Source organism: Rousettus aegyptiacus, unplaced genomic scaffold (assembly GCF_014176215.1).
Source record: "Rousettus aegyptiacus isolate mRouAeg1 unplaced genomic scaffold, mRouAeg1.p scaffold_m13_p_1, whole genome shotgun sequence".
Lineage (NCBI taxonomy): Eukaryota > Metazoa > Chordata > Mammalia > Chiroptera > Pteropodidae > Rousettus > Rousettus aegyptiacus.
The window spans coordinates 128385800-128457888 of NW_023416284.1; the positions used below are offsets into that span (position 1 = coordinate 128385800).

General features: G+C 37.0%; 2 pseudogenes; one reads left to right on the forward strand and one right to left on the reverse strand.

The window, feature by feature from the left end:
* The first annotated feature begins 42519 nt into the window (after nucleotides 1-42519).
* Nucleotides 42520-45793, forward strand: LOC107517413 (annotated as a pseudogene).
* Nucleotides 45794-47664: 1871 nt separating this feature from the next.
* Nucleotides 47665-47783, reverse strand: LOC118606619 (annotated as a pseudogene).
* Nucleotides 47784-72089: the final 24306 nt, after the last annotated feature.

Genomic DNA, 72089 nt, shown 5'->3' on the forward strand with positions numbered 1-72089 from the left:
TGGTGGGCACTAAATCCAATGACTGGATGGGAGAAAAGAGAGGGCAATTTTATACTCAGTAACACAGGGGAGAAGTCCATGTGAAGACAGAGACAACAATTGGGGTTATACGGCTACAGACCAAGAAGTACCAGTGATTTCTGGCAGCCACCAGAAGTTTGGAGATAAGCATAGAATGGATTCTTCCTCAGCCTTCAGAAGGAGCTTACTCCGTTGATACCTTGATTTCAGACTTCTGGCCTCCAGAACTGTGAGAAAATTTCTTTCATAAGCCACCAGATTTGTAATAGCAGCCCTAGGAAGCTAACAAATACTTCGAATGACTTTGCATACATGAAAAGGGACTCCTCGGATCACGAATGACGGCACTGACCTCACCCTCTGAAATCAGTCATCCCTCGGCTACCCCTTGGGCCAATGGATGCCCATACCAGCTCATTCAACTGTCAGAACAGACCTGGAGAAAGGGACCAAACAGGACTGAAGTGGACTTGAGGCGATTTAGGCAGGGAGTTCTACAAGTATAGTCTAGAAGAATAAAAGTTCTTGTTGGTACTTCCCTTTGGCCCCGAGGAGTTCTTGCATTTATGGGCAGCTGGAGAAGTTAGAGTGGGATGTGCTGAGAGCCCACTTGCCTAGCTCTAAAGGTGGTACTGCTAATGGTCTTTTTCTGCTTAGCTTGTCTAACCTCTTAGCCACTCCCTCCTCCCTGAAATGCTTTCTTTATATGACACTTGTGACCCTTCACTCTTCTGGTGTTACTGACATTTTACTGGCCACTTCTTTTCAGTCTCCTTAGCTGATTCCTCTTAGTTATATGTTGTGGTGCCTGCCCCACTTTTCTTTTTGTGTCTCTACTTTGCCTGCATTATTCTCAACCACTTTAAAGAAAAACATCTAAGTGCTCATGACTCTCAAATTTGTATCTTCAGCTCAGGCCTCTCCCATGAGCTCCTCACTTTTATATCCAATTATCTGTTTTTTATGTCTCAGCTTGGAGCATCTAGTAGGCTTCTAAGAATTCACATGTCCAAAGGAACTCCTTAGTACCCCAACCCTGCTTCCTCCTGCAGGCTTTTCAATCTCTATTAATAGCATTTCCACACAGCTTGTTGATCAGCCTTGGAGATGTCCTTGATTCCCCTCTTTTTCTCACTCTCTAAATACAGTTTATTGGCAAGTTCTGTCAGTTGTGTCTCATCCCCACCGCTCTTTCCCTTGCTCCCTTATAGCCCAACCACACTGACTGTCTTTTGTTTTCTCAAATATCCCAAGCTTAATGCTGCCTCAGAGACTTCACACTCACGATTTTCTCTTCTTGTACCTCAGATCTTTGCAGCTGGGGGCTCTAATATTTCAGGTCTCTGCTTTCCAGTCTCCTATTCAAAATAGACATGTCTTTTCCCAGCCACTCACTATCTAATTACCCTGTTTTAATTTTTTTTCATAGTACTCAGCTCTAGGCTCTATGAGGGAAGGAATCATGTTTTAGTCGTTTTAGTGTTCTCAGCACCAAGAACTGTATCTGGCAGATGGTTGGTAATTGATAAATATTCTCAGAGTGCATATATGAATCAGATAAAATTCCTTCTCTTTGGGGTAGGTTATAGGGATATGTAAATAACTATAATACAAGATAGAATGTAGCAAAATTTCACATGAGAGGTAGACATAAAATATTGTGGGTGTTCAGAGTCAGAGATTAGTAGTAGTTGGTGAGATCAATGACATCTTCAGGGAGGAGGTCAAATCTAAGTTGGATTTATACAGAGGGGGGATGAAAGGAAATGACATTCTAAGTAATGGGGTATTGTAAGCAAAGAGCTAGAGATGGAAAGCTTGGAGTACATGTGGAGAAGAGGGTGGAAATTTAGAAAACATGATTGGGATTTCTATTAAAGCCAGTTTATGAAGTGACTGTACTATAGACTAAAGAACATGGCAATCATCCTTCACGCAATTGGGGAGTCACAGAAATTTTCTGTGCAAAGGAGTGAAATAATTGGAGCAGTGAGGTTGTAGAAAGTTTTTGGGAATTTGTATAAATCCTCCCTGATTGCGGCAGGGAGAAGTCGTAGGTGGTATGTTTGGGGCGTCAGTTTTGGGGCTAGTACCCTTTTCCAGGTTTGAGGCCCTGGACCCTGAGTGAGAGAGGTGGCGGAGGAGATGAAGAGAGAGGCGAGAGTGTGATAGAAGTGCTGAGGGCAGAATCAACGGGACGTGGCAACTACCTGGTCTGACAAAATGATATTCTTTCCAAGTTTTCTCTTTTAGTATCTATTTCACTACTAATTGCTGTTAGGTGTGGTATTAATCTTAGTAAAAGTAGTTATTCGAATGTTTGATAAAAGCTATTATATTACTGTGTACAATTTTGTAATCAAATTTGTCATAACTCTTAAAAGCTAAGTAGCAGATGCCTGCTTTCAGAGGATAATAATGGATCACCGCATGCTGGATACAATTATTAACTTAAAATTGTTCTTATACTGCACATTTATGACGACCATAATCCCTCAGGATGCTATTTAAAATACACTGAGCCAAATTCCATGCCTCGCTGAATGCTTGAGTCTCTTGAACTGTGATGCTTGTCAACTGGTAGAATTTAGATCCCATCAAATACAGCAGAAGCCTTTCCATGCACACTAGATTTCCCCCCCATGAGGTATACATTTATATTATGTTTTATTATGTAAGATCCTAGATCTATATGTGTGCAGGTAGGTATATTTGGATGGATTTATGCACTGGTATGCTTATTGTCAGCAATGGATATATAGGTAATTCTGATAGTAAGTCATCCCTAGGCTTTAAGGGATGTAGTTTAATTTGCAGTGTACTTAACCACATGTTTTAACAAACTATTTTAAAGGAGGTTCTACTCCTTTGAAACTCTTCTTGGCTTCTTTATAGCTAAAAGTCAGATGAGTTGTGAGCATTTTGAAAAAGCATAATGGACTTTGTCACTCGGATATCAGAATTAACAAATTTGTTATTGTATTTAAATTTAAGATTTGTATTTTAGATTTTTGTGGTTGCTAGTGCAGACTCTAGAGCCATACTGCCTGAATCGGTTTCAGACTTCAACATTCTCTCTAGTTGTGTGATTTAGGTTATATACTTGACCTCTCTGTTTTTTAATTTTGTTATCTGTAAAATGGGAATGATAACCATACCTACCTATCAGGATTATTATCAGGAATTAAGTGTATTTGTATAAGACCTAACACATAGTAAACACAATAGATATTAGCTGTTATTGTAGAACTCAAATATATATTATACATTGCTATAAAAGTTAAATTTTATATATATAATTACTAAATAATGATTCAGAAATTCATGTATTTATATAACTACAGTATTAGGTAGAGGTGACAGTTCCTTTTCAAATCCTTCCATGGTAGTTTCTGCCTTGAGGAAACAGAGGACATTATGTCATTATTTGTACTATGTGAGTATCCCAATAATTAGAAATATAAAAATTATGCAGATCCTTAACTACCTCAGAATATCTATTGTAAATGTGGTAGGCAAATAATGTCTAATGCCGAACTGGTAAATAATGACACATATTTAGTTTTTGTTTGAATATTTACTTCGCTGTTAATTACTATAAGCAGTTGCACCAATTGTATTTTAATGATTTGAAAGATTTAATAAAGTAGACTATATTAATGATCATAATTCAGTCATCAGCCCTAAATTGACTAGTATTTGTCTCTAATTCTAAAAATAAAAAATATAATAGAGAGGAAAGAAAACTTTTCCTTTTTCCTTCGATCATATGTTCTCTATATTTAAAAAGCAAAAAAAAAAAAAAAAAAAAAAAAAAACCAACAACAAAAAACCCCAAAACAGAATAAGAAGCTAAAGCAAACATACCACTCAGCCCTGTGAAACTCCTGCTATTTCCAGATGCTTTCAGCACTTTTGTTCTTCGGCGGGGGTGGGGGGTAGGGGGTGGGGGGAAAGGGCAGAGGCAGAGTCTTCAAATCAGTGGTTTGTGTATTGTGAACACACTGAACACATTTGACTCATTTACACCGTGTTTTCATCCCAATTTTGTACTGTGTCATCACTCAACAAAAATTACCATGTCTGTTACTTTCCAAATCTTTGGCCACATCTTCATTCTCTTCCAATTCTTCCTAATAATGGGTATTTCTTATGCTGGCACGTAGGTTTCTCTCTTTTTTACTTTTTTCTTACTAAAATAATTCTTTTGGAGACATTATCTATATTTTGTACTTCAATTAGGTGGTTGCAATTCACATTCTTTTTCATTAGCTCTGACTTTTTTTATTACCTATGAGATATCTCAGGGCCGACATAACAAAATACCACAAATTGAGTGGTTTAAAACAATAGAAGTTTTCTCTCTCATAGTTCTGGAGGCCACAAGTTTAAAATCCAGATGTCAGCAGGGCTTCACTCCTTCCAAAGGCTCCAGAGGAGAATCCCTCCTTGTCTCTTCCAGCTTCTAGTAGTTCTCGGCATTCCTTGGCTCCCTTGGTTTGTGGTCACATCATTCTGGTGGTGCCTCTTCTGGCCCTACCATTGAAGAGGCCACATCATGCCTCTGTCTTCATGTTGCCTTCTTCTCTGTGTAACTAGGTATTAGAGGAGGAGGAGGGCAGTGGAAAACTAGAGCACACATGCCCTGTCTAAAGTGGCCAGCCCCTTCTCAGCTCTACTTATTGACATGGGGACATGCAGACCCACTATTGCCGGTTCCTCTGATATCCCCAGAGAATCTGAAAATCTAGATTTTTTAATGTGCTGGTAACTAATTACAAATTTAAAAATCTGCTTAGTAGATAACACTGTAGGGAAGGCAAACTTTCCGTGGGTCAGACATGGCAAGCTGCCAGCTTGTGACTACTCGCCTGTAGTCTGATGCTCTGAGAGCAGCTCTGACAAGGACAGAAAACTTTCACCTTAGAGCTGAGAGAGGTAGTGACCCTAATGCCCATTGAGATAGGACAAAAGATGCAAATATTACCTTTGCTTTGCCATTTTATTGCTGTTTTAATTCAATGAGAAACACAAATAATTTCTAAACCTGAGGTCAGTTTTTTGTTGATGTCTTTTGGTAAAATGTTTAAGTTGAGAATTGTGCAAAAATGCCTGCTTAATAGAGTCTGTAAACTTTTGGAAGGTAGTCAGAAACCTCTTCTTGATGTGCCATTCAAATTTCATTTTCAGATTTGAATCTTTTTCTTTATGTTTTAACAGAGTAAATATTAACATGTTTTAATGTCTCAGCCATTCTGAAATATATGCAGTGTCCTGAATATTCTGTACTCTTTCATCTTCAACCCTTTTTACCACTGTGCACTCACCCTCAATTCCTCCTGCCTCGGTTAAGATGTAACTTCCTCCGTTAGTCTTTCCTAAGGTTTTAAGGCTATGTTGGATGTCCCTCTTAGTAAACTCTGGAATGGTGGTTCTCAGTGGTGACAGTACCGCCTCCTGGGGAATAGTTTGAAATTAACAGAAACTTTCTTGGTTGTCACAACTAGGTGTTACTGGAATTTTGTGTGAAGGGGACCAGTATCTTGACATCCTATAATTGAAGGGACATTTTCACACAATAAAGAATTGCCCTACATTTGTATGACTTTTGAATGCCCTGCTGGACATTTGCATAGTTAGGGCTGAAACTTTGTGTAACTGGAGAAATAGATTTTATTCTAAATCATCTGTAACATTGATGCCAAACAAGAATGAAAGTTGTGATAACTCTCCTGACATGGCTTTTTCTTCTTTGGCAAAGTTCTTTCTTGAGAATATATATTTTTTCCTTCAAAAAGACTCTACTTTACCAAGTGTCATTGATCCTTTTTAGTGGGTTCAGCTTGTGATTTAACCAACGTGACCTTCTTTTCAGTCTTGCCACTTGGTCTGGAGCCCCTAATATTATGCAAATTGGCTCTAGCTTTAGATAGTTTTTGCCTGAAAATCCAGCATGAGAACTTTTCCTCTATGTTTTCTTTAGACATTCATTCATTCATTTCTTTAGACATTCTTCACAAGCAGTCCAAAACTATACTGTTGATTTTGACTCTTTTTAAATGACATTTTTTTTCAACCCAAAAAGTAGAGCAATAGAATCCTGCTGTATGGCACTGTAATTGACCACTCATGCAGTGAATTCTCCACATGGCTTATAAATTTTTATCTTGCTTTATGGTAGTCACTTTAAGAGTGAAAAGATACTATTAATTTTAGCCAATATCTTCTCTTTCACAGAATTCTTATTTTCTTTTGTGGATAGAACTTTGTTCATTAGTACGGTGAGGGGCCTCGTGAAGGCATAGCACCTGGATGGGGCTGCTCCCTGAGGACAAGGTAATGGGGTTAGGACTAGATTAAACTTAATTTCCCCCAGGGAACGGTCTATGGCAGAAAGATTGAATATGGGGATCTAGGGCCCAAGACAGCTGGTTCAATGTATGGCACAACTGTTAAGGACCTAGGCAGCAACCAATGACCATTTTCCTCCTCTGTAGACAACGTGGCTTTGTTTTAACTCAAACGAGTTCACCAAACTCGTGAAAGACTCTGAGCCAGAACCACCTAGCTAAGCCACTCCTAAATTCCTTCCCTCAGAAACTGTGAGTTAATTGCTATGATATGAATGTTTGTGTTCATCCAAAATTTATACATTGAAATTCTAACACCCAAGGTGATGGTATTAGAAAGTGGGGCCTTTGGGAGAAAATTAGGTGGAGCCCTCATGAATGGGATTAGTGCCCTTATAAAAGATTCTCCAGAGAGATCTCTAGCCCTTTTCATTATATGAGGATATAAAGAGAAATCTGTGACTGTGAAGAGGGCCCTCACTCAAGCATGTTGGCGCCCTGCTCTAGAACTTCCCACCTTCAGAACTGTGAGAAATAAATTTCTGTTGTTTATAACCTACCCAGTCTCTGGTATTTTGTTATGATAGCTTGAACCAATTAAGACCATAATAAGTGTTTATTGTTTTAGGCTGCTAAATTTTGGGATAATTTGTTACATAGCAATAGATAACTAATAACAATTCTGTATATTCAAATCTCCCCGTTTAAAGTGCTGGTGTGCTTTCTGTGTCCTGACTGATACAAACATGGACATAAACGAAAAGGAGATCTAAACCAATAATAATGTCTACTGGGGTAAAACACATCTTAAATTACCTTAAGTTGGAGTATTGATATTATTTATGAGTCCAGATATTACGATGCCAAACTGAAGTGATTATTTTTAGGTACCAAAGTAGATTTAAGTGTAATTTTATGTTTCATATTTATGAAATTTGATAAATAACTATTTTTATGTAAGTTAATAAAAATATCCATTTTAATTAAATCACTTGAATGAATTTCTTTTAAAATCTCAAAAAGAAAGCATATGAAAAAAAAGACATATATACAGCCATTATGAAAAACAGAATGGAGGTTCCTCGAAAATTTAAAATAGAACTATCATATGATTCAGCAATCTCACTTCAAAGAAAATAAAATCACTATCTCTGATAGCTGCACTCCCATGTTCACTGCAGTATTATTTATAATATGCAAGATATGGAAACAACCTTAGTGTCTATTTCTGGATGAATGGATAAAGAAAATGTAATATGTGTGTATATATGTATGTATACATATACATGTATGTATATGTATACACCCATACATACACATATATATTTATAAAAATAAATACTATATGATCTCACTTACATGTGGAATCTGAAAAAGAAGTCAAACTCACAGTAACATTAGAATGGTGGTTGACAGGGATAGGGAGGTGGAGAAAAAGGGGAGATGTTGGTCAAAGGGCACAAACTTTCAGGCATAAGGGGAATAAATTCTGGAGACTTACTTGAAATTTGCTAAGAGAGTAGATCTCAAGTGTTCTCACCTCAAAAGAAAGGGTAATTATGTGAGTGATGGATATGTTAATTAGCTTGATTGTGGTAATCATTTAAACAATGTCTATCAAAACATCTTGTACAACTTAAATATATACATTTTTATTTGTCAATCATACTTCAGTAAAGCTGGAAGAATGCATAACATATATGTACATATTTTTAAAAAGCATAAGGTATGTATATAATGAAGGTAGTGCCAAATTCAACCATCAGTCATTTAAATAAAAGGATATTCATTGTTTTTACTTGAAGAAAACAAATTACCTAAGTGATACTATATGTATCAGTTTGTAGGCCTTAGGAGACCCTCAGCATTTTACCCTATGCAGCCATCGTTTTTGATATCAGTCATAAAGTTTTTGACAGCTCTATTATCTGATCCCTGCATTACAGCCAATAATGGCTTTTAGAATCTGAGGTTCTGTACCTTACAATTTAAATAGTTTATTTTGTGGGGGATGGAAAATCACTTTTATAGTTTCTACAGAACTGGAAGTCTTTCAGTCAAAATGATTCTTGGCCATTTATTCATTGGTCAGTCCAAGCCAGTGAAATGATTGCTCTTTCAATCACAAGCAAATAGGAAGGTGGTCATGAAATTAGCTACTGGTTGTATTTCAGGTAGCTAAGAAAGTCAGTGATTGGAAGTTGCCATTTATAACATTACCATTTATAGATTACCATTAATTAAATATTACGATTTATTAAAGATTACCATTAAGATTGTCATTACAAGGTAGAAAGCAATGATTTAAGAATGCCAAAGAGGATTTTAAGGGAGAATGTAGTGGCAACCAAGATTTTAAGTACCTTTCCAAAGATGAATTTACTAAGTGGTGGGCCTGAGGTTTAAACTCATACTCTGGCTCCCAAGTGTTTACTGGTAATAGCCATAGGGATTTGAGGAGAGCCATAATAGGGGAGGCAAAGCAGAGAATAATTTAACCATTAAGGCCTAACTTAAAACCCACTTTCTCCATGAAACCTTGATGGATCATTTTAACTGGATGTAACCCTCCCTGCTCTGAACAATTCTAACTTAGTGTCACTTTCAGTACTCCTGTAACATTTATTTATCATAAATGGCCACATAATACAGCTATGTGTGTGCAGCTCAGAAATTCATGGAAATTTTTTTGATTCAAGGAATTAAAAAATTTCATGCATAATTTGAAATTTTACAAGTCCAATTAAAATGGATTGTAGAAATCATGATTTAAAGCAACTTTGTTAATATCGATCAAAATGGATACAACTTTTATTCCAGCAATCCCATTTCTGGGAATTTGTTTTACAGATATACTTGCAAACTGATAGATATATACACTTCTTCTTTGCAGCATTGTTTATAACAACAACAACAAAAAACCTGGTAATATTTCTCTAGAAGTAATAAATCCTATTCCTCAACTATTTTTATTTCATCCCTCTGAGTAGGATTTCTTTTCCTGGTTCCCTTGTGATTGATTGGGCAGGGCTAGGTGTGCAAACAGAAATACATCACTTTGAGGCTAGGGCGTTTAATAGCCAATGTAGAACCCTCCAGAGCTTTTTTCCTCCACCACAGTGACTGGCAGTTTGAAATGGAGACTCCTTTATTGGCCTTAGTCAGATTTGAGAAGATACAGAGCTGAGCATCTAGCCAAACTGCAATCGACATCTAGCATGAGTGAAAAATTATCTGAAACACTTTTGAACTCAAAGTGGCAGCTTCCTAACAGGGAGTTTTCAGGGATTAAGTCAGAAAGTTGGGAAAAAACTTTAGTTGGAATAGGCTTTCCAGGTGCTGCTTAAACAATGTGCAATTTAAGCTACTAAAATAATCTCAGATAAAATATGAGGCCTGGAAGCTATTGCCATCTATCAAATTCTAATTTGAGTTAAATCTAGAAGTTTTAAAAACATAGAACAAGTTGTATGCTCTTTGTAATTTGAAGTTATCTAAATTGAACAATTGTATAGAAATGTTCATAGGTGTTTTACACGCACGTCTCATCACTTAACTTAGTAAATAACGTGTATTAGTTATATAACACCAACTGACAGATACAAACTATGCGGGCAAGCAATTGACCTTAGGGTTTCACTGAGATGTCTGACATAGTTGTGTAGAAACACAATAAAATATAAACTTATTGTGCAGAAATTTTTTTATTTTTAAAGAAATTTTGTTCCTTAGGTGATTAGGGATTTCAAAATATGGAAACCATTATGCTGTGAAAGGAACATTTCCCACTTAGTAATTCACATTTTTATACACATTAATCATTACCCAAGATATAGTCAATTGGCAGCCCTGTCCCTTAACCCAGCTCATTAACTCTGAGGCTTGTTTTTTTCTAGATTCTAAATATTTATCATGTTCAAATCAGCTTTATGCTGCTTTCCTAGAATCATTTTTATTTCAGTTTGAGTTTCTGAACTCTTTTCCTACACCTGGAATTAATTTTTTTCCACAAATGAAAATGCTGTTTGATTGAAAATATCAATAATTGCAATTGTGCCAGACTCATTTTTCTCTGCAGGCAATTTCCTGCTGTTAATTGTAGAGAATAGGATCGCAGGCCTGTTGCCTTCAGTGATCATTAAACTGGTCCTTTTCTTTCCTTTAGAACTCTCATCAGAGAGTGAAGATTGTACTGGATCCTTACTCAGGGATGGAAAATTCCAGCTGCATTATGCATGTCACATAAAGCGGGGTATCAACACCTGCTTAGCAATTAAATTGGATCAGTGGGTATAGCCAAGGGACGCACAAAGGATTTCTTACTGATATAGAAACAGAACTTTAAAAAATTGTAACTATCAAAAATTCAAACCAATTACAGCTTGTTAAATCAAATGTGCATTTAGGTCAATATTTATTTCTGAGAAAATCAACTGTTCTTAAAAATACTATGGTCTTTATGCGGTATTATTTCATTTGTAGTTGAATTAGTCATACGAATTTATCAGAAGGTCATTCTTTTGGGGACAGGATTAAAAAAAATGTGTCAGCAGTTTGGGTAAATATTTATATATAACAAAGGATTAGAAAATCTTATCTCTATTCTTTGTTCCATAAAATGTAAAGATTCTGTTTCTGTTTCCGCATCTTCTATTTACTAACATTTTATTTGGATTTTCTATTACATTTGACAATTTAGTTTTTTGGGGGGAGGGGCACCTCTAGGGGGCAACTGAACCTAAATTATGTTTTGCTTGAATGATAAACAGACCATTGTACTAGAAAAATTATGTCAAATGACATCACACAGTTAAAATGATTGTTGTCTAATGCAAATTTGGTGGAATTTGCTTTTGTTCATGGAATTAACTTGAATGTAGTCATTGGCCATGATTTTAGGCTTTCAAGATCTGTGGGGGTTTAAAATTTGGTGCTTGCGCAGAGGCAGAGAAGATGAAGAGGGCACAGATCAAACTTATGTAATGAATGCTGCAATCTTAAGTCCTCTCTCTGCTCTCAGACCACAGTTGGGCATTTGGGAAGATGTAGAAACGAAAGTCAGAGGTCACCTCATATACCTATACCTATTTCTCATGCTCGGTGTGCAAGTACTTCAGTTTACTTGATCTTAAACATATATAATATGTTCAACTTGGCACTGTCCTAGTGAACAACCTGTTCCGTTTCTAAATTCGATCATGTTTTCCTTCATGGACTTGGATCATTCCTTACCTGAATTATTATCTCAGGCCTTTCTGTCTTATTCTTTTTAACTTATCTGTCAAAAGTTATCTCTGCTTGGAATCAGCAAGGAAACTATTTCTGTTCTTCAGTATTGTGTGCGTGTATGTCTTGTGAAAATGTGAGGTGGATCGTGATATATTTTGACATAATAAGCTGCTCGAGATCATAAAGTACGGACACATCCTCGGAGGTGAGATCTCTCATTATTGTTAAAAGGTAAATGGCCTCAATAGAGGTCAGTACATGAAAGGCAAAAGCAGATAGAAGAGGATTTTGAGATTTCACTGAGAGTAAATATCTAGGCATAAACTTTTTTTTTTTTTAGCAGGGAGTGAGAAGGATCACCAAGTTGGTACCCACCGAAGGACCCAGAATGTATTGGGTTTTGCAGGCTCTTGAGAAGGACTTGTCTCTTATGTTAGGTTTTCTAGTTTATTTTTTGTTATAGCCAAGTCATTGTTAGATTCCAAATGTAAGCAGGATCATATGGTATTTGTCTTTCTTTCTCTAATTTATTTCACTTAGTGTAATGCCCTTAAGTTTTACCCATGTTGCCTCAAATGGCAAAATTTTCTTCTTTTTAATGTCTGATTAATATTCCATCACATATATATCTCACATCATATCATGTCTTGACTATTGTAAATAATGCTGCTATGAACATGAGGGTGCAGATATCTCTTTAATTTAGGGTTTTCATTTTATTCATATATATTCCCAGAAGTGGAATTGCTGGATCATATGGGAGTTCTGGTTTTAATTTGCTGAGGAATCTCCATACTCTTTTCCACACTGGCAATACCAATTTACATTCCCACCAACAATGCATAAGGGTTCCCTTTTTTCCATATCTTCAACAACACTTATTTTTTCTGGTCTTTTTGATACTAGCCATTCTCACAGGTGTGAGGTGATATCTCATTGTAGTTTTGATTTGCAATTCTCTAATGATTAGTGATGTTGAGCATCTTCTCATGTATCTGTTGGCCATTCGTATGTCTTCTTTGGAAGGCAGCTATGCTCGCCACTGTACTACCAATGCTGCACTGTATGTCTTCTTTGGGAAAATGTCCTATTTAGATTACATTTTTTAATTAGATTTTTTATACTTTTTTTTATTGAGCTGTTTGAATTCTTTATATGTTTTGGATATTAACCTCTTATCAGATATAGAATTTGCAAATGTTTTCTCCCATTTTGTAGGTTGCCTTTTCATTTTATTGATGGTTTCCTTTATTGTGCAGAAACTTTTTAGCTAATAGGTTTCCACTTGTTTATTTTTGCTTTTGTTGTCTTTGCTTTTGGTGTCAAATCTAAGGAAACACCAAGATCAATGTCAAGGAGCTTACCATCAGTGTTTTTCCTAGGAATTTTATGGTTCGGGTCTTATCTTCAAGTCTTTAGTTAATTTATAGTTGATTTTTGTGTAGGTACAAGATAGGGGTTTAGTTTTTATTCTTTTGCATGTGGCTGTCCAGTTTCCCTAGCATCATTTATTGAAGAGATGTCCTTTCTCTATTAAATTAATTGACTCCATACATATGGGGTTTTTTCCTGGGTTTTCTAGTTTGTTTCATTTTCTTTGTGTATCTGTTTTTATGTTCAAACTGTACTGTTTTGATTACTATAGCTTAGTAATATAGTTTGAAGTCAGGAAGTATAATGCCTCCAGCCTTGTTCTACTTTCTTAATATTGCTTTGGCTATTTGGGATTTTTTGTGGTTCCATACAAAATTTAGAGTATTTTTGCACTTGGAAGGTTTGGCACACCTGGGGCCTGGCGCACCTGGGGTATGGTTTGTGGCTCCACCTGGGGTGCGAACCCAGGACTTTCTGCTTGTAAAGCAAACGTGGTACCACTCCACTATGGAGCCACCCCCCAATTTCTTCTTTAAAGGAAATATTCAAAACCAATTTCTCAAATCAGGATAATGTGATTTTATCTTCAAAATATTGAAAGTTGTTTTAAAATAAATTATATTTAAACATTCAAATCAAAAGTTAACCATGAAGCTAGTTTTGAAGAGTATGTATATTGGCACAAAGATCCTCTAAAATAATTTGGTGATTCATTTTACATAAAGAACTGAGGATGTTGTGTTTAGGGATGAGTTTTATGGTCTATTGCACATCTTTTCTTCGATGCAAATGTATATTATGTGGGCTTAACTCTTTCTTTATTAAGAAATTATTTCAGACTGTGATGTTGAGTCAAAATCTCTGTTTTACTTTGCTAGGTTTCTGAGGAGGATTGTCTGTGTGTGAGAAGGAAAGTCAGATGGAAGGGAGAGAGGAATGTAAAAAGACATAAGGCTGGCAGGTAAAATAAAGAGTGACTCTTTGAAGAGTAGCTTTACTTCAAACTTCCAGGAACATTTCAGATCCCTTCACTTAGGGGGCTTCTAATTCAAATAGTGTGAAGATCAAACTAAATTGCTTGCAAAAGGTGGGGAACTTATGGCTGGTAGTTTTTAAGAAAAGATGTGTGGGTTAAAGTGAAACAGAGGGAATGAAGTGATGACAAAACAAAAATAATATTTCTGCAGTTTGCCTTGGGAGAAAGACAGACAAAGAGACAGAGGGCTTTGGGACTGTATTCTTACCATCCGAGAGCAGGAGTGTGGAAATGAGACCCGGGTCAGAATGTCCTATGAAGTTTTTCTGGGTTCTAACATAGACTTATCCTGGAGGGATTCAGAACTCTAACCCTGTGCACCAAGGAGGGTGTTGGAAAAGTCCCCTGCCATGAATAAAGCTTTTCCACCTGCTTTTTAAAAATTGATCAGTGAAAATTTTTTACTACTTTTTTCCTACAAACTTCGCATTCTGCATCTTCATGGTCAGAGCTACATTAAAAGTTGGTGGTAAACTACTATTTTTTTTTTTATAAGCCCAAATCTATTTAAGAACATCTTTGTTAGGTTATATCTCAGGATGATTATAAACAAACACCATAGGATGTTATTTCATGTCTGCTAAAGTAATTTCATGCTAGCAACAACATTCAGAGTCCCTTTTTCAAGTCTGCATTAGATATCAGGGAGACTAAATTTAGCTTGTGCTAATTATTTCGGCTGTAAGAGAGAAAACCCAAATTTCTTAGAATTATAGACTTGTTTCAAAGTAAAAAGTTTGACCTTTAAGCTACTGGTTTAAACTGGCAAGTCACTAATACTCTTCCTAGTCTACTGCTTTCATCTTTTCAAGAAAAGGGTAAGAATGGAGTCCAAAAAAAAAATTATGTAGACATTTGGAATGGATTGTACCAGCCTGCAGGCAAAACAATGCAATTAGAACTATCTAAAGGAACTATCTAAAGACAAACTTACCTCTTTGTTCTGTTCTAATTTTACATTCTATACATTTTAATATTTTTATGATAGCATATAGAAAGTAACATGTACATTTGAAAGTCTGACTTTTATTCTTAGTTCTGCTGCAATAAAATTATATTCTTCAACAGTTTTTAGAAGAAAAGTTATTTATAATTAAATGTAAGCAAAACACGTATTTTCCTTTCCTTTCTAACACTTGTAGAGGGGAGGAGATTAACCTGATGAAGGGTGGGTAGATATAGATGGAGGGTGGCAAACACTGTTAGTTGCTTACCCAACAGCTATTTCTCTCTTTCTGCTGTGGCAGGTAGAATAACTTCCCTCTCCCATTCAACTAAAGGTGTCCACTTTCTAATTCTCAGGACCTGTAAATGTTGCCTTTTAAGGCAAAAGGGACTTTGCAGATATGATTAGATTAAGGATCTGGAGATGGGGAGAATATTGTGGAGTTTCTGGGTGGGTCCAATATAATAAAAAAGGTCTTCGTAAGGAAGAGGGGGAGGTAGGAGAGTTAGAGAAGGAGATATGATGATGGAAGTAGAGGTTGGAGTGATGTAAAGAAGGGACCATGAACCGAGGAATGCAGGAGACCTCTAGAAATTGGAAAATGAAAGGAAATTCTCCCCTAGAGCCTCCAGAAGATACTTAGAGCTTCCAACACCTTAATTGTAGCCCTCTGAGACTTTTTTCCCCCTAGAATTCTGACTTACAGTACTGTAAAAAAAGAAATTCGTGTTGTTTTAAGCCATAAGTTTGGCACTTCAGTGAGAGGGATTGATTGGTTGGTTGGTTGTGAGGACTGTGATCACAGTGAAGGAGCTGTTGTGCAGAGGCTGACCCTACAGAGAAAGATTTGCTTTAGTGGTGCTCTAGTGCCTGCTAAGTCTGCCTTTTGGGTATATTGTTTGGGGAGGTGATTGGATGGTGCTCTGGCGTCTGAAGCCGGCTACTAAATGTGTTAGTTCTGGGGCCTCTTGGGAGGGGCTCTGGTGCAGGCCAAGGTCAGCTGCTGCCTGTGCCATGCCAAGCCATCTGGCATAAGCTACAAAGTGATCTACAGATGGTTGATGCTTGCATTGGGCTTGCAGGGACATTGTAGAAGCTAAATTCTGAACCAAAGTCAACTGGTACTAGACTTTGGGCTGCTTAGCATGAGGTACAGGGCACTCTGAGGCCAGATTCTGCTTGTTTGGGGTTTGTGAACCTTCGAGAAATTTTAGGAAAGTCTGTAGCATGAACAAAGACAGGCTGTTTGTATGGAAAAGTCGCTGGAAGCATCTTGGGTAGACTAGAAAGTTGAATGGGTCAGGGTCCCAGGGAATCACCAGGAGCAAACACTTTTAGCTAAGTTGAGGAAGACCCATATTTGGTGCCTGCCAGTGCCTGCAGGCTGGATGTGAAGAAGGCTCAACAAAGGAATAATGGCTTCTGCCAGTACTTCTGTCTGGGAGAAAGCTGCCCCACCAGACCTTGCCCTGACCAGCCATATATTCCCATATGTTCTGGTGCTTTTAGAGCTGCTGCTGTAGTGCTGGATCACAGAGAGAGTGAGTTGGTCAGGAAAAATGTCAGCGTGTGGGTCCATGAAGAAGAACACTTGGCTCTCAAGCAGCCCTCCATCTCACTCAGCCACAATCCTGTAAGCCACAATCTCTGCTAGTTTTCACAGACAGCAATTATGGGTACTTCTCTTTCTGGCACTGGAACACTTGGTTGGGGAGGGTGATATGGGACTAGGACCCCCCGGCTCTTCTGGAGGGAACTCCACAGCCAAGATATCTTGGCTGATTTTTAACTGCCACATGTGGGTGTGGGACCAGCCCATTCTGTGTCTCTATCCCTTCTACTAGTTTCCATGTAGCTTCTTCTGTATATGCTTAGTTATAAGAGTTCTAATCAGCTAGACTGGTTCTCAATGATGGTCGTTCAGTAGTTTAGTTGTAATTTTAATGTGGTCATGGGAAAAGATGAGCACAGTGTTAGTGTTCGTCTATTCCCTTATCCTGATTGGAAACTATTTTTTCCTTTTTTGAATTGATAAAATGGGGACTTTTATTTTTATGGGTTAAAAATGAAAGAACTAGAGGTCACCTTTAGCTTTTGGATGATGGAAAAAAGAAACAGAACAGGAGGAAGAATCAGTGTGGGATACAGGTGGGTAGAGAAACAGCAAGATATTGTGATGGAACATCCAGTAGGTAGTTGGAATTCAGAACCACAGCTGTCTGAAGTTTCAGGCTGCCAGTGTGTCTTTTTCTTGACAAGGAAGGATGCGTGTTGGGACGATGCAAGGGTGGCCAAAGCATCCCTGGGCACGCTGTCTGTGCATGGCCTTGAATCCACCTTGGGGATATAGAGAGGAATGAGACATACTTTGTAAACCAGGGAGCCCAATGTATTAGCGAGAGCTTCTCAAAGTTCTGTAGCCACCGACCACAGATGACTGAACATTCCCTACAAATCCCCAAGGCCATGGGGAAGCATGTGCATTTGCCGCAAGTGAGAAATTTCTCATTGCTCTCCAATTGGAGCTTGAAATTGAAGTGAATGTAGTGGGGTTTTCCTGAGCTCAGATATATATCTATCTATATCTATATATAGATAGATAGATAGATATATCTATGCATATATATGGTGCATTTTATTTTTAAAAGGCCTTGTTGCCCACAGATCTTGGAAGAAAGACAGGCCGTTTTCAGACTGTCAGTGTCTGGACCAAACACCGTCTCTGTGGAGTGTACACGCAGGGGCTCCAGAACCACAATAGCACGTGGACTCGGTTCATCCTTGGGGCCCAGAGGCTTCTCCCTGCGGCCTCAGTTCCTTCCTTGTCTCCTCATGTGAAGTGAACATCTACGGAGAAGCAGACACAACTCACTCCCTCAACTTGTGTCTCAGCTCGACATTGTGGTCCTCTTATATGCCTTTCACATAGAAAACTGAACCTCAGAGAGTTGACCCCACAGGTTGCATGTGACAGAATCCGAAGTCAGACCCACAGCTGTCTGAAATCTGCCGCAAATGACCTCTTTCCAACAGTTCGTGGCGGCCAGTTTGCCTTTTCCTCGACAAGGAGGGATGCGTGTTGGGATGACGCAAGGATGGCCAAAGCATCCCAGGGCACGCTGTCTGTGGCTGGCCTTGAATCCACTGTGAGGATACAAAGAGGAATGTGACATACTTTGTACCACAAGGAGCCCAATGTGTCAGCGAGAGCTTCTCTAAGTTCTGTAGCCACAGACTGCAGATGACTGAACATTCCCCAAGGCCCTGGGGAACCCTGCACATTTGCTGCAAGTGAGAAATTTTTCAGAAATCTCCAATTGGAGCTTGAAATTGACGTGAATGGAGTGTGTTTTTCCAGAACAACCTCTTGCTTGCCAACAGGGGCTACAGGTATGCCCTGGGCCAGAGTTTTGCACAACTTTTGGGAAACGATTTTGCAAACCATTTACAGAAAACAGCCTGTCTTTTCTACAAGATCTGTGGGCAACAGGGCCTTTTTGTTCTAAAATCCACCATATATATATACATGTTCATATATATTCATATACATGCACATATGTATATGGTAGCTCTGGCAAAACACACTTTATTGACATCAATTTCAAGCAACCAATTGGAGATTTCTGAGAAATGGCTCACTTGGAGCAAAGGCACAGGCTTCCCCATGGCCTGGGGGATATGTAGGGAATGTTCAGTCATCTGCAGTGGGTGGCTACAGAACTTTGAGAAGCTCTCACCGACACATTGGGTTCCTTGGGGTCTCAAGTATGTCCCATTGCTCTCTGTATCCTCACGGCTGATTCAAGGCCAGCCACAGAGGGTGTGCCCAGGCATGCTTTCGGCCACCCTTGCATCGTCCCAGCGCGCATCCATCCTTGTCGAGGAAAAGGCAAAGTGGCACCCTTGAACTGGTGGAAAGAGGTCATTTTCGGCAGACTTCAGACAGCTGTGGGTCTGAATTCTGATTCTGTCACTTATTACCTGTGCGATCACCTCTCTGAGGCTCAGTTTCCCATCTGAAATGCGTATAAAAGGACCACGACTTCGAGGTCAGACACAAAGGTGAGAGAGTGAGAGGTGTCTGCCCGACTGAAGACGTGTGACTTCAGATGAGGAGTCAAGGAAGGAACTGAGGCCACAGGGAGAAGGCTCTGGGCCCTTGGCATGAGAAGAGTCCACGTGCCATTGTGGCTCTGGAGCCCCTGCATGCACACTCCGCCGAGACGGTGTGAAGTCCAGAGGCTGACGTGGTTGGAGTGACAGAAGAATCCGATGTGTATCATACAGTGCGGGTCTCTGATGTGATGTGCTGGACTCCTCATGTGTGCCAGTGAGTCTTGGAAAGGCCTAGCTCACGGCAAGGGGTTCCTTTGGAAGTGGGGGTCGAGGCAAAGCTGACTGCTTACAAACCGTGTCACCCTGCACAAGTGCCTTCTCCGTAGCCCCTTCACCATGATCTTAGCGTGGAGGAAAACCACACGTTCACTGCCTCTTGCTTCTCAACAGGGGCTATGAGTACGCTCTGGGCTAGAGCTATGCACAACCTTTGGGAAGCTGTTTTGCAAACCAGCTGGATGTTTCATCACAACATCTTGCTGTTCCTCTACCCATCTATATCCCACACTGATTCTTCTTCCTGTTCTGTTTCTTTTTTCCACCAACCAAAAGCTAAAGGTGACTTTTAGTTCTTTCATTTTTAACCCATAACGATAAAAGTCCTCATTTTCTCAATTCTAAAAAGGACCCAGTCGCGATCTTGGTCTGCTAGTTTTCACAGACAGCAATTATGGGTACTTCTCTTTCTGGCACTGGAACACTTGGTTGGGGAGGATGATATGGGACTAGGACCCCCCGGCTCCTCTGGAGGGAACTCCACAGCCAAGATATCTTGGCTGATTTTTATCTGCCACATGTGGGTGTGGGACCAGCCCGTTCTGTGTCCCTATCCCTTCTACTAGTCTCTATGTAGCTTCTTCTGTATATGCTTAGTTATAAGAGTTCTATTCAGCTAGACTTCAGGTGGTTCTCAATGATGGTCGTTCAGTAGTTTAGTTGTAATTTTAATATGGTCATGGGAGGAGATGAGTACAGTGTTAGTGTTTGTCTATTCCCTTATCCTGATTGGAAACTATTTTTTCCTTTTTCGAATTGACAAAATGGGACATTTATTTTTATGGGTTAAAAATGAAAGAACTAGAGATCACCTTTAGCTTTTGGTTGATGGAAAAAAGAAACAGAACAGGAGGAAGAATCAGTGTGGGATACAGGTGGTTAGAGAAACAGCAAGATGTTGTGATGGAACATCCAGTAGCTATTTGGAAATATGGAGAACTTTGTTTTTCTTTAGGAATCATCAGCATATTAGAAGGGCAGTGAAGCTATGGATGAAATAAAGTGGCTCAAGAAATGCTTGTGAAGTAAATGTGGAAACTGGGCTGTTATAAAACAGAGCAGCACTTGTGAATAGAAGAATGAGGAGACTGTAATTGGAGAAAGCAAAGGAGGAAAGGGCTGCAGTATGACTGAGTTGTCAACAGCAGGAAGTTTATATATAAAAAAATATAAAGAGGCCACAGTTGTCTTCAGCAAGAGCCATTTCAATGTAATTATAGGTCTGAAAATCAGATTCAAGTGTTACCTAAACATTTTGGCTGTCAGCTTCTAATACAATGCCTCAAATTTTATTCATGTGTCTTGGGTACTCATGAATCTTATCAATGTTTTATGTTAGAAGTATTCAACTTAATAACTACTTTTTAAGCACTTGCTATGTGACTACTTGGTGAATTTTGAGCTTTGAACAGTTACTGAACTTCCTAATAGATCACATCAAATTCTTATAGAACATACATTTTAGCAATGGAAAATTTAATTTTATATCATAATTGACTTGATAAGTAAAGATGAACTTTTATTTTTATTTATTTATTTTTAATTAGTTTATTTTAATTAGTTTCAAATATACAGTACATTGCTTAGACATCTATATAGTTTGTAAAACAATCCCCCAATTGCTCCCTCCCTCTCCTGACCCTCCACCTAGCCAACGTATTAATGCTAATTGCATTCACTATGCCATGTTCCCTATCCCCGTGAACATCCATCAGTTACTAATTTGTACCTTTCATCTCGTTCTTTCAGCCCCCCAAACCCCCCTGCCCTCTGTCTGACGCCAAATTGTCTACTATATTTATGAGTTTGTTTTTGATTAGTTTGTTTGTTTTATTCCTTAGATTCCACATATAAGTGAAATCATATAGTGTTTATCTTTCTCTGTCTGACTTAAATACCTTCTAGGTCCATCGAAGCAATGTCTTTTTCCATCCCCTTCCTTTTAGTCTGTGCGTGTCTTTTAATCCGAAGTGAGTCTCTTGCAGGCAGCATGTCGGGGTCTTGTTTTCTTTTCCATTAATCCACTTTATCTTTTAGTTGGAACACTTCATTCTTTTCCACTTATTGATAAGAATGTAGTTGTTACCATTCTTTATTCCTGTTTTTAATACATGTTTTTTCTTCTTAAAGAAGTCCTCCCAACATTTCCTGTAATACTTCCTTGGTGGCGATAAATTCTTTTAACTTATTTTTGTCTGGGAAGCTCTTTATCTGTTCTTTAACTCTATATGATAACTTTGCTGAATGAATTATTCTTGGTTGTATATCCTGGGTCTTCATCCTGTTGAATATTTTTTTGCCAAGCCCTTCTGTCCTGCATAGTTTCTTTTGAGAAATCAGCTGTCAGCCTTTGGGTTTTCCTTTTTAAGTAAGTATCTGTTTTCCACTTGCTGCTTTTAATATTCTTTCTTTGTATTTAACCTTTGGCATTTTAATTATGATGTGTCTTAATGTGGGCCTCTTTGGATCCCTGATTTTTGGAATTCTCTGAGTTTCCTGGGGTTTTATGTTCATTTCCTTTACCAAGTTAGGGGTGTTTTTCATCATTATTTCTTCAAACAGCTGTTCAACATCTTCATTTTCTTCAGTTACACCAATCAGACAGATATTTGGACCCTTAATAGTGTCCCATATGCTCCTCAAATTATTTTTATAGTCTTAGCATCTCATCTCTTGCCATTCTGATTGTGTGTCCATGGCTTTCCCATCTTCTAGATAGGACATTTGATCCTCTTCTTTATTCACTTTGTTTATTCCTATGTTTATTTCATTTAATACACTTCTTATCTCAGATAATGTATTCTTCATTTCAGACTGGTTCCCTTTTATAATTTCCATTTCCATTTTTATGTTTTTTATTTCTTTGTTGAGGTTCTTATCTACACTTCCCAAAGATTCATTGAGCATCTTTATAACCAGTGTTTTGAACTCCGCATCTGTTAGATTACTAGACTCCATTATATCTGGTTCTCTGTTTTGTTCTCTCATATGGTTTCTGCTTCTTTGTCTTCCCATTTTGGCTGCCTTTCCATGTCTGTTTCTATGTACTAATCAAGCTCCTAAGTCTCTCGGTCTTATTAGTGTGGATTTGTGAAGTAGGTGTCCAGTGGCACAGTCCTGAGAGGGGTTCAGCTGCAGGTCAAATTCCACACCAGCCTCTACCCCACCTCCGGGCCACCTGTGAAGATTCAGCAAGCAATCCACAGATGCTGTGCTTACAGTTGCCTCAAAAGGCCACGCCAGAAACCGAGGCTAGCTGCCTCCATGTGAGTCTAGGCACTGCTCAGCAAAGAGCACCTGACTCACTGAGGATACACCTGGATGTGCCTTGGGTGGGATCGTGAGTTGCGGAAGGTGGGGTTTTAGGGAATCCTCTGGGTAGAATGACCTCTGTTATCCAGTTTGATGATGTCAAGGCTATGGCTGTGCTGTGTCTGGCCCATGGGAAATGGGGGGGCTCAACAGGGCATAATGGATACTTCTGGCACTTCTGTACAGAACAAGTCTCCCCTGGGCCCTCACTCTGACAATGTCTCCCTATAAGTCCCTGGTGCCCTCTGTACGCAGCCAAGTCAGCACTGGTACTCTGAGTGAGCAGGTCCATTACCCTGAAAATCCGCTTGCGGATGTGGCTCTTTAAGAGGCTTCTGCCGCGGTTGCTGCCATTACCGCTGCCGCAGCCTCTGTCTCACTCAGTTGCTGGAGACGGGGCGGCCTCATGTCCTTGCCCCGTCCTACTTTCTGCCATTGCAGGGTGCTTTATTGGATTTCTCCCTAGGTGTATGGCTTGTTCCTCTAGGTCCCAGGTGATTTTTCCATGCTGCTGCTCCTTGTTTCTGTCACAACTTTGACTTGGTCGCCAGATGGATGAACAGAGCCTCTGTCAGCTATGCCATATTTTTTCCCGTCTCCAAGCAAAGATGAACTTTTAGATCTTCGTTAAAAGGTGATCTGTGCAGTACAGTGGTACTTGACTAAGGTGAGTTTTAAAAATAAACAAATTAAGTCATATCATAAATTATTCCTAAAATATATACGTTAACATATAAATCACATATAAACTAGCTATTAAAAATAATAACATAACATAACATAAAAATAATAACATAAATATTATTTCTTAAGGGCAGAATTTTATCATGTTTGGTATCATCCTATCAATATTGCTTGATCAAACACTTTAATTATACTTCTTTATTTATACTCATTTCAGTGTGAAATGACTGTTTTAATTCCTGACTTTTATGCTTTTTACATAGTGAACACATCTTTAATTTTGTATTCTGTGGCCTTTCAGAATAGCCGAATCCTCAAAGTTGCTTAATAAATATTTGGCAATTAATAATCTGTCCTATAAAGGGCATCTGGCCAATGAATGCCAGCCCAGCTTATTGTTTTTGTCTAATATTTTTTTCTGCTTAAATGTGACTTTACATTGGGGCTATTTTCTGCCACTCACCTCATTTGGAAACTCTAAGGAAATAATTTCTTGATTTGACTGCGATCTTTGTAGTGGGTGCTCTTTTTTTCTCTTTCAAATTTCATGCTATATAGCATAAAATGAAAGTGTTTCTTATACTTTTATCCTTATGGAATACTTCTGTTGAGGTATCATACCTCATTTTCTCTACCTCCTGGGTTGCACTACCTCTTAAAGGGAGTAATTTATCTGATGGGTGAAATGTAAAACCCTTTCAATGGAACTCACTGTATTAGAAGGTGGACTGGGAGAGTCTTTGATGGCTCTTTCTTCCTTGTGTGTGGTGGCCACAACTTTCAGGTAGTTTGGTATGGGTTTGCTTTGTATTCTCAACATTTCCCATGAAGTTCTAAAATATAAACTTGAGAAGAGGTATTGGGGGTTCTTATTTTGAGTGTAGGTCCAAACTGTATTACTTAAAACCTTACTTATCAAATTTAAGACACTGTTAATAGTAAGATGCCCCATTATTTTATGTGCCACTAAGAAAAAAGATGTTGCCAGTTAAACCAAAGTATGATGTTTTATTACATAGAATTTTAATTTTATGCTTGTTACAAGGGTTTTTAGACACATTAGTTTTTCTCTTATGACTAATCACTATGTATTAATAAGACAAATATAAAGAAAATAAGTTAAGGTATTCCTAAAATTTATTTACACTAAAAGATAGATTCTTCGAGTCGTGTTTCACCTGGGTTGTCAGCAACCACGATTTTGCCATACGTTATTTTCTTCTGTGCCAACAGCACTGGTGACCCAACATTTCTTGAAAGAGTGCTCCACTCTTGTCATCAAGATCCTATCCTAAGCCACTGATATCCTTTCTCAAACACTGATTGTGCAGGAACTGTGGCTGGCAACCAGCAATTCCAAAACACATACCCATTTGGGATTATTTAAGATACAAAGAAAATATGACTTAAAATGTGTGAAATGTGGTGTTTCTGTTGTGCCCACAGAGCCTTATTACTTCCCAGTACTCAACACTCTTACTAAGAAAACATAGGAAATCACTGTTAAGCCAATAGATTTTCAATCAATTCTGGACATGCATAGTTCACACTAATTAGTGCTCTATTTTTTTTATGTGGAGACAAAGTTGCTAAAATATAATTTTAGCTGTAGACTAAAGTAGCTGCAAAGCAGGCTGTGTGATAACTTGGGGTGGTGGGACCAGGGTCATGTGGTTCTTGGGATGAAGTGCATTCTATGAGGCAGTACTTTATCATATTGATTCCTTCAAGAACACTGTGTCTGAGACTGGTGTTTGGCCAATGAATTTAGATAGAATGTGTTTTGTATTGCTAGAAAATGTCTTAAAAATTATCTAACCCAACATTTTCATTTTAAATATGAAGAAATCAGTTCTGGAGAATTTAAGATTTTTGTATAAAATAACATTGGTGGTGAGTGGCAGCAATGGGAGCTTTTTGTGAATTTCCCTGCACTCAGTTCTATTTGAGCTATAAATAAGATAATAGGATTTAATCTTTCTGATGTATGTTTGTTCTGAAAATTCAGAGTAGAGGAGATTCAGCAGAAACACTGGGTTTTCATTTGTTTAATGAATGTTTCTCAGAAAAATCACAAAGTAACTGATTTTCCAAGAAGTGGTATAGTGGAGTCTGAAGAGATGACCTCAGAATAACCAACATTCGAGATGCATACATTGGAATTTTTGATGAAGAGTAAGCTTGGAGGAAGCAAATTGGAATAGTATTTCCTCACCTTTTCTATGGTACCCTCATCTGAACTCTTTGCCTTGTTTCCAATTCTCCCCTCAAACAAACTACTAATCAAAAATATCACAATTCATGAGAAACTAAAGAGCACTGGATACTTGCAAGCCTCATGTCTTGAAAAACAATATCCAGAACTTTCGTGGACTAGAATATTATATGGTATCAGATCCAGGATTTATCAATGGTAAATTTTAGAGAGAATCCTTTTCTCCACTGTAGATTCAATTATTTTCTAAATCCTTCTGTGTTAGTTTAAGACTCTTTTGGTTGAAGCAATAAACTCAACTACCTAAAGAAAGAAAGGGCACAAAATGTCTCATGGATCACATCTACGGTCTGCACTCCAGTTCCAGGATAGAACTGGAACCTGAAATTGAAGACCTTTAGGGCCTTCTTTCTCTGCTCCTCTCTGCCTTACTGCTTCATTCTTCTCTATTGTTGCTGATTGATTTCCTTTGCTTCTCCGGTCCAAATGAAAAATGAAAATATAGCTGCTCACAGCACCCAAATGTATATTACAGCTCAAGCCTCCTGCTTCCCAAAGAGCATGTTCTTCTTTCTTTCTACAGTTTGGAGTTATTTGGGGATACACCTTGGTCAAACTTGGGGTCAATTGTCCAGTCATGGGTCAGTCAACAAAGCTAAGGGAGGAATGCGTTACTCAAAATGGATTCTGCAACTGCAGATTGAGAGGAAGGCTTTTAACAAGAGAAGAAGATATTGTAAACTAGTAATAGTTGAATCAACCAGGTGAATATTCTGAGGCTATGTACACTCTGCCTCCCCACTTGTGGACAGAGTATTGCACTTGCCAGCAAGGAATAGAGTGATCCACACTCCAGCTGTGGTGTCAGGAGTGTCTAGCACTGGAAAAGGACTGAAGGAGAGCATTAAGGGAGAGGAAATCTAATACTATAGGTTTCTACAAGTCTTATAAAGATCCATAAGTTAACTTCTGGCAATCTTTGACACTGTTATTAACATCTATCTTCTTGAAATATTCTCTTTCCTTAGTTTTCATGATACTACATTCCATTTTTATCTCCAAAGTTAATAATAACAACAAGTAACATTTACTTATTTCTTTCTCTGTGTTAGACAATGTGCTAAATATTTATATGAATATTTAAAGTAAATATTTACCATCCAATTTAATACTTAGAAAACTTTATAAACTAGAGGCTATTATTTTTCCTAATTTGTAGATAAGGAAACTAAGACTTAGGAGGTGAGCAGCTTTCTTGTATTGTAAATATTCATTTTTCTGTGGGCTTTATCTTGTCTCACTCACATACTTCTCTGAAGATATCACCCCTTCTCATGTCTTTAATTAGCATCAATATGTTTTCACCTCCATAATCTGCATCTTTTGTCTAAATTTCTCCTCTTAGCACCAGACCAATATATTTAGCTTCCTACTGGACATTACCATTTGGAAGTCTAAAGCCACCTCAAACTCAACATAACCACTTTTAAATTCATCATCTTATCTTGCTAAGCTGCTCATTTTCCATTTTGAACTCATTGTTTTACGATGGAAACTTGTTGAGTCATTCTTGGTTCCTCTCTCGCACTCATTCCAACCAATAACCAATTTTCATAAGTTCTGCCCATTATAAATACCTTTATCTCCATCAATTCATCCTAGTCCATGATGCAATTATTTCTTTCTTGGGCTATTCAATAACTTCTTGGCTGACTCTAGTTCTTTTCCATCCAACATGCAGAGTGACCTTTAAAAATATAAATCTGTTAATGCTATTACCTTACTTAAAACTATTTAATGGCTTTTTATTTTTCTTAAAAAAAAAAAAAAAACATCCAAACTCATTAACATACTGTGGCAAAGGTAAAGAGCTATCTACTAAAAATTCATGATAACCAGTCCTAGTATAGAGTTGCTAATAAGAAGAACCTGTTCAGTTAAGAATTACATTTCTTGGCCCCCTTGTAGTGAAGCATGGCTATGAAATGTGAAAGAGAGTTATGTGTTTCCCTTCCAGCCCTGCCCTATAGGAATCTCCTCATGTGGTTCTATAATCTCCTCCTGATCTCTGGATGCCTAGGATGCCTAAGTCCGAGGATGATTAAAGCAAAAGATGGAGGAAACCTGATTCTTTGGAACATGGTAAGGAATGCCCCACCAATCAGAAACACATGCATAGGATTATTCAGTGAACAGAAAATTAACTTCTATTGTTCTAAGCCATAAAATTTGGGGTTTTTATATTAAAGCACTGGAGTTATCCTGATAAATACACATGATTTATAAGTCTATATAATCTAGCCTTTGTTTTAGCCTTATATAATCTAGTTCATTGTACCAAACAGTCTCTGGAATTTAACTATATTAAATGTTTACTGAATAAATAAATGAATGAATGAAAGGATCATCCTGGCCTTCCAATTTTGTGATTTGTCACATTCTTAGTTCTTCACATGCTAGTGAAGGTTGCTTGGAGCACATTTGTTGAAGGACTTGAATATTTCGTTAATAAGGAATTGCTGTGATTGTTATTGTTCTTATGTTATTAAACATAATATCAATATACAGAATATACAGAATAATTTTTGTGAAATTTTTTCAATTAATTAAATTCACTTTTGAAATAAAAGTGAAAAAGAGTAAGGGATAATTGTGGAAATAAGCTGAAAATGGGAAGAATTTTCTTGAATGACAGAGTTGGAAAGATGCTGTATGTAATAATCTCTAGTCTCTGGCTGAGGAGGTAAGCTTGAAAAATAATAGGATATTGAAGAGTAGAACGTTGCTATAGGAACAGTCACCTAAAGATCTAATCAGTGTCTTGTTGAGTGAAAAGATTTTCTCTTTAGTATGAAACATTACAGCAAGTGTTAAAAATAGTTTTTAAAAAGCTCTACAATTGCTCTGTCAACAAATTTTCTTCTGGTTCCTGAAAACTTTAAAAAAATTTTTGAAAAAATAAAGAGAACTATATAATAGGCATGTTGCTTAATTTTAATAAGTGTTTTCGAGTTAAGCCCATATGTTTATTATACCAAATGTATCCTAGTTTGGATTTCCCCAAAGCAGAGCCTGAAATAAAGACCTGGGGGAGAGGTAGTTTATTTGGAAGGTGACTCACCAAACAGGCATGAGAAAGTAGGCAGAAGAATTGCCCCCCTGAAAGATGGAGGCCAGGACATTTATCCACTAGTTCCATCCCCTATTAGTTGAGGGTTGCCCCCTTAGAGTGTTAGCTTCTCAGCTGCCATAGAAAGAGGGCCAACCGACCTCTGGCAACCAGAGGCAGAATGTGGAAAGATGAGAAGCTCAGGCTTAAAGCAGAAGCTGGCAGTAGAGTTGAGTCTAAACCCATATAAAGGTGATGTGATATAAGTACCTGTGGTGACTGCTACAGTCTAATTTTGGGACAGGAGTTCCCCAACTTACCCCTACACTCAAATGTCTTTTCTAATGGCAAATTCCTTTAGTTATTGGCACTATAACCGTTACTCAGTAAGTTACTTAACTTCTCTACATCAGTTTCGTTGTCTCTAAAATTATGGTGGGGGTTAAATGCATTAATATGCACTTAGCACCGTGTCCAGTTCATTTATCCAGTAAGTGCTGGATAAATGTTGGCCATTATTCCTGTTGTTAATATGAGTAATAATATACTACTACTACTACTTTTGATAGTGAAGCCAATTCTTGCATTGAATGTCTCTACAATATCAATAATTTTATTGTGGAGTGATTTCCAGTTTATTTCACACACACATTATCTAATTTGTTTCTCACCACAGTTCTTATGAAGCACCTGGTACCTTGAATTCTGAAAATATCTCTCAGACAAAAAATTATGGGCTGTTTTCAGAACACTGTTGAATAATGTAATCTCTGTCAAGTCTATCTAGTATGTCTTAAACTTGTCTAAAGCTGATGAAGTATGTGTTCTGAGCTCTAAAGCCTTTGTTGTTAGACTTTATTTAGGTAATCTTGAGTCCTTCAGTTATTGAGACAGCTATTGTTCATATTCAAAGGATAATTTTAGATTATACAAATGATTTTATGCAGTACCAAGATGAAGGCATAAACCACATGAAAGAGGAACCAAGGTTCACCTGAAAGAAACTACAACCACCATTTACTAATGAAAGCATTTTAAAGGTATGATTCTTAGAATATAGTGCTTTATTAAGGAGAAGAAGCAAATTTAAAAAGTGAACAAGTTCATATTTTTCAATTAATATGAAACAACCATCCATTTTTACATTTGTTCTTTTTTTTTTCTCCAAGAAATTCCAATTTATTAGTCTATATGGGCTACGAATTCTAAATAAGAAAACAAAACTGATAATTTTAATGAAAAAAAGCCAAGTTTGGCTACTAGCCACTTGAAAGCCAATACTCAAGAATCAGGGGTGGGTGGAGAGGAAAGTTTGCTTTATCCAGGAAGCCAGCAGCCTGGGAAGACAGTGGACAAAAGTCTAAAGACTGTCTCTGAAGTTCTGGGCCAAATAGAAGAGTTTTTAAGGGGAGAAAGAAGGTTTCCTAGAAACAGAGAGAAGTCAGTGTTCTTTAGTCAAAGATAAAGCCTTTTCACGTCAGATTCATGGGTGTCAGCAGCTGGTTGCAGCTAACTTAAAGATAGTCCTTCTTCTGTAAAACAAACTCATGAATTCTCCTCAAGACCCTGAAGTTATCTCCTCCTGCTTGACAAAGAAACAGCACATCAGCAACACAAAATTATACTGTGAGAACAAAAGGAGTTGAAGAAAAGAGTCAGCCCTTAACATATGAACAAAGGCCTAATTAAGGATTAAGTTATTTATTTCTAGCTGTCAAAAATACTAGGGGCATTAAAACTACAAGAGGCTCAGCTACAGTAATGGTTACTGTAATAGCTTGGGCTACTATATGACTTAATACCATAGACGGGGCGGCTTAAACAAGATAAATTACTGTTTTCACAGTGGAGGCTAGATGTCCCAGATGAAGATCTGGCAGGCTTGATTTCTGGTGAGGGCTCTCTTCCTGTAGACAGTGCCTTCTCACTGCACCCTCTCATGGTGGAGAGAGAGAGAGAGAGACAGAAAACTCTTTGGTGTCTCTTATAAGAATGAGTCTGTACTCTTAATGATCTCATTTAACCCTAATCACTTCATTAGAGGCCCCGTCTCCAAATACAGCCATATTGGGCCTGTGAATTTTGGGGGGAACAAAACATTCAGTCTGTAAATACTAACTTAGGAAAAAAATTTTAGGTACAAGTAGTATCTCTTCTATATAGAACTAACTCTTCTCTATAAGCATAAAAGGAGAGGATAAGGCCAACTGTAGAAAAAAGACAAGGGTGCTTTTCTTTTTAAGGGAGCATCCAGGCATAGACACTGTTAGGCTCTTTCTATGTACCTCATCAGATTTAATTCTAAAGCTATCCTCCCAGATAGAATTATAAGCGATTTAAGAAGTTTTCTAATTAGGAAGAAGGATTAGATTTTAAAATCGGACTGTCTTTGAGATCTTTGGAAATAAATAGTATTGAAACACATGGGTGTGAAATGATTTTAATGCAGCTGGAATGGAGGATGAATGTGGAAGAATTGATCATTCTGAGTAACTTCCAGTTCTATCTTATCCTTTCCTTGTTATATCGCAGATTTTGGGAGCAGAATCTTGCCTTTTTAAAGAGATGACTCTAAGAAGCCATAAAGGTATATGGTTTCCAGAAGACATTTGTTGGAATGCAGCTACCTAAAAATCTGCATTCTTCTTGGGCTAGCTGAACCTTCAGTTAAGTGTGATTAGCGTAGTTAATGTTTATTATATTCTACACACTGCTCAGGGGCTCCATAACAATCTCATAGTGCTTTAGGGCTCCACAAACAGGAGAGAAAAGATTATTAGAATTTTCCTGCATAGAAGTCCTGCAACAGAGAAACCCAGTTGGATACTGCCAGGTTTCTGGAGTTTCCACTTCTAGTTGCCATAGTTTCTGACACATTAAAGATTGCATGAGAAAGTATATGTTCCGGAAGCTCCCTTGTACTGTGCATTTTTCTAGGCTATGTAAAAACAAAGTGATGAAAAGAAGAAAGGAAATTAGAAAATAAATCCTGAGGGTGGATGAGCAGGTTTATTTCCTTATCTTCCTATAGATTAGCTCTAATCTCTGTTGTTGCTTTTCTTTTCCAAGGCTATTAACACTCCGTAGCCGCTGATGAAATTCTTAGAGGGTCTTTAAAGACCCTTTAATGGAAAAATGATGGCTTTGTTTGTAGGATGTTTAAGTGGAAAAGCAGCATTTCCTGCTTAGGGAATTGAGATACCTTAGAAGGTTAGCCGTTTCATTACATAGTAATCTCAATCACTGGCTATAAATTTTCAACCGAACGCCTTTGATGCTTTACAATGGCAGACATGCTGGTCATTTCGCAATTATATTATGCTCACAGATATCCCACATAGAGCTCAGCTCTATATGTAATGATCAAGACAGAACAAAAGAAAGGCTTTTTTGGGGATTGGTGTCCCAACTGAATTAAAACATGCCATTGTTTGACGGCAGCGTTAATACCTGTTTACATTTTATAGAAAGAGAGGACCCTATCTAGATCAATTTTACCAATTAATAACTTAGGTATTTTTGAGTTCCGATGTGTTCTGGGCCTTGCTCTAGCAGTCTGTAATAAAATACTCAAAGTTTCTTTGAGGTTATAATCTAGCAGAGGAGGCAGACATTTAAAAAAATGACAAAATGTAAACAAATAAACAAGATAATTACAGATACCAATTTTTTTTTTGAAAGACAATGAAACAATATTTTATGATAGGGTTGCATCATTTATGATGATTTTTGTTAAACAAAAAGCAATGTTATATATCAATTATACCTCAATAAAAAACAAAAAACCCAATCAAAATGGCTTAACCAACATTGGAATTTATTGGTTCATGTAACTGAAAAATAGAAGTATGGAAGGTTTTTGGTTGGTTGATCCAGGAGATTAACAAGTGTCAACACTGACCCAAATCATCTCTCTCTTCTGCTCTGTAATCTATGGAGGTGGCTTCATTTTAGGGCTGGTGGCCTCAGGATTGGAGGATATCTGCTGGCAGGAATCAAGGTCCCTTGAGTCCTTATTCATATTCAGCAGGACTTCCTTCATAGCATTCTAGTAAAAGGTACTGAGATTAGTTTAGGTCTCTTGTTCATCCCTGTATCAATTACTGAGGGGTAGGAATAAAATCTTATGATTAATTTAAACCAGTCAGGGATTATTCTTAGAGCTGGGGGAGAGGAGCTGCAGTACTGAGATTTTTGAAAACAAACAAACAAACGAACACCAAAGTCTAAGCTTGTGTGTGGCTGTATAAAGGGTAAATTAAGTTTCTAATATTCCAAGGTCTTTTGTTTCAATATCAGGGCTTTGATTAGAAAGGAGTAGGACCCTAAACTTTGAAATAGATATATATAGGCAAATTCTGATGAAGCTAGGGATCTTTAGCCTCTAAATTATGAATTTTCTTTGCCACTAGAAGCAGCCTACTTCTCTTATCTGAGAATATTAGATTGTCTTTGCTTCACCTGAGATATTTGTCTTGCAAGGGACTTATTATTATTTTCATTAGGAGCTTGCCCAATACCTTCCATTGTCAATCTCCACAGATAGTTATTCTTTACTGGGCCTCAGTAGAGTCCATATAAAATTAAATTATGTAAAATTATAATTAAATAAATTATATTAAAACAGTGGTAACAACTACCTAAAACTCATCACTTCCTAATTATTTTTATTACACTTTACAATTATCAATACTTCTGAGGTGGTTTATGCATGTCATATCTGTAGGTTGGAAATGCCACATGTTGATGTGCCTAACTCTTCATTCAGAGATATCACATTTATGGCATGGAATTGGGCATGGTAGAAGTAGTTATACAATGGAAACTGGCAAACACTAGGTATTATGGCTTCAGAGACTTGGTTACTAAACAAACATTTACTAGCAAATCTCTTCTTATAGCTGAATGTTTAAGTTATAGGATATCAAAGGGAAAGCATGACCAGGCTAGAAGAAGAATAAATATCATCCTCCAAAAAGAGATAAAGGATTTGCAGACTCTTGTGAGAATTAATATGTTTTCACTTTGACAAAAGATAGTTGAATTATATTAGGCAGAAGCATAATTTTTCTATTGTCAGTATTTAGAAATTAGGTAGAATTAAAAAAATGATGTATTGGGCAAGGTTGACAAGAAGTGGCTAGTGGTGGCTTTATACTGTGTTAAACTACCTAAGCTGGAACTATTTTTCCATGCACCTTTCCTATATATTTCTAAATAGGGTTGGCCACAAGAGAAATTTGCATGAGATTTGGAAGGCAAAAGTAAAGCAGCAGTCACATTTGTGTTCAGAAAGTCTATGTAAGATCATGTTCTACTGCAGCTCATGTACTTTGTCTTAGATCTGGTGGTTCATGTTGGTGACACAAGACAGTAGCCAAGCCTGTAGGTAATTCAGCTTCCCCTGGATCTCTTCTTTCAGCTCTTCTTAATCATAGGCCTAGTATGCGTGCAAATCAATGACCAGTGTAAGCTTTTTCTGCAAGTCACCCACATCACTGAAATTGAGGCCTGAATGCAGTGAAAGATAGACTTAAGTTCTAGTTTATTTTTATGAATTCCAGCTTGTCCTTGCAGATTTCAGTTCCTTTCTCTCACTTCACATTCATCTTTCTTGTTATGCCCAGCATCATTTATAGACACAATATCCTTACATAGACCTTTACTAGCTCTCACAATTGCTCAGTGTCAAAGCCCTACTATAAATCTTATTCTGTATCGCCCATAGTGAATCTCTTCTCTGATTGAACCCTAACTGATACAGGGAAGCAGTTCTAGTTAGGATTAACAGGCTAATATAATGAGTCAGCTTGCATGAGTAGAAGTATCTCAGGTAGCAAGTAGATTTTATTCCACAAGCATTGTGAATCTTTTAGATAGTTTTAACCACTTCCTGTAATAAGAATGAATTTAGGAGCTTCATGGGTACAAGGCATCTGAGTAATTCTATTGCTGTAGTTTAGGTGAGAAATAATGGTAATTAGACTAGAAAAGTAGCAGTGTAGCTGGAAAGAAGTGGATGGATTTAATACATTTGGAGTCAGGGCCAATGTGACCAGCTGATGAGTAGATGCAGATGATAAGGGACAGAAAAGACTCAAGAATGACTCCTAGGGACTAGATCTTAATTGTTCTCATCACGAAAAAGAAATAATAATTAGGTTACATGATAGAGATTTTAGCTAATGCTATGGCGGTAATCGTATTGCAATATATAAATGTACCAAACCAACATATTGTACACTTTAAACTTACATAATGTTATGTGTTGATTATATCTCAAAAAAAAAGTGATCAAAAAATAAATAAAAAGAATGACTTAGGTTTTTTACTTGAGCAAGTAGGTGGATGAGCCCTAAAAGACTGGAGGAGAATAGATCAATAGTTTTGTTTTGGAATTTTTAAATTTGAGGATCATGTTTGACATCCAAGCTGTCTATAAGACAAGAATCTGGATCTCTCTCTTGAAAGTTCAGTGCTAAGAACATGAATTACCAGTGTATAGGTGGTGTATATAACCTATAAATTGGATGAGATCATTCAGGAAGAAAGTGAGTCAACTTTATTATTCTGTTATGGCACAATAATTGAGTAGAGAGTACTATCTTCTCATGTTTTTTTGGTGGGTTACCATGTATTCATGGATAACTTGATGATTATATAATACAAGTTATATATTTTTTGTGGTCCTACATGAAAGGGAATCAAATAATATGAGGTAAAAATAGTGCCAACTCTAATCAGAATAATCATTATTAACATGAATTAACTTTATAAGAAGGAAAATTGTGACACAATTGATGTTATTCACATTCCTTATCAGAAGAGTGTGGGATATGACTTACATGAGTAGAAGTATCTCAGGTGTCAAAATTATAATAGCCAGGACTATTAGGCAGAATTTCTGGTTCCTGTTCTTGGAATAAAGACAATGTATGCTTGTGTGAAAAACTGCCTTAAAGTAGACTTTTCTTTTCTTTTCTTTTTTCTTTTTTAAATCAGCTTATTCTCTTTATTGTCTATAGAGGCAACTAATTCAATTCATGATGGATGTTACTTTTGGGTGAACGGGAAAATTGCTCTTTCAATTCTGTACTAAGATTATTAAAATGCAAAAACTGATCTCGAAACTGGTCCTGTAGCTTCTTTTATACAATGGTAGAGACTCAGGTAGGAAAAGTATAAAAATACAAAAGCCATCACTGGGGACAAGATTCTATGTTCTGAAAATGTTGGTTTTGAGAAACTGGCAAAATATATCCAAGTACAGATGCTCCACTGCAAAGGCTGTAGGAAAATGAGAATTAAAAAGATTTTAAAAAATTGAGATATAACATATTAGTTTTAGGTATACATCATAATTATTCAATATTTGTTGAATAATTGGAAAATGTTATACTTTTATATGTTTTAACATCACACACACACATACTTGCCTGAGTGGTGAGTTTATAGGTATTTTTATTTTCTTTTAATCATTTTTGATATATTTCAAATTTTCTTTATCTATATTGAAGGCATTTTTCTTTTACAATCAGAAAACATAATAAAAATCTTACTAATGGTTGAATTTTGGTTTATCAGATATATATTTGGATTTATATTTCTCTATTCATCAAGTTCATGTCAAAACAATAATTTCTTATATACAATAACAAATGAAGCATGTTTTTTCTGCTATAATCCTTATCTTTTATAGTCCTTCTTCTATATGTTTGTTTAAATTATTTTGGGTTATAAGTTTAGCTTATTATTTTATATTTTTATATTATTATATACCTTAATTTACAGAAAATTTTAGAATTGAATTTTGTAAATATATTTCAAAACATTTTTTCGCTGCTTAATTCCATATATTTTATTAGTTTTCCAGGTAACCGGAATTTTAAAACATGGAATAATATAGTGGTTACCAGGGGCTAAGGGATGGGGGCATTGGAGAGATGTTAGTCAAAGAGTACGAACTTGCAGTTAGAAGAGCAGTAAGTTCTGGAGACCTAATGCACAGCAATTGTGATTATAGTCAACATTACTGTATTACATACTTTAAAGTTGCTAAGAGACTAGATCTGAAATGTTCTCACTACAAAAAGAAATGATAATTATGTGACATTATGGAGGTGTTAGCTAGGGCTAAGGTGGCAATCATATTTCAGTATATAAATGTATTAAACAATGTACTGTATCCTTTAAACTTATACACCTTATGTGTCAATTATATCTCAGTAAAAAAGGAATTTTTTTTATTTCTATTTCTTAGAGATATATGCATAAAATACACAAACAAAATTTTGATGGTGTTGAACATTTCCACAAATTATTTCATATTCTCTTTAAGAAGTGGAGCCTAATTTACCTTCCCTTGATTGTGATCTGGACTTAGTAATAGGTTTCTAATAAATACAAAAAAGCAGAAGTTGTGCTGTGGGTCTTCAGAAACTAGGTCAAAAGACACTGTGACTTCTTTCTTTCTACTGAATTGCTCACTCTGAGTAAAGTAAGTTGACATGTCATAAGCAGAGGTCCATGTAGGCCAGGAGCTGAGGTCTCCTGCCAGTGAGGAACCAAGGCAACAACTGAGCGAGTGAGTGAGTTTTCTTAGAAGTGGATCCTCCAGGCGTGTCACCCTTCAGATGTCTGCATCCTGAACCTACATTTTGACCTCAACCTGGTAAGAACATGGAGCCTGAAAAACCTGGGTAAGTTGCTTTTGGATTCCTGACCTTTAGAAACTCCTGTGAGGTAATAAATGCTTCTTATTTTAAGTCATTAAATTTTGGGGGTAATTTGTAATGAAGCAATAAATAACTAATACAAATATATTTCTCTATGAGAATAACATATTATTAGATAATCATTTATTATATTATAAAGTTTATCATTATGTGCTTATTGTGTACCGGACAGTCTGTTACTATTTACCTGTACTATCTTATTCAATTCTCATTAGAGTCTAATAATATAGTTTCAATTATGAATCCTTATTTTACAGAGGAGAAAGACTGAGAGAGCTTAAGTGAGGAAGCCGAGATTATAACACAAAAGTCCACACTAGATCGACCCATCTTTCAGAGTTGGAACAAATCTCATTAGTGTTCTTGGAAAAGTGAGATGCAAAGCATTATATGCTCTGTATTCTGATGCTTATAATGGTATTTTCTTCTTTCTATTCCATATTATATGCTTCGAGCTTCCAAGGCCTCTTACTTTTTCCTTTAGTGGTAACCAGAGGAATCCTACTACTTAGTCTTGAAACACAGGTCCTCTTAATCAAAAATAAGAGGCAGTGCAGTATAAGAAGAAAATGTTTGTTTTTTCTTTTCTTGTTCTTGCAGAGGAAACAGAAATTATTTTTGCTTATATTAATTCTAGATAAGGATTTTTATAAGCTACTTGGGCTTCAGAGATGGTTGGTAACTACTGTTGATAGTAATCTTTAATCTTTGAGAGGTCAGTATTTTCGATTGGTTATTTTACTTAATAATTTGTTACCTTGGTAATAATTTTAATGTAGGCATCACTTTTTTCTAAAAAGTATAAAACTTGTGAACCCTCTGTGAAAAACGAAGATCACTGTTATTTTCCTTGTTTCATATGCTTCAGGTAAAATATAGTTACTCTACAGATTTCTTATTTAAATGAAGCACTTGGGAAGCTCGTCTTATTTAAATTTAATAAAGGTCATATTTTAGTAGTATACATATTTAATACTTATTTGAGAAAGTCTTTCTGTTGCTGTCACAGATGATATTTTGCATATATACATTTAATGTTGGTATTTTGGTTATTTTTTTCCTGGCACCCCCAAGAACACATACACACACACACACACACACACACACACACACACACACACACACATATATGTTTTTTTTTAACTGAGATATTCTCTTCTATTTGATTATCATTTCTATTCTATTACTTTTTCTTTCACTGGAACATTTGTAATTTTTAATTGGCTTTTTGTCTTTTACCCTCCACATGTATTATCTTCTAACTCATTATTTTCTTCTTTTTGTCTATTTTCTTGACTTCTCATTTTTGTCTTCAGCACCGATTTGCTAGGTGTGGGAGGCTTTTCTTCTGTTTCAGAGAGTAGAGTGGGTGATTTGTAGTTCAATAATGTACTCTTCAAGCCATCTTGACTGAAGATGTATTTAGTGGGTATTCCACCAGGATTTTCTCAGATCTTTTTTTATGGTTTGGTCCCAAAGCTAGCTTTCACATTTTTGTCTCTTCAAGGATATTTTATTAGAAAGTTAAGAAGAAGCTTATCAGGCTTCTATCACCATGTAGAATCACTCACTATGTTAACCTGGAAGTCCAAATTCAGTAATTTAAAATGCTCCCAACCATCAAAATAATATATATTTTGCTTGTTCATTTTTTTTAGATTCCATATATAAGTGAAACTGTATGGTATTTGTCTTCCTCAAACTAAACTAAACTAAACTAAACTAAACTAAACTAAACTAAACTAAACTAAACGATATGTAGATCACACCTTTTTCAGATATTTCTTTGGAAATTGAGTAGACTGTAATTTATTTCTTATTTTTACATTAGTAATTAGGGTGTAAATATCTCACCTTCTGCATTTTCCCCATTGATTTTGTTAGCAATGTAGTTCTGTTAATATAAAATTTTAAATAGTCTTTTGGCCTCAATCTTTGGAATTAGGAACACTCACTATTTGATCTTTATGAAAATTTTACATCCTAGGATAAAAATATTAAGTTTTAAAAATTTCTTATTAATGAAAATTTGCGCATAGTTGTAAAAAGAATCTTTAATCAACTTTATAAAAATCTTGCACAATACTTGGAAGAAAATATGCTATATCATGCAACATGTTTCTTTTTGTGAATTTTAGATTAGGAAAAATAGATTGATTATCGTGTATGTCTAGAACTGTATTTTATTCAGGGGAGGATATAAAAGGAAACATAATCCCTGAGTTTAAAGGAGTTCAAAACCACCTGGGGAAGAAAAGAAACACAAAGAAAAACAAGACAATCTATAATCAATGATCATGGTTCAAAAAGAAAATACAAGATTACCTTCAAGGTGACTCTGCCCACTAGCAGCTTGTCTGTCTATCTATCATCTATCTATCTATCTATCTATCTATCTATCTATCTATCTATCTATCTATCTTCATCATCATCACCTATCTACCTAAGAAGATAAAGTGAGGTATTGAATTGCTTAACACTTAAAAATAAAATAAAATTTTCTATTTTTTCCTCTGTGCAGTTGTCTTAAGCCTGTAACATATTTGTCCAAGATGTATTGTTTAGAAAGTAGTTCGTGTCTCAAAGATTGTTGACTGTCTTTACTTTTAACAAAATCTTTAATATCTTTCATTCTTAAAATCAAGAAAGATAAAAAAACATTTTTGGAGCTGTATATATATCTCTTTAAACTTGATTTTTTTTTTTTTTTAGCAAATAAAAAAGAAATCAATATTTGTGGGTCGAAACTTCTTTAGGTTTTACGTGAGTAGAAAATTATGTATAATTTGATGTTAGATTTTAGCAAGATGCCATCTTTTTCCTTTTGTTCCAGCTGCTTTTAACTTTGGGCTGCTACCTAGCAGTGCACTTCAGAACAGCTGGACATAACAGCAGAAGCTTTCTGCAGACAAAAATTTACTGGAGTCAAAATACTGACCATACAGTGTCATGGAATAAAGATTTTATTAGTATCTTAGCCTTGGATAGTTTCAGGTGTCCTTTTCCTTGTCATGGGACTGTTTAAGAATGTAGGAATTTAGGGCCACTTTGAAATATTTGCATTATGATTCTCAGGAAAGTTTTTCTTAGTATACCAAATCTCTTAAATTCCTAGGTCAAAAAAGGAAGAGGAAAAATAGAAATGGAGAGAGTCGGAAAGAGGGAAAGAGGGAGAGAAGGAGAGAGAGAGGTCAATGAAGTCCTACAGATTGGGAACAACCTTGTTTTGCAAACTTTGAGGTGTCACATGGCTTTAAATATGTTGTTTAATAGCTCTGTTTGTAACTTCAGAAATGAAAATACTCTTATTGTTCCCGGAAGGATGTTGTATAGATTAAGTAAAGGAATTGCAAACTTTTTGAGACTCTGTGGGTGTTGGTTCACATATCTCACTCTGCCTTATATTTTTTCTATCCAGCAGCAGCTGCTGACAAGTCAGGTAGCGTCTATGTATAAAATATTCACTTTGTCTATTTTCTTCACTGATCCAAGTCAGAGGAATACATCACAGATCTGTCACATGACATTCTGGAGGACATGGACCATATTTAATTCTCTTAAACATAACTCAAATTCTTTTTCTCAGGATCTCACCTTCTGTTTGGGGCAAAAATGGCTTCCTCACTCCTTTCTAGACTCTTTCCCAGGTGGAATTACCAAGACACATGTAGCTCTGCCTTAATTATTATAAGCTTAATTTGTATGTAACTTTCTCATAGCAATATCATTAACCTAAGAGGATCCTGTTGCTAAGGGCATCTATATGGCCCATGCATTTTTATCTCAGTTGGACCCTCTGCTCCATCTGATCAAATTCTGTTGCTGATTTGTTTCAATTTTGTGATAGAAAGAATGGAAACATTCTGCATTTTCTATCTTCTTATTTTATAAGGTCTTGGTGACTTGTAAGCATTCCTTTGAATTCATTAACATCACCTATTATATTCCCATTAACCAATCCTGATATGTTTTCTTTTTCCAATATATTTGCCTCTAAGCAGTGCTGCCCCTCAACATCACTCATTTATATTTTATTGATTGGCAGCTGCATCCAAAAGTAATTTCTCTCAGGGCATAGTGTTGTGTCATTTCTCATTTGGCTTCTGTTCCATTTAATTATTGCTATTTAACAAACTACCCCAAAACTTAGTGGCTTAAAACAGCTGTTTTATTATATCTTATTATTTTGTTGAACAGAAGTTTGGGAATTTGTCTATTCTAAGTGGCATTGATGGAGGTCACTTGTTTTTTTTTCAGCTGGCAGATGGACTGGTCTGGAAAGTCCAAAATGGCTTCACTCACATTCTTGCTGCTTTGATGGAAATGGCTGGAAGGCTGACCTTAACTACTCAGGATAGTTAGATTCCTTATGTAGAGTTCAGGGCTCCCAGAGCAAGTATTATAAATGGTCCAGCCAGAAGCTGAAAGGCTTCCATGACCTAGTCTTCGAATTTCCAGAATGTTAATTCTATCACATTCTATTGGCCAAGCTATTCACTAAAGCCAACCCAGATTCAGGGAGAGGGAAACTGGAATTAGTTCTTCAATAGAAAGAGAAGCAAAGAATTGGTTGTCATCTTTAATCTATCTCACTCTTCCTGCAGATTCAGTCTAAAACCTGATTTCGAGATGAGTGGCATGGCAAACAATTTAGAAGTGATTACCCTGCATCCCTGAATTCACTTTATTAGTGTGTGTGTTTTATTTATTTTATGAACCAAGTGATAGAGATAAGTACATGTCCCTGAATTTTGTTACTTAAGTAGTGATTCCAAGATGAGTTGATTGTAGAGGGAGTCTTCTTCAGCCATGACAATGATGACAAGGACCAACAGCGATAACTGCAATTGCCATTACTGTTCCTACTTCCACCACCAACCATTTACAAAAGGCCCCCATGTGGTGTGCCAGACACTGTACTATGAGCATTACGTAAAGTGGCTCTAAATCTCAGATACTTATACAAGAAAGGATTCATCATCTTTGTTTTGTAAGTGAACACAGTGAGGCTCTGAGCAGCTAAGTGAATTGCCATAGATTATAGTCAGAAAGAGGTGCCTGGAAACAGACAGTCAAATTCCAACTCTGCTGAGCAAGTTCCTTAATTTATTTGTGCTGCAGTTTCTTCTTCTGTAAAAAAGAGACTAATAGCACTCATCTCCTAAGACTGTAATGGTTAAATATAGGCATTAAGGACAGTACCTGACATTTGGTGTCATTATTATTCTTATTACGCAATGTCGCACAGCTGGTAAACATGTTTACTGAATTCTGAGCACTGCAACATGGGATGGGAAGTGAATGGTTCCAAAATACCCAAGAAACCCTATTGATTTGGGGACTGGTTTAGAGTCACAGTAAGTCTGTACCTTGTTGAAATTGCAGAGGTAATTATCTATTTTGTAAGGGAGTACAAAAACAGACAAAATAGTCCTAGCCACCAAAAGTTTGGACCATATGATGGCTGTGCGAAGCTGAGTCAAGATGTTCATGGGTGCCTGGGAGAGAAGGGCGACCAGGCTTCTGGGTGTGGTGCCGGGAGTCGCTTTGGCAGCTGTGCGCTGCCGTTGTGGCCGCAGGGCATGTTCTATATCATGCAGACCGGCCGCGAGGCCGGGGTCTTCCTAAACTAGAATGAGCGTAGAGCACTGGTAGACCGATTTCCTGCTGCCAGATTTAAGAAGTTAGCCAGAGAAAAGGAAGCTTGGGCCTTTATCAGAAACTTTGGGAACCCCGATGGTTCGGAAGGGCAGAAAGATAAACATGTATAAGAATCACAAGTGAAAGTCAACAAGCGACTCCGTGAGCCCCTGGCTGAAGGAGATGAGAACTCGGAGCAAAGCATGTAAAACGGAACACCGAGGCAACACCTTTAGTTGGCAGGAACATGGCCTCTTATATGGGAGAATACGCTGTTGTCTACACTGGCAGCTGCTGCTCCAGGAATGCGCAGAGGAAGGCACGGGCAGGAATTGGGGCCTGGCCACCCTTTAAATATAGGCAAAACATCAGTAAGTTGGCTCTATATATGGACAGTATCAATGATATAGCTAATTGAGTTTGAGGATGGAAGAAAAACAGATGGAGAACAAGCAATGGGAAAAAGGTGACCAACAAATAGAACTTCTTAGAGCTAGAGAAACTTACTCAGGCCATGGACATTCAGAGAATGTGTGTTTTTGATCATTTGGGATTTGTAGGCAATGAAGCAGCTGACAGATTAGCAAAAGGAGCTAAGCAATCCAAAGACGGAATGAAGTCATTGTCATTCTAGGGGAAAATGGAGCCAGTGGCCGCTTTGTTATCTTACTGGTGTGAAAAATGAACCTACAGGAGGTCCATCGCAGTGGATGGGAAGACACACTTTTAAACAAGATCAGAAAAGCAAAATGGCATCTGTGGCACCATATAATAAAAAGTGGTTAAACTTGTAATAAGCTCAATGTCCTTTGAGGTTTAATTATTTGAGATTTCAATATTATACTTTATTGGCTTGATACTGTTCTCACTAGTTTTATTTCATTCTGGATAAAAATATTAGGACTTTGATTTAATAGAGATAAATAAAACATTGGTTCAGGAGTGTGGTTAAAAGTCTAGAAGGATTCTGAAAGAGCTCAGTTACCTTCCAATTGGCAGGAGAGAGTCTCAGGATCTCCAGGCTGGCTAGTGCCTGCGTATGCATCAGAAGAAGGTACTGCTTCCTTGCTGGAGGCAGCCCAGGCCAGAGCCTGCAGAGAAAGTGGGCAGGGTCTTCCATGGCTGGGCACCCTTGTGCTGGGCAAACCTGCACACATACGTAGCCCTGGTTACTGGATTGTTATGTAGGAACAGTTACAACGTTTAAAGACCAAGGCGTGCAAATAAAACTTTAAAAATTTTCTTTGGCTGTTTCTGTTAAAAGCTCTATGTAAAAACAAATGTTTGATGTGAAAAAAAGTCTTATACTTGGCTTTGTCATCTCAAAATAGGAAGTACCCTTGATAACATTAACTTCTTTTACTTCCTTAATTTATTTGTGTATTTAGTCAACAATAATTTTTGAGGTAACTGTGTGCCAGGCATAGGGCCAGCCCGTGAGGCTAAAAGAACAAGCAGCATCTTAGCCTTAACGAACCCACCTCTATTTAGAGTGCAGCTTTGCCTTAGGTTACTCACCTTTGGCATCTCATGGTTTAGGGCTGACGATATTTATTTCTTGCATTTCAGAAACTCATTTTGCACTTGCAGTGTTGACTTTAGTAAAAATGCAAGGCATCCCATTGGGTATAACAGAACATATTTGATTCAAGGAATTGTTTAATGTGGCAAGGAATGAGATCAGTTCTTAAGATTAGCTGGTTAGGACATAAGACAATTTGAAAATTTGTTTTTGTTATCTTTTTACTTCCCATTTTATACTTGTGGAGGTTGATTTTATGTGTCAACTTGGGTAGGCTATAGCGCCAGTTGTTTGGCCAAACTCCAGTCTAAGTGCTGCTATGAAGATATCTTTTAGATATGATTAACATTTAGTCAATAGCTTTTGAGTAAAATAGAGATAATATGGGTGAGCCTCATCCAATCAGTTAAAGGCTTTTGGAGCAAAGACTACAGTTTCCCAAAGAAGAAACAATTGTCCTCAAGACCACAATATAGCAATTCTGTCTGAGTTTCCTCACTGCTGCCCTGCCTTAGATATTTTGGACTCAAGACTACCACATCAACTCTTACCCGAATTTCCAGTCCACTGTCCTGCCCTACAGATTTTGAACTTCTCAGTCCCTACAGTTGCAGGAGCTGGTTCCTCACAATCTCTGTCTCTCTGTCTCTGTCCCTCTCTCCTGTTAATTCTGTTTCTCTGTGGAATCAGATTAATACAATGTCTTTTTTTTAGAGCAAATTTATAAAAACAAGTAAAATGCTTTGGGGGAATATTAGATGATAACAGCCTCTTCCCTCTGTGAATATAGAAGTTTGAGCATTGATTGGACTTTGGAATCCATAGCACTAAATTCCAATGAGTCTGGAAATTAAGATCTGATTTTGCAAATGCTGTCAGTGTGCAATTGTCTTGTGGGGCTGCTGTTGGAGACCTGATTTTTCACCTTCAACCTCAGTCACAGAACTTTTAACTTTCATATCAATAGTGCCTAAACCCTTTATAAGAGCAGACTTAGCCTCTTTGGCTCTGGTAATTCTATAGCATTTCATCTTTTAAAAGAAAGTCAGAGGAAAACATAAGATGGCTTTATGAGTGTATGTCTTCTTTGTGTCACTGCTGTCCTTTCTCATATGACCACTAGCTTTATTCTCAGTCACATTTATTTCTGTTGTTTTATTGGATATCTTGGTCTGCTTGGGCTTCTATAACAAAATATCATAGACTGGGTGGCTTAAACTACAAACATTTATTTTCTCAGTTCCAGATGTTGGAAGTCCAAGATCGGGTTGCCAGTGTGGTTGGGTACTGGCAAAAGCTTTCTTCCCGGATTGCAGATGGCTGCCTTCTCACTGTCTTCATATGGCCTTTCCTTGATGTGTGCTTCTGGAGAGACAGGTAGCTCTACTATCTTCTCTTTTTCCTATAAAGGCAGTAATCCCATCTTGGAGCCCCACCATCTTGGGGCCCCATCTAAACCTAATTACCTCTCAAAGGCCCCATCTCCAAATACCATCATATTGGGGGTCGGGAGTTCAACAAAGGAATTCTGAAGGGGCATAAACATTCAGTCTACACCATCAGATATAAAGAAAAGATGAGCTTTACATAAAATATTTTCTTTTTTAAAACTCAACATACATAAGTTTGGTTGTATAAAGAAAACGAGAGATGTAAAGCTTGGTTGAAATTTATATATGGTTTCTTTTGGGAAAGTGCTGTTTACTTCCAAATAAAATTCTAATCTCAGACAAACTGAACCTTCCCTTGGGCTGAACTCCTGCCAGGCACTATTGTGTGTAGTGAAGACAATGAGTACAAAGAAGAAGCATCACACTTGTCCTGCACTTTTTCCTAGAGGCCATGCAAATCGAGTCTGCATATTAGAAAAATATCAATACATTGGCCAATATTTATGAGTTACTGGCAGATACTGAGAACTGTGCTGGTGGTCATGGTGGTAACAGTGTTCTGAATGGGAATCAAGATAGATTCATAGACCTTGAGCAGTTTACCATGTGGTTGGGGAAAACATTTATTGTCCCCGCCCTTTCCCATATGTATGTTTCAGATCTGTTTTGCTGGCTTTATACCGAATCCTTAGGTTCCTCCCCATTTAATGTGCAGAATGAAGATATGACAATTAAAAACAAATTGGAGTTTCAAAGAGAAGAGAGTAAGAATAACATTAATGTTTTGGCCTCCTAATATTCCATTGCATATATCATAGGCAGCATATATACTTTTCCATAGGAAATTGGGTGAAAGAATTAGAGCAGAGGGTTTATAATTTTGATCACGTCTTTATCATCAGACTCTGAAACAAACTAATGCTTTCTTACCAGAAAAAAACTGTTCAATTTGTTTGGCTGCAAGGGAATTGTGGTTTAAAAATATCTAGTGCCCTCTGCAAAAGCTTTGGCTGAGCTGTGAGAGCAGCCACAGCCTTTAAGAAGTCTCCCCCCTGCCCCACTGCCATGCCAGTAGCAGGGAACCCCTGAGCCCATATTAATGCCCATATGTCAGGAATCTACTAAATTCAATCCCTGTGTAATGGGTCGACAAGTCTACTGCAGGAGTTGAAGTTTCGGTGAGTAAATTTCTCTCACCTACCATTTCATTGTCAGTATTTTTGAGTTTTCTCTCTGTGGTGCAGACTGGCTGTTGTTTGTCAAGGACTGAGAGGTTGTTAACACACATTAATACCATCTGAAAAGAAACTGCATATCTAGGTTAGACTGGATTTCAGCAGTTGAATAAGAGTTAGACCTGAATCCCTAATGTTAGCTAAGAAAAACCTGACACTCAGCCTTTCCTACTCTGAAGTATACACAACGTTCAGAGAATTCAGGTCAGAAGCAAATGTTGTTCCATTCATTTGCAAACACACAGTCTCTTGAAGTCCACTGTTTCATGTTTATGATCTCTTTCCATAAGACTCTTCCTTCTTCTTTTTTTTTTTTTTTGCTTTTACTGTTATACTTCTTTTAGCATGGCTGGCTTATTGTATTTTCAATGTACTTTTATTTTGATTTTACTTATTTATTTTTAGGTGAAGCAATCCTTGGTTGACCTCACAGATTGCAAGGACCTTGTCAACTTACAACCCCTTATTTTTTATGTCTACAGCACCCAGTCTTCCTAGGTGGTCTCTCATCCAAGTACTAACCAGGCCCAACCCTGCTTAGCTTCTGAGATCAGATAGGATCGGGCTTGTTCAGGGTAGTACGGCTATAGACTCAATGCATTTTTAATTTTTCGGTTAACTTCAGGAGAAAAAACCGGACCCCTACTTGATCCTAATTTTCCCACATGCATCAATAACTAATATCCTAATATAAACATTACTTCCTTTTTTCTTTCATTCTCCTAAAGGGAACGGGTAGTTCTTCCTTTGGGGAAGAATAGAAAAACTTTTTTTTATGACAGACAATATAGTACATGATCTTATTTAACAATAACGACAAAAATCTATGAAGGATGCCTTATCGTCTAGTTTGCATTTGGAAAAACTGAGGTTCAGAAAGGGTAAGTAACTTGCACAGGGTCACAGTGAATCCAATGATGGCGGAATTCATGGTCTGCCTCCAGAAGCCTGTGCCTTTCCTTCTTAAGTCTGATTCTTGGTTTGAACTGGACAACTGAAGATTTCTGAGGTTTTATTCCACAGGACACTGATGCTTCTGTGAAGGGCCCTACTGTCAAATATGCTTGCTATATTAGGGTTCTCCAGAGAAATAGAACCAATAGAATATATATATCTTATATTTATTATAGGAATACAATAGGTTCACTTCTTATGGAGGCTGAGAATTCCCACAATCTGCCTTTTGCACCCTGGAGAACTGGGAAAACAGTGGTGTAATTCAGTTTGAAATCATCGAAAGGCTTGGGCACTGGGGTGAAGATAGGGGTTGCTGATAGTGTAACCCCCAGTCTGAGTCTGAAGGCCCGAGGACCAGGAGGGCTGATGTCCGGGGGCAGGAGAAAATGGATGCCCAAGCTCAGATGGAGAAAGCAAATTTGCCCTTCTCCAGCCTTTTTGTCCTGTGTGGACCCTCGATGGATTCAGTGATACTCAGTTCACTAGTTCAAATGCTAATCTCTTCCGGAAACAAACTCAGAAGTTATTATCATTATTTTTTTAAACTAGCTTTCTAGGCATCCTTTAGCCCAGTTGACACATAAAATTAACCACACTTGAGAAATGCTGTATTAAGTCAAGTTGAACAAGTGTTTTCAGCAAGACTTTTTAGAGTTTATGCAATTGGGATGTGAATTTCTAAGAAGGTGAAATAGCATATGGATTTTCCTGAATCTGGTTGACTACCAAATTTTTCTTTTTCTGTAGAATATGTAAGAATATGGTTTGAGGAGTGTTGGCATAATGACATTTAAAGGGTTATTTATTAAGCAGTGCCTACAGTATATGAGTCTATGCTCTAATTGCCAGAGAAGAGGGTAATGTGAGGTAGTGAAATTACAAAGTATGGATAAAGCCCTGATTTAAAGGAGCTTATGATTGTGTAATATCATACGTTTATAATGTGTTATGTTATGTTACAATTTGTCATGTTACAATTGGTGAAGAGTTAACATAACAAATCTTCTATAAGTGGCTTCCCAAATAGGGTTGTAGTTTTCACCATGATATATTACATTTCATTTCTCTTCCTTTTGTATTATTTGCCTGTAAGTAGAGCTTAAAGAGGTAAGGTTGTGACTTCTAAGCTGAAATCTTTTGGCAGGAAGCCCTTTCCTAATGTGGCAGAACAAAAAAATAAATCCCATATTGCATCCAACTTTTTCATGGGAGAACTGCTTTTATATTGAAACACTAAACTCATTTTATTAATTGGTTGTGATACTTCTATTAAAGACAAATAAAATGCTTTTCTAGTGTCAGGTAAAGAAGCTTATAAACATTTTCTGCAGTAATATGGGAAAGTCACGAATTTGATTAGGCTCAAAAATCAATATAGTTCTTTAAGCAAAAATTTTACCTAAAACAAGTACTTTTTTGTATGTGTCTTCATAGTTAAAATATTATATATAAAATATTTTTGATTATTATTCAGAAATCTAATTACTATAAAGCTTGAGAACAAGGTAAATATACTTGCTTGGGCCTAAGAAGGCCACTGCCATCAACCAAGTTTATTTTTTGATTCAGAGTTACCTAGATTGGTGGATTGGACAAGCCTGAAATGGCTTTCTACTGGCATGTTTCTAAAACACAAAATTTCAAACGCAAGCTTAATTCATTCTAAAGGAAGAAGCCTCTGATAGGAAAAAAAAAAAATGCCTGCTTGACTTTCCTCTAGAATCTCAAGAAACGGAATGGGTTCACTTTAATTTAAACAAAATTTGTTAGGGCCAGAAAAATTTTGATTCATGCTATTGGCCTATTAACAAATATTTTATTAGATTGCAAAGAAAGAAGGACCAAAGTAGGTCTTCTCACATAGGCAGAAATGATTTCCTTTATGGCTCACATTTAGGATCCTATCACTGTAGTTTCAATATCTTCTATCGATGTTATAGAACACAAAGATTTCTTATGTATTACTTTAAATAGCTGATTTCAACCTTCTGTGGATATAGACAGTTAATGAACAGTTATAATCAACTATTCAATAACTCTCAGAGATCCTTAGGCTCAGGAACTTAGTAATATTTATTTAACACTCTTGGTGAGCACAGAATCTTAGATATTGTTGAGGATAAAAAATAGAAGACAGAGTTCTTGCCTACACAGATTTTTCAGTTGGGTAGCTATGGAAAACATACACAGAAAAGACAATGAGATTTTAAAACTTTGAACAACTTTAAAGAAACCATGTGCTGGTCTTACTCTTAGTGTGTTAGTGTGAATGAATTTCCAAGTAAGGAACTTCAACTATTTTCAAGTTTATGTAAGGCAAATCTCCTCTTCCTCAACTATACTCACAAAGTTTTGGGGAGTAAAAACTTTTAGGGGCCCTCTTTGATAGAATAATTTTTTGTTCAGTAGAACAACTTTATCTGCAAGTCACCTTTAAAAGTGAGCAGGTGGCCATGGCCTACACAGCATAATCTAACCACCCTGTCATAGGAGGTTGCAGGAGGAACCAACAACTGATCTAAAATAAGTCCATGTGTAGTCTGGGCAGTGGTCCTTTAGGTGGTCAGGTTTCATGTCCTGCCCAATAAAAATGATAGTCATCAGCTAAGATTAAGAGATACTCTCTCTGAGGAGTTTGAATGTTAAGCATAGTGAAAATCAAAATGCTAGTGGTAAAAGTAGAGGCTAAAAAAGGATGCAAGTATATATTAAACTCTTTCCACCCAAATCTTCAAAGGCAGGTAAGAGTAGTATCTTAGAAATCTCATTCCATTATGAAGTTAGATTATGAAAATTCTGCTCCAAATCTCATTCCATTAAAGGAGTTAGAGATTTTTAGATTTTATGTCTTTACTTGGTATTTTTTCTTATCCAATCTGAAAAGTAGTCATAGAAGATAATGTGACTCCACATTAATGTTTAGCCTCCTCTTCTTTACACATCTACTTATGGATGGATAAAGGAAGAAAATTCATGGCAAAAAAAAAAAAACAACAGAAAACAGTTGCAAGTAGGTGTATTTCAGCTGTTATGTTAAGATAAGACATTCAGAATAAGCAATTTTAGGGGAAAAGCTGAGGTCAAAAAAGAAAATTAGGGCTAATAATTTAGACAGTTTCTTATGTAATGAAAGTCTACCTATGAAGAGGGGCACATCCAATCATGTACTCTGAAACCCTATTTGCAGATTTAGCCAGTCACAAAGGTAACTCTGTCTCTCCAGGCAAATGAGTATAATTGTAGTTGGATAAGAAAAAAGAAAAATGTGTTTTAAAATAAAAAAGACATAATAAACATATTTAAAACTATGATGTTAATGGTTTTCTAATAGTTTTCCAATATCTGTATTAGTCAAGTTTAGAAGCACTGCATCAGTATTTATATTATTTTAAGGTGTTTAAAGCATTTTTAGAGTCTGATATATTACAAACTTGTGAGGACTATAATAAATTATTTTTGCAATTGATATCTAAATGTCTGGGGAACCCTTATTTAATAAATTAATATTTTATGATGTGTTAGTTATAGAATAAGCATGAAAATACTTAGAAAAATTATCATTTAACAATCAGTAAAGAGGACATTAGACAGAGTCTAAATTGCTTTGATCACTCTGCGTACAAAAGCATCTATCAGCAATGAAGAACCTAGTTAAGCACAATGAAGTTAATCTGATCTCCATGTGACAGGATGGCACAATGATCCTTTCCTAAGGTTAGGCGCCAGAGTCAAGGCCCCTCTATATCTCTCAGCTTCCCCTTTCCTGGCACAGAGCTCCTTTCTTTTTCCCCACACAGTAGCCCCTCTCTCCTTTTTCTTGGGATGTGTTCCTTCTTTGATATAGAAAAGAAAAAGCACATTTCTCTCTCACTCCTTTTTAGAATATTCTGAATTGTTCAAAAGGGAGCTTGATATTAAGGAATTATCGAATGGTAGTGTAGTCGTATGTGCAGCTTGTGTATGCATGTTTGCATCTCTGTGAACCATGAGTGTTCTCTGGGATTCTATCGAAGGTGAGGGAAGGAGCAGAGCCTGGAGCTAAGCACGTTAAAGGGGAAAGCTACAGTGAAGAGTACCCTTCCCCCAGTTCCTGATGGGCTCCCATCCTGGGAAACTCTAATTTGAGATACTCTCCAGCTCTGCAAGGCTCAGGTGGGCAGGAGAGGAATGGAGGTGATAGGCAGTGTCACAGGCCTTTCTTAAGGGTCCCTGGATATCAGCAGTGCCAGAAGCAACCCGGAGAGGAATAAGGCAAGCACGATGCTTGCTCAGGTTTCAGCACAGGTAGTGAAAAGGAAAATGGTAAGATGAAAAAGAATGAAACCAATTTGAGAAGGCCCTCTTATAACTTATAGAAAGACAAAATACTCAGAAAGTACTGAGAGGTACATTGTCTCCCAATTAATGGCAGAGTCAGGGGTAGGATTAGGGTTTCTTGTCTTTCAAGTTGAATTCCTTTCTTCAGAGTAGTTGAGGGAGAGCCAGGGGAATGACTATTCCATCTACAGACTTTCAACGAATCTCACATTTTTTATCTCATGTCTTTTATTTCTGCTTTCTGTAGTGCCTGGGTTTTTGTTTTTAGTCTGGGATCTACTTAGCATTTCTCACATAAACATGCTCTAGAACAGGGATTGGCAAACTATCATACCTGGGCCAAATCTGGCCAGCCACCTGTTTTTGTATAGCCTGAGAGCTGAATATAGTTTTTACATTTTATTTTTCTTTCAATTTTAATAAGATATGATTGACATACAGGACTCTATAAGCTTAAGGTATACAGGCATAATGACATGTATATTTTGAAATGATTACCATAATAAGTTTAGATAACATCCATCACATTGTGTAGTTACAAAAAAATGTTTTCTCCTTGCAATGAGAACTTTCAGGATCTATTCTTTCAGCAGCTTTCAAACATACCACACAATAGTGTTAATTAGCTATAGTTACCATGTTGTACGTTATATCTCTAGAACTTATTTATCTTATAACTAGAAGTTTATACCTTTTGACCACTTTCGTTCAATTCCTCAAAATGTAAATGTTTTTACATTTTAAATTAAATTTTAGTATTTATATTTTGATAAATATCAGATAAATAATATTTAGCACTTCCATGTTTATTACAGCATGATTCACAATAGCCAAAATGTGGAAACAACTTAAATACCTATTGATGGCTGAATGGATAAGTAAAATGTGGTAATACATTGGAATACTATCCAGCCTTTTAAAAAGGAAATTCTGCAATATGTGACAACATGGATGAAACTTGAGAACATTCTGCTAAGTGATATGGGCCAGTCACAGAAAGACAAATATTGCACGATTCCATTCATAATAAATACCTAAAATAGTCCAATCCGTAAAGTCAAAAAGTGGAATGGTGGCTGCCAGGGCCTGGGATGGAGGGGAAATGGGAAGTTACTAAGTCACGGGTATAAAGTTCTGGTTAAGCAAGATGAGTAAGTTCTAGAGGTCAGCTGTACAAGTTTTTACCTGTAAATAATAATGTATATTTCAAAATTTATTGAGGGTAACATGTTAAGTGTTTTTTATCGCAACGAAATAAGATTAAAATAACGTTTTATGACACATGGAAATTATATCAAATTGAAATTGTAGTGTTCATAAATAAAGTTTTACTGGGATCTAACCACGCTCATTTATGTGTGTATTGTACATGGCTGCTTCCAAGCTACAGTGATGGAACTGAGTAGTTGTAGCAGAGACTTGCATAACATCCTCAATTTTGCTTCTTAGTTCACAAAACCTGAAGTATTTGTTATCTATCCTTTAGAGTAAAAGTTTGCCAACCAACCCCATTGCTAGATGTAGGTCCCTCTCCCTGCTCTTTCTGTAGTGTTCCTTTGTCTGCTTTGTGTCTTCTGTAAATTTATTGAAATCTATCACTTTATTTATGACTCCTCTTATTCTCTTTGTCATTGTGAGTTTATTCCATAGCTAATATTTTGGAAAGCTAAAAAATAGCTAAAATATACATAGCATGTATTATGTCCTAATATATATATTAGGAGAGAGAGAGAGAGAGAGAGAGAATAACTACTCTTGGTCCAGTGGGTAAGTACTGTTACACAATCTATTTTACAGATAAGGACACTGTGGTCAGGGAGGTTAAGTAACTTTTCCAAGATTACCATACAGCTAGGAACTATTAAGGCAGGATTCAAACAAACCCAGGCAGTCTGGCTTCAGACCCTTGCCCACCACACTACGCTGTCACTAATTCTTGTGAGAAAGAGGAGGCAACTTGTGTGGTTGGTCCACAATCATGGTCCATAAATTATCAATGTGGTTTAGAATAAACAAACAAACAAAAAATCTGAGTAGTTTTATTAGGAGGAAAAAAGGAGAAAGAAACATGCCCAAAGTGGAGGAAGGTGGAATTCTGTCCTCTGCTTCAACATTTTGCTTGGGGCTAGCCAGCCATGTACTTTTCTGTTAAGCAATATCTTAAGTTATCAACTGATGAACCATAGTAGAAGGAAAGACAGTGAACTATAGGGCTCATAATCCCAATTGTTCAAAAGCTTTGGCAGTATCTCCATCTTTAAATGCTAGAAGTGTTTCGCGAAGTCTTTGAGAGAGATGGTCTATGAAAATAAAGTTCTTGGACAAAAATGCTGGAAATAAGGCATACCGTATTGCTCTCATGGAGATTTATAATTTTGTAAGCAAAATAAATGCTCTAGAAGACTAGATTAAACACATGTTCTTTTTGATCATAGATTTGATCACAGATTTAAAATTTTTCTTTTATTTTTTGCCTATGTAATATCTGTCACCGTTCTGAGGAATTAGTGTTCTGTGGAATATACTTTGGCAAATGTTATTTCCCACTTTTACCTATGTAGCATGGTTGTAAATTGTGCTTACACTCTAATGTGAAGAAAAAAATTTTTTGTGTTATGTACAATAAATCACATCTTTTTTTTCCAGAGCTTTTATCTGTAGAGTATCAGGAGAACAGACTGATTGAATGTGTCATCTAGAATAAACAAGGTCTATAATATTAAGAAGTTTTTTTGTTTGTTTCTTCTTTGGGACAATTATTTATTCAGTCTCTCAGTTGGTCTTCTCCAGCTCCTGTCACTCGTCCTGCTCCTGGGATGTACGCTCGCACTTACCGCTGTTCTCGGGGGCATTGTCTCTTGACTGAGTGGGTACTGCTGGCCCTGTTATAGGTGGTCTATGGCTGCCATCACTTTGCTTTCTTTGCAAGGATCCTGCAGTGCGCTCCCAGCTGATGTGGCCTCATTTTGCTCCTAATTGACTGCTGCCCCAGTGTCTACCAAGTCCCCTCTTCTGAGGTCACCATGCTTTGCCCAACAAGCCCTTTGGCAGGCCGACTGTCCCTCAGCTACACAAATGCAGGAACTGAGAGGGTTGAGAAAGCTCAACCTCAGAACCTTCTTTTTCCTTCTTTTTCTTTTTCTTTTCTTTTTTTTTTCTTGCACATACCCCACAGCCAAGGAGCTGTGGCAGCATCCTAGGTTGTTTTATTTGGGGGAAGATGACAACTTGAAAGGTGCTCTTTTTCCAGAGTTTTCCATAAGAAAATGAGTGGGTGATTATAGTCCATATCTTTATCATTGATTTTATCTTCACTTATGTGACAAACATCTCCTTGAAGCCTAGGGAAGGGAAATGGGGAGATGTAGAGTTTGACAGCTTCCAGCTCTCTCTCTGTTTTGCCCCCCCCCCCCCCCCTCCAGGCCAGAAACAGCCAGATAGCTCTTTTATTTACTCATTATATCTTCCCTTCTCTGTCCTGGTTGGTAGGGGAATGGGATAGCCCTCCACATTCGTAAACCCTGTATTCTAAGTCTTTCAGTCTATTCTTTCTTGAGATAGCATCCTGGTGAGCAAGGTTTATTGTCTTGCTGCAAATCCAATTGTATGTGGGGTGTAAAAAACTGACTTTCTCTTTGTTCTTTCTTTACAATTCTTATGTAACATGTTTAGTCTTCTCATAGGCAGATGGATGCCTAATGTGAAATATGGGTTACTCAAGAAAGCAAAAGAAAAAAGAACATCTGTAAAATGTCAAACCATTACCTTCATTACCCACATTCTACCAGCTTTTACACAGATCCTCTCCTAGGCAGTCAACAATTTTAATGCTTCTTTGATATTGCTGTTTTTTGGGTTTTCTCCTCTTGACCGCTCCTTTGTTTTTCAGGCTTGTCATCTTTTGTGCTTCTAAGAAATGTCATTCCTTTTAAAAGTTCTATTTGCAGGTCACTGTTCTTCTCACTGTCTATGGTGGTGTGGTGGTGATTTTAACCATATTAATTGTTTTAACTCCTGAGTGTGCACTCATTTCCTCATATTTATATTCTAACCAGAGCTTACATCTGGTTACTCTGCAGGGTCCTCAGAGTCTACACACCAAATCCACCCACCGGCTAGATGGAGTCTTCTCTTGCATGTGCCATCTTGTTTAATGGCAGGATGATTCAGCCACTTCCTTAGTTCAAGTTCTCATCATTTCTCACATTGGTTATTTCAATAACTTTGTAAAGAACCTTTCTACTTTTCCTCCCTCATTCCGCGGCAGTCTATTTCCACATTGCTCTCAGAGCATTCCTTTGAAATCCTTTGGTGCCTCCCCCACACCCCATTTTGCCCTCCCTGACATCTGGTCATTCCCCATACACTCATTTTCCTCCAGTCAGTCTTTTAACAGTTCTTGGAGTGCTTCCTGCTCTTTCATGCTTTGCTGCTTTTATGCAAATGACTTCTTCTTTTCGGTAACATTTCTTTCCCTCATCTAATGAGTTAATTCCTACTATGCTTTATGAATTAGTTCCTGCTTCCTCCTCTGGGAAGCCATCCCTTGAGACCCCAGCCTGAACAGAACATCCCTTTTTCTATACTCCTTCACACATACCTTTTATTCACACACTCTTGTGGAACATTCGCACATATTTTAATCTCTCTCCCTCTTCCTTTCACTTCATCTGGGAGCAGAAACTGCATCTTGTTAATTTCTTTGTCTCTAGCACCTAGATAGGACCAGATACTCAACAAGCTCTCAGTAAATTGTTTTTTAAATGAATGGAGGAGGTCAGATAGAATTAGGAGAGATAAAAGGTTATTGGGCTTAGCTAGGAAAATGTCCCTGCTAACCTTGGAGAGAGGAGGTTCAGTAAATATTTAGCTTTCACAGTCTGGGCACTGAGATGGTTGCAGGGAAGGCTGCATGCTTAAACACCAACCTCAACTCTCTCTGCAATGCTTCATAATGGAAAAGCTGTTAAGAGTGAATTGTGAAGCAATTAGAGTGACAGGAAGATATGAGTGATTTGGGTGAGCATGGCTTTTAGCCACAAAAAAAACAGGCAAATGCATCTGCTTCAATAAAATCCAGAGCAAAACCTTTGTAATCAGTTTGAAAACATCCAAAGCTTGTTTTCCTTTCTAGGGAAAAGTGAAAAACAATTTAGCAGCTGGATACTTCATAATTTGAACAGTACTTAATTTTTCATATTTCGAGTTACATTAAAATGCATTTATAAAGCTATAGTCCATTCCTTCACAACAGATATCCCTACACATAGCGGGGTACCAAGCGAAGCTTGTGACGACAACCCTCACTCTGCCTAGTTTCCATGTGGGTCCCCACCCTCCTCTTATTAACATTCCCACTTACTTTTCTAACCGACCTCTAGTGTACCTGCTGCTTCGTGTGGACCGCATAAAAGGCTATCAGCAACCAAGTAAATAATTTCAGCCAGAATGTGAAGGCCCTAGTCAGGCTCTACCATGATGATCAGGAGGCAAAAGATAATAAATAATTTTCCATTCCCAGTCACTCAGGACAGGAGACTCAGATCAGGGCTGCTGGAGACCTTGAAAGTGTTTGGGAATTATATAGAGCAGGTCAAGGATGCATTTAACTCAGCAAGGGGTAATTCCAAAGTTGTGCTCACAACTAGACTTGGAAGCCCTAAACTGCAGTAACCAGAGATGGCTTGAATTAATGTTGGGTGAGGGCAAATGAGTTCTCTAGAGAAACAGGACCTAGAGGACACACACATGTGCACGCACACGCACATTCATTCATACATATACATAGAGTGCGAGGTTTATTTTAAGGAACTGGCTCGCACAATTGTGGGGCTGGTAAGCATGAAATTTTGGATAGGTTGGCAGGCTGGAGACTCAGGAAAGAGTTGGTGTTTCAGTCTTGAGATTAAATTCCACAGAGCAGCAGGCTTGAAACTCAAGCAAGTTTTCTATGTTGCAGTCTTGAGGTAGAATTCCTTCTTTAAGAAAGTTATTCTTGCTCTTAAGGCCTTCAGCTGATTAAATGAGGTTCACCCATGTAGTCTAATCAAAGTCTACTGATGAGAAATATTAATCATCTAAAACATGCTTTTACAGCAATATCTAGACTACTGCTTGACCAAACAACTGGTCACCATTGCTTACCAAAACTGACACTTAGATTTACCATCATAAGAACCAAAGGAGGTACAGTGAGAGCTCAACTCAGGAGATAGAACTAGAGCAGGGGCCCAGGAATAGTCATACACAAACCTGAAGTCTGTGATTGGAAGTGAACAGTTGGTTAGGGCTAGGAAACCATAAGATACAAGTGGCTCTGATGGTGAGTTTGGTCTCACCTTGCCTCTTCTGACTTAGCTTTGCCCACTAAGTGAAGCAGCTCAAAACTCCTGAGTTTCCCATTGCAGGTCTTGCTCAAATGGGCAGAAGCTAAGATTTTGTTTTCCTTGTTTCTTCAGCAAAATGTACCTGTTCCAAAGGTCTCGTTTTCATCAGCATGCCTAACATAGTCAAGTGTTAGTACTCTAATAACACATGACAGTAAGTTCCAACCTTTTGTTAATAAAAGTAAAAAAATAAAAATCAGTTATAATCTTCTCTGATTGAAGGCAGATGACAAAACTCATGCCTGGGTCCAGGTTTTTCTGTAGTCCCTCTTTTTGCTTGAAAAGTATCTTCTTCACAGCACTTCGAAGTATCCTCATTGTCCTTTCCTCCAGTGACACATTTTCTTTTCATACTATACCAGTTATTGACCAGTTTCTTTTTTTATTGAATTATTATTATTATTAATTTTATTAGGTGACATTGGTTAACAAAATCCAGCAAGTTTCAAGTGTACAATTCAACAGTAAGGCATATTTATATTGCATATGTGTTCACTGTCCATAGTTAGATTTCTTTCTGTCACCATGTATTTGGTCCCTTTTACTCGATCCAACTCCCACCCTACCCTATTGTTTCTTAATTCATGCCTCATCCTTTTGTATTTGGCTCTGTGATGCCAGGCTAAGAATCTGCAAACTACATTTTCAAGACTTCCTTGCAGCTCCAGCAGGAGCAACTGGCAGGAGACTGGAAAACAGGAGAAAGGGTCACTCATCCTGTTGTTTCCAAGTCCTGTGAGCATTCTTCCAGCAGGAAAAGCTAAAGGAGCAGCAGATAACTCCAGCTCCAGCATTTTTTGGTATGCCAAGCAGTAGCTGCAAGGCATTCTTTCAGATGTCTAAACACTAGATGTGCAGCGCCTTTTCAGAGTGCTGGAAAACGGCCCCCAAAGAGCTTCAATTCAGAGCTCTGAGTGCCACTGAATGCACAGTAGAATGCACAGTTCCTCAAAAGTCCAAGGATTAGATGGATAGTGCCCTTTCAGATCTCTGAGGCCCCGTTTAAGGAGCTCCCCCGGGAATTTAAGATCACGTGAGCAGCGCCTTCCTTAGGGGTCTAAGAGTCAGCCATTGTAGTCAGGAGTCTAAGCTCTGGATTGCAGTGTCCCCTCAGAGGTCTGAGTGCCAGCCCTGAGGGGCTCACGCCTCCCTGCTCAGAGGTCCGTGTACCAGCTGGAAACATCCCTTTACTGGTCAGAACTAGTCCGATGGCTGCACCTTTCTAAGCCCTTAGGATCTGGTAACACCTATCTTTACCTTTTTTGTTCTCTAAGCCCTAGGGGTGGTGGCTTCCTCCTAAGAGTTATTTCAAAGTCCAACTTTTGTTTTATTAACTTTCCAAAACCTTTCAAACTAATTGCCTGTATTAAACTTTGTGTATTTGAAATAACTAATCTTGCTTCTTTTTACAGCCTGTACTCTGAATCATGCATATATCTTAACTTTCCCAAACCTAGGTAGTGGAAACATTCTATCTAGGATTGCTGTCTTCAGGGTAGGTTAATAGTGTGAAAGTCCAGTAGAGAAAGGTTAGGGATTGGTGTTTTGTTTTGTTTTTTTAAATGTTCTTTTGAAGTTGAAGACAGAGACAATAATTTTGAGCTTTAAGAGCTTGAATTTTGGTGTCTCAAAAGCAGAGCTCTCAAGTCCTCATTTTTTTTTTTTTTTTTTTGTCATAAACAATAGGTATTCTCTCTCTCTCTCCTAGACTATATAAATATTCTGAAAGTGGGGGGGGGGGAGAAATTGTTGGAAATGTAGGCAAGATACTTAGAGGCATTGACGATTTCTGGAAAGGGGCTCTGTTTCTTGCCCCTCCCCTCTCAGATTAGTAATAGAGACATCAATATGTGTGAGAATCTGAGAATAGAAGAGAGATTTATCTTTCTCTTGCCTAGAAAGCACTGTGTTGGAGTTTCTGTCCCCACCTTTGTGTGGGGACAGCAGAGTAGAGTCAATCAGTGTAGAGAGTATACATAGAGGGTCTCAGCATGAGGAACTGAGGGGGCCCAAGACCACTCCATCAGGTTTTCTGCCATCCAGGCTGAGAGAGTCAGCCAACCTTCAATGATCTACGGTTGTGATGAATGATGCTTTTGATGGAAATAAAAGAAAAAGTGCAACCAGAGTGTGTGTGAATAGTGTGAATCCAGTTCCCTGGATAGGGCGTTTGGCATGTACAGAGGATCTAGCCTAGACAGAGAACCCAGCATGGACAAATGCCTCATTGTCATGCCGTGAGACCAGGTAACTCCTGCTTCAGAAACTTAGAAGATACCAAGTGAGAGAGAAAAATGATGATGGGAAAAGTCCTATATTGAGTTTTAAACTAAATTTTAATGAATTTTAACTGAAATGCCTAACTTTAATAGAGTTGACTAAAATTATATTATCTTTCATCAGATAGGATGGTGCTTGGAGGAAACTACGTTGTTACAGAAGAATACAGGCATATTGCTCTTTGCACATCTGAACACATGGACATTTATCCTACGGCATTTGTTTAGTGTCCCTCCTTTACAAGGAAGTATTGGTGTAAGACATTTTTGGGCAGAGGTGTTTTCCTGTATTGGGAAGAAGAATGGCTTGGTGTATAGTAGGAACTGTAATGATGTTTTGTTTCTTGCAATACAAAACAGAACAAGGGAATCATTACGCAGATTCTGTTTGTTCCTCAATTAAAAAAATAAAAAAAGAGACAGACACAAACCTGAGACATCTAATGTAATCTAGGAGACCAAAATCACAAAACCAAAGCTACTTTTGAGTTATTTTGAAAAGAAATGTGTTCAATAATTTTTCCCATTTTGAAGAAAATGTTTTATTTTTAGTCTACCCAAGTAACATAAAATATGCTATATTTTCAAGTTCCCATGTCATCTTAAAAATTAGACAATATGAAGTTGGATTCTAAAGAAAAAATTAAAAAAAAATAAATCAGTTGCAGTGTTGTGTGATGATAAGACTCAGTTAAAACCAATAAATTTGGTCCAATTTAGCAATCTGAGTGAGATTTTACTCTATGTCAGGTGTTGTGCTGGACATTTTGAGGAGATAGCCCCTGCCCTGGAGTTGCCCACAGCTTGACAAATTTTAGCTGATTTGGGAAGAGATCTGTCACTATTAGTGACTGAGGGGAAAAAACATGCATTCATTGTATGCCAACTGTGGATGAAAAAAATGTCCTATTGAATTGCACTATATGGAAGTCCTTCAACAATTTATCTTTAATTTACAAGGAGGAATTCAAACATCTATGAAAAAAGATAAGAGGATTTTAAATTATAATGGCCTAGAAATGAAAATGGTTGTAAGAGGCTGAGATTAAAACAGGCATGTTTTAGTATCTAACAAATTTCACTGATTCCTTCTAACAACATTAGTCTCAACAATGCATATTGTGTGTTCACAAAAAATAATGAGTAACCCATTCACATTTAATTGATAAAATAATTGCATTCAAATATCCATATACAAAAGTGTTACTACAATACAGCTTCATTTAGAAGTCGACTTCTAATAAAATTCAATTCAATTTAACAATTATTTCTTTGGCATCTGTTGCATATACATGTGAGGTACTGAGCAAGATGCTTTGAGGGATGTTATATTGAGTAAGACATGGCTCATTTTTCAAAGATGAGGGCTGGAGCTTTTTCTATCTTAACCGCTAAATTTCCAATGTTTAGAGTAGTTCTTAATACATAATCGGCCTTCAGATAAAGCTCTGTATAGTATGAGCTATGGTGTGAGGCTTTATATGTGAAGTACTTTAAACAGAAAGTGCAATTAGGTCATAGAAGTGTGAGGCAGCAAAACAGATATCTTACCTTGCTGCTATTTTATCTAAGCAAACGCAAAGATAAAGTGAGCATGCACACATGAACACCGTTATTTCTCTTTAGCCTGCAAGTTAGATGAAGCCTTGAGCCCCCTTTCCTGTGTGTTGATGACTTCCTGACTAAATGCTAATATCAACATGTGTAAGATCTTTGCGGATATAGTAATTATGCGGGGTTGCTTATTTTCCACCATTGACAACTATAAACAGACTAATTGAAACTTTAGGTTATTTTTTTTTAATAAAGGACTAATAAATATTTGCTATGTCCTTTATTGAGAGCCCAGTTCTTCTGAAATACAAAATATAAAATTGCAAGTAAAATTTTTTTTTTTAATGCTGACCTTTATTTCTGAGTCTTCTTTGCACAGTTAACATGGATCCTCAATAAGATCACTCAACTCTATTCAACTTTGGGATTCAATTACATTCTATTTTCTATGTGCATCTCATGAGCTGCAAGACTCTGGATTTGCCTTTTTTCACTCTCGGGGTGAATCTTACCTTCTGGCAATAAAGATTGTACATCTACGTACTCTGATTATAGATTAAATCTAGTTTTATTTTTAAAGCAGCCTTTTCATTGCTTTCATTGTGAAGGAAACACTGGAATATATTTTTGTTCTTTGGTCCTACCATCAAAGACAGGGCGTCCGTTCTCTTTGGGTAGGAGATGACAAGCAATCTAGATGACTCCTTGTGTATGGCCCTTCTGTTTGTTTTTATTGTGAATTCTCTTATTTCTTAGCATTTGAGATACCCATCTCTATGTCACAGGCTTAGTAGACTTTGGTCTGCCTCAACTGTGGGGTTAACAAGGTATTCGTGTCACTTCATGTGCCATCGAATATTTGCCTTTCTGACTGCTGATAAAATCATCTTTGCTATTTGTCTTGCTCTCAAGAGGAAAAAAGGTACACTCACTTCACAAGCATGCAAAGTAATGAAGAAGATGCTCTGGGATTAAGAAATGTCACAACAGGTGTAACTAAGATCTTTTGCGTGCCCCTCTCACTTTCTAATGCTGTCATTACTGTTGGCCCTGGAGTTTTCTTACTGAAAGAGTGGCAGCTATGTTTAATTTTAGAGCTCATGTGTCAAAGTCTGGTGGTCATTGACCTGCATGTCTGCCCTGTTTAAAATGTCTTCATCATTTTAAAGTTAGAAACTAAAAGAATCTGTTCCCATAAGTTATGACTGCTGACTGAAAATTGAATAAATTATTAAAAGACTGGTTTTATTTTTGTATTTGTTTGTTTGTTTGTTTGGTCATTTGTTTTTGTTTTTGTTTGTAAAGAGTCCTGTATTCTAAACAATCTGGTCTGGATACCAGAAGTTGTCTATAGGGTGAGTGCCTGGAAGACCTGGTTAGCCTTCTCCCAGTTTAAACCTTGAAAACCAAGGATTATTTTGGAAAGTCTTTGAAAAGTATGTGGAAATATCTAAAGGTCTGTGGCAATTTCAAATGTAAAACAGAGTAATGAACATTTATGAATCTGTATCTGCTCTTGATGTTGGCTAAAGTAAAACTGAGCTTGCCTCAGATACACATTTCTATGTGTCTGTGAGAGGGAAAATAAATAAATGTCTTTCCCTTTCTCATGAAGAAGTTAGCCTTTTATAAGTGTCTGTTAGTAACTTTAGTCCTTTTGCATCTGTGTCTAGCCATTTTTGGGGAACATTTTTGGAAATTAATTGGTCATAAGAATTTGTCATTTGTGCACAAATGTCTACTGTGTCTAATGTCTAATGTTTAATAAAAGGCATGTTGGAAAGATCAAAGGTACCAGATACTTCTGAAAGCGATGAGCAGAGAATCTGAAAACAGGATGACTGGTTGAAAATGTCTAGAAGAGACAGCTAGGACCTCAGATCCTTGTACAACTCACTGCAGCCAGGTGAAGCCCTTCCCACACTTACCATAAGACTGGAGTATTCCATTTAAAGATACTGGATTCTAGGAATACTCAGGCACAGGCAAAGGTGGGGGGTGATAAGCCTTGAAAAAATTCTTTGACGAAAACAGTAGGGAATGCATTTAAGAATTGTATTTGATGATTGAAATTGTTTTGCATGGCTTGAAAGAAAAAACTAATTTGTTTGTCCTTTCTTGATTTGAATAATGATCCTAAATGTGTTGGAAGTAAATGCGGGTGGAATATAAATGATCTTTCTGGTTGCCTGGATGTTCATTCTCAACAGACACATCTAAAGGGTTATGAATTTAAAGTGTATTTTCTCTTTGCTCTAAAAAAATGAGACATTAAAAAAATACACAAAAATTCTAGAACACCACATATTTTCTCTGTTCTCTCTGATTGGAATGACTTTTATTTAGATGTTGGGCCCCCTCGGTCGATCCTCTAATGTTACTATTTTTTCTTTCTTATTTTCTTGTTCTAGTCTTTGGGAGACTTTCTCAATTTTATTTTCTAATGCTTCTTTTGAATTATTTTTTTTCTACCATTGTATTTTTAATTTCTAAGAGCTCTTTTTTTGTTCTCTGATGGTACTTTGTTATTTCAGCCTCCTATTTTTATTTCATGGATACAATATCTTCTCTTCTGAGAATTAATTATTATATTTTGAAGGTTTCTGGGCTACCTACTCTGTTCCTTGGAGTTCTTATTTCTTTCTTTAAAAAATTTTTTCCTATATGTTCATTTTGATTGCTATCTTTTATGACACAGGTGATGCTTTAAGATTGAGGTGCTAAAAAACAGATCAGAAACTGTATATTTGGGTGGAGGAGGTTAACAGGTGAGCTTTTTGGTAGGATGTTCTGGCTGAACTGTTTTGGTTGGTGACTACTAACTCTCAGTATCTTTCGATCTTTTGCCAAGAGAGGAATCTGCCAGTCTTCTGAAGAAAGAGCTCAAGCTTACTTGCCAGGTCCTGACAGCTGAGTGGGGATTAGGGCTTGAGATACTTTAAGTTAGTTTTTTGTTTTCATTAGGGTATCTCACACCTACCTTTATATGTGCCCACATCTAGATGCCCCTGAATTCAATTTCTCAGGCAATAATCCTTCAGTCTTAAGTCAAGATGTGAGAGGGCCTGGCTGCCAGGGATGGGTAGGAAAGTGGTTCTGGGGTCCTAGCTGCATCACTAACACACTTTCAATTTTATTTTTAGACCCATTGATCTGCTGCTTTCAGAGCTATCTGGTGCCTTCATCGCTGAGGTGTTACATCACGGTTTGGCAGGTTGTGGTCTGCTCACCAGATCACAATCTCTTCTTCAATCCTTGCCTGTTTTTATAAGTAAAGTTTTATTGGAGCACAGCCACTCCCATAGGCATGTATGGCTGCTTTTGCACTACAAAAAAGAGCTGAATATTTGTTGCAGAGACCTTACACCCACAAAGCTTAAAATATTTGTTATCTGGGCTCTTACAGAAAGCAGTTTGCCAGCCCCTGTATTACATTGCAGTGTGGATCAATTTGCTTCTGGATGTCCCCCCTTGTTGCCTTGAGTTTCAGTGCTTTCTGACTTGTTAAATTGGTTATCATCCGTCTATCTATTTTCAAATTTTTATAACTGTTGTAACTGTTTTATGTTCTTTCATTCTCCTTGTCTTTGTTGGCTTCTACATTTTACCTCAGAGAAATTTTAGCAGAGTTTCAGGGGAGCATAGAGGTAAATCTATGAATTCACTCTGCCACATTTAGTCAGAAGTCTGAGGGAAGAATTACCAACCTAATGAGAAAAGAAAAGCAAATTTGCAGGAATTAATTTCCTCAGGAATTAATTTCATGTGACATACTGAGATGCAAGGCCAGGTCTCTTTGAGCCCCCAGAAGGTAATTCCACAGGGGTAGGTATTTTGTTTTGTTCACTGTCATACTTTTAGGTCCTGGACTGCCATTTAGGATATACTGATAAATACTTTAGCTGTTGTTATGTCCATGTTTGTAACCATTATACTCTTCCATTGTCTTCAAGAAATGCTGATTTTCTTAAGAACACTTGTTTTGGTCTCTGGTAGATTATTCCCATACAGATCTGGATTCATGTAGGCCTGAGATGGGCACTAACTTTTATGTAGTATTGGAGCAGATGCTATAACTCTTTGACTTTTAATGTTCTCCAATTTTGCTCTTACCCACTCAATATGGCACTGAAGACCATATGAGGTATGGTATCTGAAAGCTCATTGAAAAGTATACAGTGTGAAATGTAAGATTCTATTGCCAGAATGTACAATATTACACATAACCAACTATATAATATAAAATTAATGCCAAGCAATAAATATATTGTAATATGTGCTCCCCGTCTTCAATCATTTTCTTACTTGAATATTCTTGACTCCAGAATATCAGACTCTTGGTCTCCTTCTACGTAATCGTATATTTGTTCTTAAGTCTTAATCTCTAAGTGTTGGAAAAACCAGGAATGAATACTCTTCTCTTTTTATATTCCTGTCCTTAGGTGGTCTCATTCAATTCTATGGTTTTATATATTTTCTATTTCTGTTAATTACTCAAATAATTTTGATCTTCTTAATCTTTCCTCTAATATCTTGGCCTATATCCAATCTCTTTTACAAAATCTCCTCCTGGATATTAAATAGGCACCTCAAATCTAACACACCACTTTATTCCAGTACTTTTCAGTCCCTGCATTATTGTCTTTTTAGGCTGGATAATTTTTTGATATAGGAGGTTTATCCTTTGCATTGCAGGATGTTTAGCAACATTCCTGGCTTCTCTCCAATAGTATCCAGGCCCAAAAAGTAGAGGCTTATTGGGGCATGGTCCTCTCTAATCTCAGAGAACAGGAGCATAAGTGGGCAAAAGGAAACAGTCAGGATCTTTTAAAACCTTTGTTCAGGTCTGGCACACTCTTGCTTCTGCCCATATTCCATTGGTTAAACTAAATCACATGGCAAACTAAAAGTCACTAGAGAAAATAATATACCCCACCAACAGGAAAACCACAGTGAAGGCTGGGAGAGAAGGAAAAATTGTAAACAAGTAATACTATCTACACCTTCACCTGAGGCCTAGCCTTTTCATCTCTGACCTGAACGATGTCAATGGCCTTACAAATGATCTCTTTGATTCTACTCATGTTTCCCATACAGCAATAAAAGCAATTTTTAAGAAACATAAATCAGATTTCATCACCTTTTAATTAAAAACTGTCCGATGGCTTCTTGTCAAACTAGCATTTAAAAATTGATCTCCCTTGTTTTTAAATGAAAAAAGCAAAGTATAAAATCCGTATATAGTATACAACATTTTGTGTAAGAAATCAGAGAAAATAAGAAATTATACACATATCTGTTTATCTTTATAAAAACAAGCAACAGAAGTATAAACCACCAAGCAAGGAAGTTGCTTACCTATAAAGAATGGTGAGGGAGGGGGAATAGGGTGAAAAGGATATGAGAATGAGTGACACATATTTGAATATACCTTTTATATAACTTTGATTTTATGAACACTGTATAACCTCGGTCTGGGTGTATTGAGGAAAGGTAGGGGGCGATCTGCAAGCAAATCATCAGCTCCTTTTATTAGTTTTGATTTTTATGTTGATATGGGTGAAGCAATTCTGGAACTACCTTTGATATATATAGTTTTGAGCAATGAAGAGATGAGTTGATATAGTTGGGGTCCAGGGTTTCCAATGGAAGAAGACATATAGAAAAATAAAATGAGAAGGGCAAGGAAGACGTTTGTGGAGACTGGTTGAAATTGAAGGTATTGGTGTGAACCCATGATTCTAAAATATTTCTATATTGGTGTACATGCATATGTGAGTGCACAAGTTTATGTATGTATATGTGCACATGTTTATATATGTGTGTGATATATATCTGTATACATGTGTATATATACACATGTATATGTTTCCTAGCTCTGTCTCCTGAAAAGTTGGGAGCAAAGATAATCTCGTATCAGATCTTAGTCTCTAATTTCATGTCTTGTTAAAAGGAACCAGGGTTCCTTGGAGAAATTACTGATTTCAGACCTATGGCCAGGTAAGTAAAAGCTAATCTTAGGATATCTCATTTTGCTAGATTACTGTGGTAGCCACTAGCCTCTTGAGGCTATTTAAAATACATTGATTAAAATTAAATAAAATTTACAAATCTGTTTATTGGTTGCACTAGCACCATTTCAAGTGCTCTATAGCCACCTGTGGCTAGTGTCTATAGTATTGAATAGTGCAGATATGGAACCTTTCCATCATTGAAGGAAGTTCTACTGGACAGTATTGTGCTAGAACATACAGAGGAGTGCTCTAAGAATAATGAAGTCATATCACATGGACACATAAACCAGTTTGAAGGGAAGACGGAAAAATTTGAGCATTGAAATTATTAAAAACATTAATGACTTATATACCATTGGAAAAGTATAAATACATGAATCTGTGCTGATGATTAATAGATAAACTAAAACATATATTGCTGGGAAGCAAGGAGGACTTTTGATTACAACTGAATGCCAAGAACCAAATGGTAAATGTGGAAAGAATCCTATAGTTTGAAATCACCATTTTGTAGCAATCAGTAAAGATTGGTTTGGTTAAGAGTCATTAATGGATGCCAAATCTAGAGGGAAATTTTGATGAAGGGCAGGATATTTGCATGACCTCCCTGATTGCTCATTGGCTGTAAGAAGACAAAATTATAATGTTACAGTGGAGAAATCAGACATCTTGCCTAGGTGATCAAAATTAACATTACTAGTGATTACATTGACTTTCTCTACAAATGCTAACCTGGGAGGACACACCATCACTTAGGTCGTGTTCTGGCTGAGATCCATTACCTGAACCTAATCAATCAATAAGGAACCATTTAACAAATCTAAAATGAGTAATGTTTTATTTTGGACATGACAACTAGTAAAATACCTGATTCTAGCCAAGATTCTGTACTGGAGGAGAAAAAAGGCTATAAAGGACATGATTAGGTCAAATTGATAAAACTGGATTATGATGGAAGATTAGATAAATGTATTAATGTTACATTTACAGAAATTGATTACCATATGAATAAATGAATGACAAGAAGTTTCTTTCATGCTCACTGTGGCCTTCACTTTACCATTAACATGTCTGACAATTTAGCACTTGTTTATGACCCCTTTAGGAGCTGGCTTTGGGTCTTCTGCACCTTGGCAGTGACATTGAAGAGTTTATGCCTGAAGCCAGATGTCTCAGGCTCTAGTTCTGGGTCTGTCATTTATCTATCCTTGCCTTTGGATATGGTCATGAATCCATTGGCTTTTTGTGTGTATGTGTGTGTGAAAATTTAATAAGATAATGAATATAAAGTGCTTAGCATGTGGTAAAAAGTCAGTAAATATTTACTGCTTTAATTATTATATCTGCCTAGCACAAAACCTGCCAGGTTATAGGTATTTAATGAATATTGGATTGCCCAATATAAGAATGCTCTTCTCATTTCTTTTTGTTCTTTTATTTTGGAAAATACTCTCTAATTTTGGAAGTAGCATCTGGTTGCTGTGTTTATTTATTGAGTGGCATCTGTTGTTTTCTGGTTAGCAGAGAAACAAAAAGTCAAACATTGAAAACATTTTATATACTTATGAGTTAAATTTTTAAAACTTTTTTTAGGAATGTATTTCATGATATTGTTTGCAAGATTCTAAGTGTATGTATTGTTCTGATTACAATAGATTTTTCCACAGTGATTTAAAAGTATCATTTAACTAAACTATGCATTTAAAGATGGAATTATCCTTTGTTTTCTAGTGAATTATAACAAATAGGTAGCTTAGTTAACACTATGTTATATGCTATTTTTTCCTTTCTTTGTTTAGTATTTTTTTCACTAAAATCCCTATAAGAATTCACTTTAAATAAAAAAGAAAATCTATTTTATTTACTTCTATTAGTCATATTCATATTATTTTAGAGTTTATATTCGCTGTTTTACATGTCCAGCAGTTGAGTTGTAAGGACTTGGTCTAAAGTTGTTTAAACAGAATATATAATGAGAAATGTACCCATTAGATTATTCTAATCTTTATTCTAAATTAAAAATCAGAATGCATTTATGATAAAAGATTTCACCTCTATCATCCATTTTGAAATGTATTTATACGATAGATTTTTAAGGATATAAAGATCAAACTGCAGTTTTAGTAAATGTAAAGAACTCAATAAGGCATTGCAAATTAGAGTATTCTCTGATAGCTACACTAGCAAAATCAATACTTTTTTATACAGATCTCTCATGTTTGGTTTGAAGATTCAACGGAATAATAGTGTTGAAGCTGCTGGTGTACTATTTCCCCTATAGTTTAGAAACTCAGCTTGGTTAATAATGATTACTTCTTATTTTTAAAAACATCTCTTGACAAGTGTTATGGCTGAAATATGTCCCCTCGATACTCATATATTGAAGTCTGAATGTGATTGTATTTGGGGATAAGACTTTCAAAGAGGGATCAAATTAAAATGAGGCCATTTGGGTGAGTTCTAATCAAATATTGCTGATGTCCTTATAAGAAGAGGAAATTTAGACATTTTAGACACCAGGAATGTGTGCACAAAGAGGAAAGACCTTGTGAGGACAAAGCAAGAAGGCAGTTATCTGCAAGCCGAGGAGAAAGGCTTTAGAAGAAAACAAATCTGCTGACTTCCAGCCTCCAGAACTGCAAGGGCATAAATTTCTGTATATAAGCCACCCAGTTTGTGGTACTTTGTTACGGGAGCCCTAGTAGACTAATATAGCAAGTTTCTCAATAATTTTCTTTGTTTAACAAAGATATTTTTAAATTTTAATGGTTGTTGAAAATTTTTCTCACTCCCCAAATTTGTTAATCAGGGAAAAACAGTCAACAGCACACATATACTGGAAGTAAGGACAAAGAGAGAGTTTTTGAATGTGAGAGCTATCAGTATTCTTTATCTTAACCTAATTTCTGTCATCCCCTTATTCAATATGATTAGTTTATTCTTATTTAAAGAAGACTTAAGGCTAGAAAGTATAAAAGTTCATTAGATAATAAAGTGAGAATAGTATTTTTTAAAAGATGTCAATCCTCTTTTGAGTTTTTCCATTAAGGACTTTAAAAATGAAATGCAGAATAATGAGAGAGACTTAATATTTCAAAGTTTTACCTGTTTCAGGTAATTAACACAGAAGTTCTCTTTTACCAAGTCCAGGATTCAAGCCACAAAACAGTTTTTTTCCCCTGCTCTATGATGTGAATATTATTATTATTCAAAGTACATACCCAGTTTTACCAAGTGAGTTTAATTGATGGACTAAGTTTTAAATACATATTTTAACTAATATTTTTTTAGAGATTCAATTCTTAAATATGGTTTCTTATAATATACTTTAAAATCTGAATCTGAAAGAGTAAGTCATCACTTATCACTTATCTCTGCTTACAAGTCTTCA